Source organism: Miscanthus floridulus, chromosome 4, assembly GCF_019320115.1.
Source record: "Miscanthus floridulus cultivar M001 chromosome 4, ASM1932011v1, whole genome shotgun sequence".
NCBI classification, from domain to species: Eukaryota; Viridiplantae; Streptophyta; class Magnoliopsida; order Poales; family Poaceae; genus Miscanthus; species Miscanthus floridulus.
In genome coordinates this window covers 57,407,618-57,479,368 of record NC_089583.1, presented here as the reverse complement: position 1 = coordinate 57,479,368, position 71,751 = coordinate 57,407,618, and the positions used below count along the sequence as shown (strand labels likewise).

The 71,751-nt window shown below is 48.5% G+C and overlaps 1 protein-coding gene and 1 long non-coding RNA gene across 4 annotated transcripts; both read left to right on the top strand.

Annotated features, from left to right (window-relative positions):
* The first annotated feature begins 12,935 nt into the window (after positions 1-12,935).
* Positions 12,936-67,674, top strand: LOC136549716 (uncharacterized). Of its 3 annotated transcripts, none has more exons than XM_066541102.1 (18): positions 12,936-13,642; positions 13,955-14,191; positions 14,479-14,669; positions 14,810-14,969; positions 17,233-17,370; positions 17,459-17,645; positions 18,415-18,560; positions 18,696-18,878; positions 19,817-19,927; positions 20,580-20,699; positions 20,776-20,920; positions 21,169-21,332; positions 63,765-63,851; positions 64,978-65,306; positions 65,849-65,930; positions 66,036-66,166; positions 66,489-66,744; positions 66,858-67,674. In XM_066541102.1, the coding sequence occupies exons 1-18, from the start codon at positions 13,340-13,342 to the stop codon at positions 67,194-67,196; spliced, it is 3,309 nt and encodes a 1,102-aa protein (XP_066397199.1). In that variant the 5' UTR covers positions 12,936-13,339; the 3' UTR covers positions 67,197-67,674. The 3 variants fall into 3 exon arrangements, with proteins under 3 accessions (XP_066397199.1, XP_066397198.1, XP_066397200.1); XM_066541101.1 differs by having other exon boundaries at positions 66,027-66,166; XM_066541103.1 differs by lacking the exons at positions 12,936-13,642; positions 14,479-14,669 and having other exon boundaries at positions 13,959-14,191; positions 66,027-66,166.
* Positions 37,193-38,344, top strand: LOC136551520 (uncharacterized). Its single transcript, XR_010782594.1, has 3 exons — positions 37,193-37,305; positions 37,407-37,472; positions 37,604-38,344. It is a non-coding gene; the product is annotated as an uncharacterized lncRNA (long non-coding RNA).
* Positions 67,675-71,751: the final 4,077 nt, after the last annotated feature.

Below are 71,751 nucleotides of genomic sequence, written 5' to 3'. Positions count from 1 at the left end.
ATTTCCTATAGTTGAGTGTAGCTGACATGTGCTTTATTAGATTAATGGCTTCTATATAAGCTGTAGTTACTAGTTAGGCGCTTATTTGCATACTCTTGTTTTGTTATGTTGACATTGGGTAGAAGTTTTAGTTAATAAATACCTTTATAATCTAGATGAACAGCCACTAAATGCTTTTCAACGAGAGGGGGTGGGGTGGGGTGGGGGTGGGGGTGTATGTAGTAATGCAATGCTTTATTGTTTGGATAGCAATGTAATTTGTACATGATTGCTGCTTAAGTTTGTATCTCCAATTTCAGAGTCTGGGTCGAAGAAGCCATAGAGGAGGCCCTGCCCGTAGGACAAAGGTAGGGTTGCCATGAGTACTGGGTGGAGGTAGTCCAAGTGAGTGAATTCAACACAACTAGGAGAGTTGACTCATGGAGTTTGTACTCGGAAGGCCATCGCTAGCAAAAGGCTAGAGGTATTAGCACAAGATGAACATAATTCTCCATCACCATCACCACCGACACCCATACCCATGGATCAATTCCAAATTCATGAATTGACTAGAGACATTTGTCAGGATGGTGCCCTACCTAGCCCTGTGAGGGACTGATCACGGCTAGATGATGATAGCCATGCCGAAGAGGAGCCCTTTGAGCAAATTCCTGTCACTCCACCCATAGAACAATGAAATTTACGAAGGTTGGTATTACCTTACAGATGTCGATCAATCAATTCGCACTAGCTATTTGATATCCATGTCAATTTTCTAACAATATGATGTATGAAACCTATGTAGTACCATTGCCGAGAAGAGCAAGGAAGCCGAGGCCTCGAACTCGTAGAATTTTGCTTGACAAAATGAGCAAATAACTAGGAGGATTGAGGATGCCCATCTCTATTGCCGAGGGGAACAGAAGGCCATATTGTCATAGAACCGACCAATTTATAAGAGTACAAGTACAAAAACAATCGCCGAAACGATCAAATTCTCACACTTGAGCCCATATAAACTAGGTAGTCAACTGAAATCTCGAAGGATTTCAAACCAACTTGCATACAACCAAGATCACAATAATTCAATATAACATATCATGCGTTACAACATTTCACACACGGTTTGCAAATAGATTACATCACCTCAGAGTCATCGTTATTACAAAACAAGTGTTGTAAAGTATGCGGAAGCAAATAGTTTGACTTACACACCCGAGTTCAAATACAAATACTGGTTTGCTGATCACAACCTGCAAAAGCATTCAGATAAGGGAATAGAGATCATGCCCATGATCTAGTCTTCATCACCCGCTAGGTGGAGACAATACTTACAGAATCCTTGATATAGAAGGTCATCTCCAACAAGAGGGAATAAACCCTGAGTACGAGAATGTACTCAGCTAGACTTACCCGTCGGAAACCAAAATAATTGACACCAAGGATCATGCATAGCTTAATTTAGTGGGTCTGGCTGACACTTTCTTTTTACGGAAAAGCATAAATAATAATGATCAACTCTTAACTTGAACTAGCAGTGACTTTTAGCCATTAACATGTCATCTATATTAGCACCTGTACTATGTAATCATTTGATTAAGATGCAAACATTAATAACCATATCAGGTATAAATCTTGGCAACATTACCATCATCATCCATTCAACCATATCGTTAAATTAATTAAATCTACGTTGCCGCTGCTCAGTCAAGTTCTCACTATTCGGGAGAGACGACGATTCGAATCGATTCCTATCTAGCTGGAGGGGTATTCCTAAACACAAACCCTGTTTCCCCTGTCAGGGTCGCAAACGAGTCACCTTTGGTACGATTCAGGAGTCGCGAGTCTGAACAAATCGACATTCTCAGAGAACCACTCTGCCAAGGTTGTTCGGGACTCTAACCCGCCTTGGACTTATGCCAATGGCTCTCCGCACATCCTTACTACCTCTAGAATGCATGCCACTGCTCGCGTCCCCGGCCTGAGTCAAGCTACTAGGCTTCGCGGTCGGAACGACTTATCCGGCCAGCTAAGTGTTAGGCTGCGTTCAATATGATATAAGGACGTACAGTGTATCGGTCCTTAACCGACACAGACAGAGTCACTATGTCCAACCTACACAAGACTCCGCTCGGTCTTAATTCATTATTAATATGGTTCTTTTCCACGATAGCAAATATAGCCAACCATGATCCACCTCATCCTAAAGCTCGTAGGTGACAGGAAATCACCTGACTTCTACCGAACTAAGCATGGCTAAGTATTTAACCCGTTCCTGAACTTAAATAGGATTCTAGTGCGATGTCTGGACAAGAATGGATATATAATGCAACAATTGGTTCCAACCAATTCCTATACTTAATGCATCATCAACGAATAAAAGATACTTAATGTATTTGTAAAAATATAGGAGACTTAATATGCTCTGGGGCTTGCCTTTCAGGAAAGAGGAAGGACGGTGGTCAGGGCACTCAGGCAACTCCTCCTCGATGGCTGCTTTGTCGGCTTCCTGCAACTCGGGCTCCTCCTCCTGGTTGGCTCCCTCGAACTCCAGCAGCATCACTCCCTCTGGCACACCTATTGCATGAATGCGCACAATAAATATCATGGATGCACATGAACGAAGTTAGGGATGCTCGGGGAATGCACATGCTCACTGCAGTCCGCATATTCCAACTTAAGCTCTATTCAAATCACTTTAACTTACCAAGTTTATATAACCTAATGTATAATTGCTCATCTTCAGTTAAGGACCTAGCACCTGCACCTAAGCATGTTCTCAAGTTAGGCTAGCTCCTAAACGATCAGCGAGACATTGCAACAAATCATACACACAAGCATTTGCATTTCAGCAAAATAGGAATTATATAGCAGTACAGGAAACTGGTCATAACAGGAGATTTAGAAATTCAAATGACATGCAACAAGACAATTTGAAAAGCTTATGAAATTGTCTACAATTCATTTTCAGTCCTCAAGGCATGATTCTAACCTTTACCAGGTCAAATTCTTTAATCAACAGAAATCTGTCTTCACAAGACAGAGAACAAGCAACTCTGGAATCTAATTTTGAATAGCTGTAGTTCCTAAACTACTAGGCCAAATGCCACCAAATTTTGATAGGAGCTAGATACATAAGTTATCTACAACTTTTGTGTTCACCATATTGACAGCAAACCAAATTATCATGGAGAACTTTGTAAAGTCTCTAGAACTGTCCCAAAAGACACGATGCAGAAAAATAATTATTAACTTATGTTGCAAACACATAAATGGATGAAACCAGCTTCACTCACTCATCACACATATCACAAGAACACCAGAAAGTAAGGTGTTCATCACCAATTTATTTCTTTTAATACCTTTCTTAATTCATTTAATTAATTAGGGGAAATGGTAAACATATATGAAAACTACACCATTTAATCTACAAAAATTATAGTAGGTACTACATACTCTAAGTAGGCTACTATAAAAATTTCACACCATTTGAGCAAGTACAACAGCCTACACAAAAATGATAAGGCATAATGGCTTAAAATGACATAATTAGGAAACCTTAGTGAAAAGTGTCAAGCAATAGATTTTATATTTTTCCTAGCATCCTTAAGGTACTAGGATACTTCCCACAAAATTTCATGGTCATTGGATCCCTAGATAATTTACAAAACTTCACACAAGTATCAATTAAAGATAAAAGGAAAATCTATAACTCAAAAACCATACATGCAATGACTCTCAAATTTTTACCAGAGCTTCTACTAAGCAAGAATAGCTTACCCACAAAATTTCATAATTTTTGGAGCAAAGAAACTCAAGATATAATTTAAATAAGTTTGCATGCATTTAAAAACACATTTCAAGTTCCTATTTAATTCATCCAAAATTTCCACTTCAAGTGTTCATGTCATATTTTTTCTAAATACTAGACTTCCCTATGATCCTAACAAAATTAGAATCACTCAATTTGGATCTACCAATTTGGAGATACAAATTTTACAAAATAGCACTAAAACTAGAATTATTTGAACTAGCTACTGCTCAACGGTCACTGACGCGTGGGACCCGCGTGTCAGCCAGGCCCGCTTGTCATCGACACTAGAACAGGGGAGATGCTTGCGATGGTGCAGCAACGGCGTAGCTCACCGACGGCGAGGACTCCGGCGAGATGGTCGGCACCTACATGATCTACGCGACGAGCCGCATCGAGTGATGCTACCAGAAGGACCTAGAGTTAACCGGAGATAGCTCGTCGCCGGCCAAGGCACCATGGCGGAGCTCCGGTGTGGTGTACTAACAACGGCGAGCCCCCAATGCCTCTTTCGAGCTCGATATGAGCTTCATGAGGTCACCACGGAGCTAACCAAGAAGAAAAAGGAGGACGAGAGGGCTCTGGTGGTGGTTGGCCACGATGAGCTCCGCTCCGGTAAGGTACGGCCATGGCGACGGCGTCGGAAAAATGGCCAAAGGCCCTCACCTACGGCACGTCGGGCTTAGCTAGAAGGTCGACGAGGTAGAGGAGGACACGGCAGAGCTGTGGGCTAGCTGGAGGCATTGATTTTGTGGCAGCGAGTGAGCTAGGCGACGGTGGAGCTCGCTCGGCAGCAATGGCGGGGCGGTGCTATGCTTCAGCTACGGTGGGGAAACGAAGGAAGAGAAAAATGGAAATTTGAACTAGGAGGGCAGAAGGGCGTAGGTTCAAGCAGTGGATAGCGGTGCCAGGCCAGCCACGGTGTGTGGCCTAGTGCGGTTCAGGCGGCTGGCGACGCATGGCGTACACACAGGTCGGCGAGTTCTAAACCTGTCAAACACTGTAGCTGCATTTCAGAGTTACCGGTCGAGCCTGACAGCAAGGATTGATAGAGCTTGATCTCCTAATTGTGAAGAATCAGTGAAAACAATATACATGAAAGTTGTAGAGCTATGATAGGGCTACAACAATGTTTTAGAAATCATCAGCTAATTCTCAAAGGATCACGAGTTATATCAAGCCAAAGTTAGCTCAATCAAACTGAAATTGCAATCCAGAGTTAGAAAATTTTCTAAGTGTTGAATCAGCCCTCAACACTGACTTGTGGGCCCTTTTTGAGCATGTTGTGCACATTTTCATGACTTGGCTTCTAAACAAAATTTGTTCCTTATAAAATTTGCTACAACTTTACTTTAGTTTGCTCAGACATGCAAACAATCTAAGTTGTACTTTTTAAACAGTCAAACAAAAGAGTACAGGGGTCAAAACAAGTCAAACCCCCTACTTGAAATCATAATTAGGCAACATGATCAACATGAACAATGTTCCAAATGACATTCTAAGTATAACTAAGTTGCTTAAGATAATTATTAGCCACACCACACATAGGTCACACCAAAATCAAGCATTACATGTACTGAAACAAGGAAAAACCAATGAAATGTTACCTTTGTTTCATAGTCATGTTTCACATGTTTCATAATTTTGTTGCATAGTACTTACTAACTATGTTTCACTAAAGTGAGTTGCACATGTTGCATTTGAGTGTTGCACACTATTCATTTCATAAAACAAGCACACATGAAATATAACGATATGTTGCAATGTTTCGAAAACATGTTTCATGCAATACAAACTCATGCATGGATGAATAATGCTTCATGTTCATGAAATGCAAGTGCAAATGTGGAAGTCAAACACCTAGGGTGTTACACACATGATCTAGTGCAAGCTGCCAAGTTTGCCTCAAAGGCACATGTAGTGGTTAGATGTCAAGTACCAATTTTGACGCATTGGAAACATTACAAGAAGCCCTCCGCTGTTGTCCATTAGAAAAATTTTGTGGATAGGCTAAGTGTATGTATAGGTATCCCCTCTTGACATTCAACTCTACTTTCAGCAACTTTAACAGATTTACTTTTCATTCCCACTACTGCATGCAGTCAAGGCTAGGCATTAACGAGGGTCACCCACCAACAGAAGAATCTTGCTAGAATGTATTGTAGTCTGGGGTATGGCAGGCACGTTATAGGTTAAATAAAACCTACTTCAATGGTGTCCCTACTGATCAGATCCCTACGACCTCTCATGTTATGTTCATGACCGATGCACAGTGGTGTGAACTTGTTGAGATTTGGTCTAGGACTAAAAATAAGGTGTGTGTGAACCTATCGATTTCCTGTCTAGTCTTGCTATGGTCTACTTGTGCTGTAGTCTAACACAAATGAAGTTATAGGAAACATCTAAGAAGAATAAGCGAAACCATGCAAAAGTGAAGTACCACTAGTCTATAGGATCTCACTCCTATGTTGTCCAGCTGCAAGCATTTATAAGTGATGGTTGTGTTTTATTGTTACTCTTGCCTTTGTATAAATATAAATAGAAACTCATGTGCAATGTGAATAGAAGGAGAACAAGTGGAAGGCTGTAGAACACGATCAAGAACTTGATAAACAACATGATGATCCAAGACTTGAACAACATGATGATCCAGGACTTGAACAACATGGTTGACCTAATGAAGATGTTAATGCTGTGGAAGTCTTCAAGGACTTCCATACCAGTACAAAAAAGGGCCTGAGCGATGCTGTAAGAGCAGCAGTTGTAAGTACCTTTATTTGCTTTTCTTGAAATCTACTGAAGCCATTGCCATAAAACAAGGAAACAAATCAGGCGCCTAATGTGGCAACATCATTTAATTTTGTAGTTGCAATTTTACACCAATCAATATGGTACATGTACATTGTGCTTATGTAATCTCTATCGGCAGTAGACAAACAAATGACCTATGCATTGTGCTTATGTAATCTCTATCAGCAGTAGGCTGAGGAAAGACCTATGCATTACTTGTTATGAATTAATCTCTTGGATTTTCAATTGAAGTTCTCTTCCACTATCTGTAACCTAATGTTTTACTGATTGAATTTCACAGGAAGCTATGAAAACTATGCAAGTAGAACCTGTTGCTGATGGACAACAACTAATGACTAGTGCTGATGTTATTTGTAAGGTCCTCTGTGTCCACCAGGGCAAGGCCCCCTCCTAGGGAAGTGTCAACAACCTTTTTTTGAAGAATACTAGTATCCAGATAAGCTTCATCAGAGCAGAGACATCGATAGAGATAACGCTTCGAGAACAGCTTGCTACTAAGGAAAGTAATGATGCCCTCATCGGACTAGTGGATGAATTGAAGAGAAAGACAAAAAAGACTAGAAGGGAGTTTGAGAAATTCAATAAACGATAGGAGGAGTACAATAGGCTCTATGAGCAAGTCATGCACTTAAGCTCTCCTGGTAACTCTCAATCTTCAACTCCTCCGGCTTGATATAGTAAACATTCCTGGTCTATTGTGTGGACTCATGTGACGGTTTGATGTGGTGATACTCTATCCGTGGTTCGCTACTGATGTGTGAAATGTTAATTGCTATTATTTGATTAGCTAGGTTGAATAGTTATGTAGTCAATCTGTGTAGTAGTGATGATCTCGAATTACTTCTATGATGAATTGATTGTATTCTACGCGGTATAACCAGAACATGCCACGTGATCAAATAAAAATGCGACACGAGGATGAACCAGTGCATGACACATGAAATAGCTAGGGCACAACACGTGGAAGGAAGTCATCAAGCCACATGGCCCAATAAAAATACAAAACATGGACGTAGAGCACCATGACGCGTGGTCGAATAAGAAACAACCACGTTGACCAATAAAAATATGACACAAGATCTAATAAAGAAGTGACCCATGACCCAACAACAACAACACGACACGTATGCCAATAGAAAATTGACATGTGGAACAATAAGAACTCGACACGTGGTCCAGTAAGAACTTGAAATGTGCAAGAACCAGAGATGGCCACGTTGTGCAATAAGAAGGTGACACGTACCCGAACCATCTCTAATGCAACCCGCTATAGCATGTACATGTGGAAAGCATCTCCAATAGAAGCACTCACTAGCGTGGCACCCCCTGCCATGCATGCCAAAACTGTTCTACGACGGTCTATTTTTTGTCACTAGATCAAACCACTTCTATGACGAATTGCTTAGATTTGTTGTAGAAGTTCAAGTATGACACGACTTCTGTGACTGAACCGTTTTTCGTCATAAAACTCAAATTATGACGAATTTGGCTTCTTCAGTGATGAAAGTTGTTCGTCATAAAAGTGTAAATTCCTAGTAGTGTTGTCACGCTGGCTAAGACCTCTGTGGAGCCATTGTCGTCGGATGGAAGGTTATTGTCATCTTGATACGGTAAAATCTACACCATGCCGACTAAGCGAAAATGATCTGATGACGTTGCATGAGGTTGGGTACCCAGCCAATGCACGATGCCTCCTTCAGGTGTGATGGATAAAACCAAACCCTTCTAGGAACCTGTTAAAGGAATCTCCTGTTCTGACTGTAAGAGGTGTTGGATCGACTCCTAAAAGACAGAAGTTGAGTTTCTGAGTCTGAGTGGAAAACAACTCAAGTCTTTGATGAGGACATCTGATGGGGTCTCCAACTTGGATAGATTGCTCGTGTTTGGGTGGGAGTCTTGGCTCCCCATAGCCTTCCAAGTCCGAGTTAGATCGAAAATCGAAAGGTGGGAAAATTTCTTGACGAGATGATCCAGCATAGCTGTTGAAGCTAATGGAGAAGCTTGAGGCATCGGGATCTTCATGAGACGACTTTGGAACTAGCCATGGTCGTCAGCCTTGTAGATCTAGGAGCCAAAGATGAAGGTGGATCCCATTAGGAAAATCATGTTGTCGAGGTCCATCAAGGTCTCAATTGCGAAGTTATCGAAAGCCCCTACCTGGCGTATTAGCTGTCGGTGTTTGATGACCTGGCAACTTATCATGGGGTTACCTAGGACAATGGTTGGTGGGCTTCGACATACACTAAACCCAACGGTGAACACTAAAGAGATGACAATTTATACAGGTTCAGGCCGTGATGCGCGTAACATCTTACTCCAGTGCGATGTGTGGCCTTTTGCGTTACATTGGTTTGTATGATTGTGTGTACAAGGGGATGCACCGTACCTCTCTTTTTTATATATGGCAAAGGGTAGGGGCACATATCTAGTCCTAGTCAGGTTACAATAGAAGAGTCCTAGTTTTATTACAGAATCTAACTTTCTTAGTAAGCTGACTAGGTGAAAAGCTCTAGTTTGGTTTTGGTGAATTGATGAAACCCTAAGTGCTAACTTAGTTTATTAAAGTGATTATGAGATAGATAGCACTACTCCAAGTGATGAAGCAATGGTGAAGATCATGATGATGGTGATGACAAGGTGATGATCAAATGCTTAGACTTGGAAAAGAAGAAAGAGAAAAACAAAAAGCTCAAGGACAAAGGTGAAATTTGATAGGAGCTTTTAGTTTTGATGATCGAGACACTTAGTGAGCATGATCACATTTAGGATCGATAGCCATACTATTAAGAGGGGTGAAACTCGTATTGAAATGCGGTTATTAAAGTGCCACTAGATGCTCTAACTCATTGCATATGCATTTTAGGATCTAGTGGAGTGCTAACACCCTTGAAAACATTTGTGAAAATATGCTAACACATGTGCATAAGGTGATACACTTAGTGGTTGGCATATTTGAGTAAGGGTTAGAAACTTCACCAGCGGAGTGCCCACCCTTAGACTGCGGACAGTCCGACGGTGCCACTAGCGCCATGTATAGAAAAGATAGGGTTTCATAAAGTGCACCGGACGCTGGTATCAACTGGATTGGAGCGTTCGGTCAGTGGAAGCAGTGAAGTCACTGGCGCCAGTCTTTGACCGGACGCTGGGTCACTTCGTGACTAGACGCTGGCTGGCTATGTCTGGTCCCACTGACGTGGCAGCACACAAAGAAGACGGTGAGTGATCGAGCGCTGGGTGAGTCTGATCGGACGTGACCAGATGCGTTCGGTCGCAAATTTCCACCTCTAGGAGCTTACTGGAAGTCACCGGACGCTAGGGTCCTCCGTCTGGTTGGGCACGAGTGGAACCTTACTGGAAATGACCGGACGCTGGGGTCCTGCATCTGGTGACTTTGAGCAGTGCGTCCGGTCACAACTTAAACGTACTAATGACCGTTGAGATTTTGCGATCAGTATTTTAAGCAGGGGACACATGGCGTGCATCACACAACCGGACGCTGGGGTCCTGCATCCGGTTAAAACCGACCAGTGCGTTCGGTCACCCTAATTTTCAGCGGACTAAAGAGCCAATGACTCTATTTCGTGGGGGCTTCTATTTAAGCCCCATGGCCGGTTCAAGCTCACTCTCTTGGCCATTTGCATTGACATAGCAACCTTGTGAGCTTAGCCAAAGCCCTCCCACTTATCTCCATCATTGATTCATCATCTTTGTGAGATTGGGAATGAATCCAAGTGCATTGCTTGAGTGTTTGCATCTAGAGGCACTTGGTGTTCGTGTTTTGCTGTGGGATTCACTTGTTACTCTTGGTAGTTGCCGCCACCTAGACGGCTTGTAGCAGCGAGGATCGTCGAGCGGAGGTTGGTTATTGTCTCCGGCTCCTATCGTGGTGATTGTGAGGGGTTCTTGACCTTTCCCCGGCAGAGAACCAAAAGGTACTCTAGTAAATTGCTCGTGGCTTATGTAATCCTCATCTTGTGTTAGTTGTGCGGCACCCTATTGAGGGTTTGGCGTGTGATGCCAATTAGCGCATGAACCTCTAAATGAGTGAATCGCCACAATGAGGACTAGCTTGCCGGAAAGCAAGTGAACCTCGGTAAAAAATCATTGTGTCATCATTTGATTCCAAGGTGATTGATCTTCATTGGTGTTCATTCTTATGATTGATTGGTTCATTCCTCGATACAGCAGTATAACTATCTTGTCCTCTCTCTCTTTATGTTACTGCAAACTAGTTGTCAAGCTCTTTAGTGTAGCTAGTTGTGAGAGCTTGTTAGTTTAGTTAGTGTGGCTCTTTAGTTAGCCTTTGAGAGCACACTAATTTAGTGTAGTGACATAGCCATTGTGTGGATAGAGACTATAAAAACTAGAATTGTGGTAGGTGACTTGCAATTTTAGTAGGCTAGTGCAACACTTGCTTCGCCTCATAATTATCTAATCGTTTTGTTAAGTGTTGTTGTAGAAAATTTTAATAGGCTGTTCACCCCCACTCTAGCCATTAGGATCTTTCACTAGGTTGGTCCTTGATAGCTTGGAGTCCACACCACCTACCCCGCGTCCTCCAGCAGACTATGGGCCAGCCCAGGGCCTAGCTGGGTAGTTGACCCCATTGGGAACCCCTAGGACCCTGGTCCGTCAGGTGCCATCTACATCCCCATCTACATCTTGATCGTCTTCATCCCCATATGTATCTGCTGGAGTTGAATTTCCTCCAGGGATGCATGAGGACTGTCCATCTACTGTATTACCATGGAACATCTCCGCAAGATGATCAATGTAAGTTGGGATGGCCCATCAACTTCTTGCACTCTTGATTCTTTTTTTGAAATGTAGAAATGTAGACACATATTAGGCAATGCACTTTTGACACTTTTATTGAAATGAAGAAATGACGACATTCATGAACAGAAAATAAATAAACGACAATACCTCTATGTGTTTGTTCCTCCAGTCATCATCAGCTATAATTGTTCAATTCTCATTTTGGCCTAATCCTGATTCACCTTGGGACCAATCATGCCACTGGTACATAGTCTTGCATTGAATCCATCTATTCTTGAATTGTTTGAGTTCATGCCTGAGGTGAGTCCTTTCAAAATATTTTTGGGCTATAACTTTGTAAGCTGTATTTTTCATATGCCCATTTGGGCAATTCCCTTCCCTAATTTGTTCAACACATAGTTCACACAATATATGTGTGTTTCCTTCGGTACAATTTGCCTTGTCAAAATGGTTCTATTACAGAAAAACAATCAGCTAAAACTAACTAATAGATCAAGGACAAAAATGTGCTACCTAATGGAGTAAATCATCAAGAGAAGAGCACAACATACATCTATATGCTACCAAATAGAGCACAACAACATAGCAAATGAACTCATGGACAGAGCAAAGGATGTACTAGAACATATATATAGATCTGGAGTTTACCAACCGTGCGCCGTTGTCATCTTCTTGCTCCCACCGATTGTGGGCGGCGAGATCCTGTGGAGGAAAGGAGTTCCCTACAGAAGTGGATCCACGACCAGGGCGGTTAGGCATCAACCTAGCACGACCTCCACCACGCATCCCTAGAGGAGTGAAGTGGGGAGCGGATCCCTGTGGCATGCGTCCAGCTGCAACTCCAAGTGTTGTGGGACTTAGGAGCGGCGACCTCCTCCACGCGCAGCCTGGCATCCTCCATGGCAGGGTCTGCCCCCACCACCGCCTTGACAGAGGGGGTTGGAATGGTCCATGGTCGAATCTGCCGCCACCAGTGCCCAGGGGCAAGAGGAGGTAGTCGTGGCTCGCCGTGACCTCCATCCGACTAGAGGTACACCGAGTAGGAGTCAATGAAGGGGAAGCCATTGCCCTGGGAGTTCAGATCTAGGTTCTCCATGCGAACCCTTTGAGTCGAGAGGCTGGGGACTGCTGTAGGATACGATGGCGCCTGGGAAAAGAGGTCGAAGTCCTCGTCATCAGGGGCAGCGGCGGAAGAATGGAAGGAGGGAGCCGACGAAGAAGAACCCGCCTGGGAGAAATAGTCCTGGTAGTCGCTCCCATGCCCGTCCTTGGTGGATCCAGCGTGGGGAGGAACGGAGACATTGGTGGTGCCGTGGGAGGGGCGTGGGCGGTGGCGGCGGCGGGAAGGGCAGATGCGAGCGAGAGAGAGAGAATGGGGAGCATGGGCGGAGGGGGGGTGTCGGATGCGGCAATTATTGAGGGGTAGCCCCTATCCACCGTGTATTTTAATTCTTTTTAGCCACTCTCGGGTGACTAATGGCGGTAAGTGACTAAAGTGGAAACCAAACAGAGCCTTAACCATAGAGGCCCTAATACTTGCCTTAAGGCACTAAACCTCTGGCCGGCCGGGGGCCGGCGGCCGGCGGCCCTCGGTTTGTGCTTCAGATCCGACAGGCACAGCCGGTCGGCCCCACGAGCCAGCGATCCCGGCTCGCAACTCCCCTCCAAAGCCAGCACGAGAGCACCCTCATCGCCGCCGCTTCCCTCGCACCACCGCCCCACTACCACCTGCACATCTCCACCACCCGTCCTCAGCGAGTTCTCCGCAGGACTCGACTCTTGGCCGCGGCATTCGCCCGAGGAACCGCCGCTCCCGCGAGGCCTCTCTCTCTCCCCGTGCCCGGATCCCCCGAGCTGCCAAGGGTGCAAGATCTCTTCCGTGATCCGGAGCCTCCACCGTTTTTCTCTCTTTGATCTTAGCTCGATCTCGGAGCGACTGGTCCGAGCTTCTCTTACCCCATGGGCGGCGGCGGCGGGTTCCGGGGCAGCTGCAGGGTTGGGGCCGTCCTGCTTTTCTCCGCCTGGGTCGCGCTTGCAGCGCTCAGCCGCCTGCTGCGCCCGGTGCCCAATGGCTGCGTCATGACCTACATGTACCCGACCTACATCCCCATCGCCGCCACGCCCCGGAACATCTCCTCGGATAGGTATGGATTGTTCCTGTACCACGAGGGCTGGAAGCAGATCGACTTCGCCAAGCACATTAGGGGACTTAGGGGCGTGCCCGTGCTCTTCATTCCCGGCAATGGAGGAAGCTACAAGCAGGTGCAAGTCTCGCTTGTTTTATTACTTTTCGTTGTCCTTGGTTTAGAAATTTGTTCTGGAATCAAACGTGTTCCATTTAGTGATAACAAAATTGCATTGGCTGTGAAGTCCATATTTGAACATGACATATCATGTCTGGTGTATCTCTACTATTATGCTCATTGTGCTATCGTGGGAGGGTATGCAAATTGAATTATTACAATATGTCTGACATTATACAAGTTATGCACTTGAGTTTAAGCTATTTTTTTGGTTACCAATGCTCAAACAATACTGCTGTTACTGACGATGACTGTCATTTGTGGCATCTAGGTACGGTCATTGGCTGCAGAATCTTTTCGAGCGCATCAGAATGGTCCGCTTGAGCCCACCTTTTATCGGGAAGCATCTAGCACTTTACCAGCAGATGAACTCAAAGATTTTTCGATTCCTTCACGGTATGGCCGCATGTTGGATTGGTTTGCTGTTGACCTTGAAGGAGAACACTCTGCAATGGATGGTCGGATACTTGAGGAGCATACTGAATATGTTGTCTATGCGATTCACAGGGTAACTAGTCCCAACCTTTAAGATTCAATCTTAGCTTACCTATTTGACCCTTTGCTCAGTACTGTTGTAATTTAACATTCTTTTAGTCACCATCAAATGGGAAGCTTTCCACAAATTGAATTTTTAAATTGTTTAAGATGATTATGTTCACGCAAAACGTTGCTGTGCACTCAATCTAGAATTGCCACAAATTTATGGCACTGCAGTTTCCAACTTCCCATGGATATTGTAATGCCTAAGGATCTCATCAGTGTTTAAAATTTAGCATGTGATCTTGTGCTTTGTAGATCCTTGACCAATACAAAGAATCACATTTGGAGAGATCAAAGGGTGGTGCTCAATCCTCTCATGACCTGCCATCCAGTGTTATACTTGTTGGCCATTCAATGGGTGGTTTTGTGGCTCGAGCAGCTGTAGTCCACCCAAACCTGAGTAAATCAGCAGTGGAAACTATACTGACACTTTCCAGCCCACACCAGTACTCTCTGGCTCTCTTTGTTAATTTTTGTTGTAGTTTTTTCTTTTGTGAGAGTGGGGGCTTTTTTTCACCTTTGCTGTATAATTTTCACCATTGGGTGGATGATCAAGTGTTACTCAAATGTCACAATTTTTATCCAGGTACCCTCCCATTGCACTTCAGCCATCCTTGGGTCATTTTTTCTCCCATGTCAATGAAGAATGGAGAAAGGGATACGGGACTGGTGTATCGCATGCAAGCAATTCAAAATTATCTAATGTGGTTGTTGTCTCTGTATCAGGTGGCATTCATGATTATCAGGTACTGCTTTCACTGTTATCATTAATCTTATGCAGATTCGGTTATCCATATGCTTTCTTCAAGGACAAGATTTTCCTGTGATCATTAATGATCTATGACTTCTTGCATGCCAATCTATTCTTTGATTCCACTTTTAGTTAGTGTCCTGTAAACCATATATGATATGCCACCAAAGCACAAGTGTCATGACACTTCTAGTAAATTATCATGTTCTCTTGTCTGTCTTGATATTCAGTATTTTGCAATGTACTGTAATAATCTATCACTCTCTATTTCAAACTTTTGAAATAAAGTTCCTTTGACCCTTTTTCCATATAGCAAATACTCCCTCCTTCCAAAATTAACTTTGACCAAGTTTATAGAAAAATATATCTTAACATCTACTTGTACCAAATTAATGCACTATCAAGACATATATCATGGTGGATTTAATGAAACTTACTTGATGTTGTAGCTGTTGGTGCATTTTTGTGTAAACATGGTCTAGTTTCCAAGCTAGAAGTTTGACTTAGGAGTTAGAACAAAACAAAACACCTTACATTTTGTAACAGTAGTACACAAAAATACCTTACATTTGGAACAGGAGTACACAACAGACTCATTAAAATTGTTGATTTTCGTTTCTAGTAGGCATTTTTAATTGTAATTTTGTTTTTCCATTATTAGACTTCTACAAGACTAGGCTAGTGGCATTGACCTGATCAAGGTCTCAGGTAAATGGACCCACCTATTGGTGGTTAGTGTGCCTAGCCACATGAATGCTGAACACAGAATGCATGTTTGGACTTGGACACTACATATGCAAACTTCTTCATCTTTTGGTGCATGATGTTGGGCTGCTCCAATCGTTGTGATTTCGTGAAAAACTGGTGATCTGAAATACTGACCTACCTTAGTGGTTCGATGGGCAAATTATTTGAATGATCCAATAGCACGACTGAGCCCATATGAGGGTCCATTCTTCTCCGGTTGGGCTGCTGGTTTTGGTCCCAGTTCTGATCAAGGTTGTAAAAGGCACTAGGGCACTGCCTAGAGCCTAGGGAGAGTCAACGCAGGCTAAATGCGAATATGTGATTATGTTACTGTTGTTAGGCAAGAATGGCTTTCATGCCCCATCCACTGAGTCTAGGTTACAAAATATACAGTGTATGGGCCAAAAGGGCCATAAGGCCTACATGGGCCAGAAAGAGAAACAAAAAAGACTATGTATGCCTATATATATTAACAACTGTAACATACTAACTGCATATGGGAAGATGTAGCTGCATAAATATGAAAGAATACAAACGGAATATGAAGAGGAACCAGGAATATGTCAACAGCCCACTCCACCCCCTATCTAAGTTAAGCCCACTATCTGATCCAACCATCACATCTCCCATCGATGCCCTACCACCTACGATTCTCAGCAGCGGGCAGCCATCTTCGTGCTGCTGCATCCACATCATTTCCTTTCCTCAGCTCCTCCCCTGTCTGCTCCCCCCTCCACGACACACCATTTTTGCTCCGTCTGCATGCGCTTCCGTCCCCTCCATGGTGCGCCACGTCTGCTCTGGCTGCATGCAACCCCTTGGTGAAATCGAGCAGGAGGGACGAAATCAAGTAGAGGGCAGGTGGAATCAAGCGACATGGATACCATGAGGTAAGCATAAGATGGAATCACATCCGAAACAAAACCATTTTGCGATCCTAACCTCGTCTCTCCTTTTGTTTTCTTCACCATCCATGGGTTGGACAGTTCACCCGGCACAGCTAAAGCTTCATTGCATAATGAAAACGCTTCCATCCACAGCATATCACTCATGCCACTGAAGCGTGCCATCGGTTCTGCGCTGGCCATGCATCTGGCCATCGCCCATGACCTGCATGCTTGCCCTTCAACGCGTGCTCCCCAATCGCTACTGTCCTCAGCCTTATGCAGTGCTTTCCACACGTCCGAGGCTGAGCGGAGCACTCTTGGTCTATCATCATGGGTTCCGCCTCCCTTGGTTCTCCGTCCTCTCCCCTTGGCCTCATTTAATTGGACGCCTATGGCCGAGATGGCGTGCCAGGGCTCCATTTCATGCTTAAACGTATGCCTAGGCAAGCGTTTAGCTACATTTTTTTTCCGAACACTGGTTCTGATATCTGTAGACTAAAGTCTGGAATTTCACAGAATTTCAGATCATCTTTGTTCAATTCTTGATGCAATCAAGATCTCAATATTTGGCGAGTGTGTTGTTTAGAAAGTTGAGATTGTTATTTCAAACTCATTTTTATTCAGATTAGGTCAAGGTTGGCATCATTGGATGGAATTGTGCCTTCTACTCACGGCTTTATGGTAGGAAGCTCCAGTATGAAGAATGTTTGGTTATCCATGGAGCATCAATCTATCCTATGGTGTAATCAATTAGCTGTACAGGTCCGGAACTATGTGTCAACAACAAATTCTCTCAATGCTTTGCAGTATGCGGTAACATCAGTACTTATGTTGACTTGACATTGTCCAGGTTGCACACACTCTTCTTAGCATAATAGATCCTGTTGACAGACATCCATTTTCAAGCACACAAAAAAGAGTTTTTGTGTTCACAAAAATGCTCCAAAGTGCAGTTCCTCAGTCTTTGAGTTCAATGGCTCACGTTCCTGCTTCTCTGTCACAAACTTTACCTGCCAATGAGAACCAGGATGCTGGTGGTATAGCTCTTCTTTACCTCCTTAAGTCCTTTGTAGTTGGATCAGTTAGAAAGTTGTTTGCTTAGAAGATGACTTATTTATGGAATGAATGAGCACATAGTTCTTGGTCGGGATTTGAAATCTATGTAAAAAATTTTGAAGATCATATTTATCATTTTCATAAAGCTATTTCTGTTTGTAAACATTCTATTGTGTAAGCAATTTTTTGTCACCTCTTTTATTAATTTGGATTTATATAATTTATTAGATGGCTTCTTTGCTATAGTTTATGTTATCATTTTAAGATGTTTATTAATTTGTGCAACACATTAGTGCAACACTGCTGTAACATGAGGCTCATGGAATTGGTAACTTTGTATGCTGTAGAGAGAGGATGCCAAACTGCTACTTATAGCATATTTATATTGCATAGCAAATAGATAAGATACGATTATGATAGTGTTCAAATTTTTTAGTTGATATAACTTAGCATTTATCTGTAAAAACCAAGACTAGCATTTCACAATCAAATGTGTGTTTTTTTTCCACAATGGTAAACCTGAATTTCATTACCAAGGCCACGGAATTACACAGTCATAGTTCAAGACTTCACGCTCTTATGCAAAAAACAGCCACCCACCAACCATTCATACTTCTGTTATCCCAGGGATCAGACAATCAAATGTGATGTAAACCCTAGAGGTTAATTATAGGGTCTTATCCATTTACATAGTACCAGAGTATCATATCATTTTTCTTATCTAAACATATTGATATATTTTTCTTGTAGAACTACACAAAAAAGGTTCACTTTCTTGCCCACCATCCACTCAATGGGCTAGTGATGGCCTTGAAAAGGACCTGTATATTCAGTCAAATTCAGTTACTGTTTTAGCCATGGATGGCAGGAGAAGATGGTTAGATATTAAAAAGCTGGTAGGTTACTGGCCTTCTAGTTTCACCCTGCTATCTGTATGTGTTTTTTTGCATTAAGAAACCTTATTTGAAGTTTAGATTGAATTGAAGTATTGCTGCATATGATTAATAAGCTTTGCTATTTTCTTGTGGAAGGGATCAAATGGTAGAGGACACTTTGTTTTTGTAACAAATCTTGCCCCTTGTTCTGGAGTAAGGATTCACTTGTGGCCAGAAAAACATCATTCACCTGTGCAAAATGAATTACCTGCCAGTAAAAAGATAGTGCAAGTTACATCAAAGATGGTCCAAATTCCTGCAGGACCTTCTCCAAAACAGGTAATATTTTTCAGATTGTTCACCTAATCGTTCTCATTTTCCTACATTCTATCATTAATTATGTTAGTAATGTGCTGCTTCCATTATAGATGGCCCAGCTGATAACTAAAACCATTGTCTAATCCTACTGTTAGCTGCAATGTCTATATCATGATTCTTGCATTTTTTATTTCCATAAAAGTATACGTTAAACATACTTCTTCAAGATGTTGTACTTTATTTGTGTGCAGTGTACTTGTATGCTTACTACAAAAAATGTTGCATGGGATGTCCTTTTTTATTTGTTTACTGATGTCAGTATAATACACATTACAAAATAAACCAATTCTTTGATCTGATTATTCTCTTCTGTTGCAAGTAAAATTCATTTCCATCTTCATCATTGTTGTCGTCTTAATATAAGGTTGTTGTTCGGATGATACGGATTGAAGCATTCCTAGTAGCTGACATGACACAAATGGATTCTATTCTAGCATCAAAGTCTTGCAGGATCACTTGTTGGGTTGCCTGCTTGTGTAGAACGTTCTTCACCATTTGGTTGGACTTGTACTGACAATAAGCTATGTTAGCACGAAAAATATATTTTTCTATCATTATGTTCTTTTCGTTTAATATGCTATCTCTCAATATATTATTTTAAGCTGGCACATGTTATTTTTCTTACATTAAACTTTATATATGTTCAAATTAGCAAATTAAATTAGTTTATAATTGAGATAAATGTAGATACACACATCAAAATGTCATTGTTCTAGTTTTTTTAGTCTAATTGCTTTCTTGGAAAAAGATGTCAACTGTCAAGAAAAACTTGACTTTCTAAAATTTGTACAATTTTTAAAACTTGATAGGATCATGATCCGTATGATCTTATCATGTCAAACAAAATTTGCTCACAATTTTGACAACCTTCGTAATCATTTGTTATACTTTTTTACTAGGTTGAACCTGGAAGTCAAACTGAGCAACCAGCTCCTTCTGCATTTCTACTACTGAGTCCAGAAGAAATGAGTGGTTTCGGCTTCATGACTATATCAGTAGCACCTCGACTGGTATTCTCTTGTGCCGTTCCTGTCTTGTGCTAGAATATTTCTTTTACAATTAAATGTCTTATAAGTTTTCTAGTAAATTTTTTGGAGAATGCTATTTCCACATTGATTCCTTTATTGAAATCTTGCGTCTTCTACTGAGGAAATGCAATGAATGAATAGAATAAAGTGTTAGTTGCACCATAATTACAACACGTTGAGATGAGTGGAACATGACAGTTCTTCAATAGGACTTTGTTTTTACAGGCTATATTGGCCATTTATTTGTCTCGTTCACATAAAATGTGTGCTCAAGTGCTAAAGAAACTAAGATAAAAGTTGGACATGTAGAGAAAGTATACATATATATTTTTTTTATGTGCCAAAAGGCTGGTTTGTTCTGTTAATACTTAAAATAAATAAATGACCTTACTATATCTGGATTCTCATGTCAGTGATGGATACACAGTTCTGTAATTAGGTTTTCTGATGTTTTTTTAACTATATAGGTAACCTCAAATTTAATTCATATCCCAATCCCAGCTGGCATCTTTGGCACACTCAGTGTATTGGGCATTATTTTTTTACCAGTGGAAAGTGGAAAACGAATTATGAATGTTATGAACCACCGATGGAATTTTTAATGAAACTGCTTGTTCTGAACTTTGGCATCCAGACTATTTCAGGTAGGCCTCCACCAGCAGCCTCTATGGCAGTGGGGCAGTTCTTTAATCCTGAGGAAGGGGCAAGTGCACTTTCTATTGGAACAATCATCCGCTCCAGTTTTGCTCCTGAAGTTAGTAACTAGTAATTATTGAAATCTATATTATGATCTTATAATATTGGTTGGATCTTATAATTTTTTATCTTAGGAAATATTTCTGTTGGAGGATCATCCATTGGCTCTAAACTTGTCATTTTCTGCAAGCCTTGGCCTTCTACCAGTAACTTTATCACTGAAAACTGCTGGATGTGGAATAAAAAATGCTGGTGATCAAATGGAAGCTGAGAGAAATAGTGAGCTGCTACTTCTCTTGTGCTCTGTAAACATTTATTTTTGAGAGCAGTATTAGTTTTGCTAGTGTCCTAATCTTTCTGGGGATAATAATAACTGCTAATAGCAAATGTAGATTTTTATACTATTATGTGGAGTGATATCATCAATTAGTAGATGTCCAATAACATAGGATAGCATGTAATGCTCTGTACCTTGGTTGCACATTTACTACCTCAATAACCTTTTGTATGTTGTGTTTGTATCGTAGACCTTTGTAAAGTGCGGTGCTTTCCGCCTGTTGCCTTGGCATGGGATTCTGTATCTGGCCTACACATCATTCCAAATATATACTCAGAGACTATAGTGGTTGATTCATCACCTGCTTTTTGGGATTCACCTGAAGGGACTGACAAAACTACAGTGCTGATCCTGGTAAGGTTCTTTTTCTATGTTGTGTGTATATGGAAGCTGGCACTGAAAAAAAATCAGATTATTGTATGGCACCACAGAATACAGATACATAGGATCTATGAGGCACTATGCTATGTGTATAGATTACCAGAGTTTGGGAAAGGCACTATGGCAGGGGCTTGAGGGCTATCATTCTTGACTGCCCTCCCCGGTAGTTGCAGTGTTTAGCTCAGTAGTGGTCGCCTTGTGTGGTTTTTGTCACGGGCACGAATGTAATCCTTTTATCTGTTGGGGTGTGAGTGCGTGCGTGTGGTGTTTGTGGGGTTGTTTGGGCTCTTGCCCTTTTCTCTTTTTAATATAATTAGGCGCAGCTCTCCTGCGTTTTCGAGAAAAGTTTGGGAAAGGCCAGGAGGTTGCTGGCGACCTAGGGTTAGGGGAGCACAAGGGCAGGCCGGCACCCAATTTAGAGGTGGAAGAGATGGGCTAGGTCCTTGATCTGCTTCTGATTGAGTTCCAAAGGGTATAGGAGGCCTCTATCATATATATATATATATATATAAAGGAGAGGGAGGGAGAGAGAGACTGCAACTTTGGCCCAAGCTAGATGCTGAAGAGATGGGCTAGGCCCTTGTTCTTCTGCTTGAGTTCCAAAGGGGGTAGAAGGCCTCTCTCTACATAAAGGAAACTCCGACTTTGGCTAAGTATAAGTATTCTAGGTTCCTAACCATCCCTATTTTAGAGGGATCCTTTCCTATCACAAGTTACAATAGGTATGACTTCCTAACAATCAACTCCAGGAGACTCTGAATTAAAAAAAAAAAACTCCAGGAGACTCCGGACTGGGTGGACTTCAACGTGCATCAACATTGCTAGTGAACATAACTATGAGCCTGAGTGGGCCATCGGCCTCAGCCAGGGGCCCAGGGCATACTACTGTTTTTGTACATTTTGACCTTGCTTAGTTTTGTACTCCCTCTATTCTAAAAATGTAGGTCGTTTTAGACTCTTAGTTTTGTCCTAAATCAAACTTCTCCAGCTTTGTCCACATTTAGAGAAAAATGCACCAATATCTACAACACCTAATTAGTGTCATTAAATCCACTGCGAAATGCTTTGATGTTTCATTTATTTGGCATTGTAGATGTTCATACATTTTTCTGTATACTTGGTTAAAGTTAGAGAAGTTTAACTTAGAACAAAACTTAACTATTTTGGTACAGAGGGAGTACTAACTTGAAATTTTATTGATGTCATTGATCCCTATGTTTTATCACTTCTGCAAGACGCTGCATGCCCAAGTGACAGCTGTTAGGCTTTTACAAACCTTTTTTTTTCTCGAACACGAGAGGTGCGTATCATTATATTAAGAAGAAAAAGGGGCAACACAACCACAAACAAACATAAACACCAACACCAACACACACTACACACTGCCACTCTAATATTTTGTGATTACAAGCGCGCCTGTTAGAACTGAGACAAGCAACCGACACCCCCAGACACCAACCTACTACTCTTCATGAGCCGGACCAGTCAAAGAAGAGAGGCTCCGCGCTCCTGCTATCTCCCAAAGATGCCGTTCATCACTAGTGACGCTGAGAGCTCTTGACATACTAGGAGTTGCTCCCTCGAATACACAAGCATTGCGATGTGTCCAGATAATCCAAGCCCCTAGCGTGACCAGGGAATTAAATTCCTTCTTTTGGTGTTCTGGAATTATGTGCCATGATCTATCCCACCATTCATCAAACTCTGTATCAGCTGGCTGAGGTGCAAATTGTTGTAACCCGACATGACAAAGGATGGAGTACCAATACTCTCTTGCAAAGGGGCATGATATTAGCAGATGGTTTATTGTCTCCTGTTCGGCTGTTCCTGGTCACATAAGAGGCACCGCTCAGGATGGGGCAGACCACGACGCGCAAGCCGATCAGCTGTCCAACATCTATCATGAGCTACTAGCCATAGAAAAAACTTGCACTTTCCAGGAGCCCAACTTTTCCAAATTCGTTCCCATGGCCTAAACTGAATTGCTCCTTGAAAAAGATACTCATATGCTGGTTTTGCTGAATATTTACCTGAGGATGAAAAGCGCCATATGTGTACGTCTTCTATGTTAGGCTGCAGCGAGAAATCCATGATGAGATCCCAAAGACTGAGGTACTCCACCAGAGCTATAATAGATGAAGCTCCTTGCACATCTGATATCCATAGGTGTTCATTGAGAGCCTCTGCCACGGTTCTTTTCTTGATATTTCTCTTGGCCACCATGGAGTGTAAGTGAGGAGCGATGTCTATGAGGCGCTGCCCATGCAGCCATCTATCTTCCCAAAAAAATGTGTGAGTTCCATCCCCCACTTCACAATGGCCATTGCAAAGAACACTCTAACTTGCTCCTGTACCTGGATTGAAAACATGCCCCATGGCTGGTGCGGCTCAGTTTTTTTCAGCCATAACCAGTGCCTTTGGAGTGCCCATCCTAAGCTTTTCAGATCTGAGATGCCTAGTCCTCCAAGCTCTCGGGGGTGCATCACCTGTCCCCAAGCTACTAGTCAATGTCCTCCCTTCGCATCTTTTCTTCCTTGCCATAGAAATCCCCTTCTGATTTTGTCAAAAGCTTTTATGGCCCAAGGAGGCAAATCCAGCGCCATTGCCAAATAAATTAGCATAGAAGTCATTACAGACTGAACTAGCACTGCTCGACCTGCCCTATTCAAAATGTTAGTCGCTGAATTCTCACTCTTGGTAGTAGGAGAACTCTTACTCTCATCGAGAGAGGATGACACTAGGAGTTGGGGCAATTTTCTTGTCTATTTCTCACACAAGCTCACACAAATGCCATACCAACCTGAGGGGTTGGGGTTACATATTTATAGGCTGCTAGCCAGCCAAGCATATGCCAAGATGCTAGTCTAAGATGCTAGTCTAAGATGCTAATATGCTGTCCTAGCTAAGATGCTGTCCTCTGTCCTAGCTAAGATGCTGTCCTCTAGTCTAAGATGCTGTCCTCTAGTCTAAGATGCTGTCCTAAAAACAGAAAAACAGCCACAAGGACCATGACCATGTGAGCATCATAGCCCCACAAAGACCAGCCACACATGAGACTTATCCATCATTCTCCCCCTAAGTCTTGTGCGTCGTCTTGTGGGAGAGTTGAACCATCCCGGTCCTGGAGCAGAGCTCAAGGAACTTGATCCTCCCAAGGGGCTTGGTGAGCAGGTCCGCAAGCTGGTCCTTGGTGTTGATGTAGCTCGCCTTGATGCTCCCTTCCTCCAAACAGCCTCGGATGAAGTGGTACCTCACCCGGATGTGCTTGCTGCGTTCGTGGAACACGGGGTTCTTTGCCAGGGCCAGAGCGGACTTGCTGTCCACCCTGAGCTCTACCGCTCTAGTGTCTCTGTCGAGGAGATCACCAAGCAGTCGAGCGAGCCAGAGCGCCTGAGTCGAAGCGGTGGAGGCCGCTATGTACTCGGCCTCGCAGCTGGACAAGGCCACCACCTGCTGCTTGACCGACTGCCAGCTAACGAGGCACTTGCCGAGGAAGAAGAGGATCCCGCTCGTGCTCTTGCTGGTGTCGATGTCGCCGGCGTGGTCGCATGTCGCTGTACCCGACGAAGTGTGCCGCCCCAGGGCACCTCGGGTAGTAGAGGCTGTGGTCGAGAGTCCCTGCAACGTAGCGGATGATCCTCTTCACAGCCTGCTGGTGCTCCGTCGTCGGTCGCTGCATGAACCGACTAACGTAGCCGACGGAGAATGCCAAGTCCGGCCGTGTGTGGGCGAGGTAGCGAAGGCTCCCCACAAGATGCCGGTACTGCGTAGCGTCCACCTCCTCCGTCGTGCTGTCAGCGGCTCAGCTTCAGCCTCTCCTCCATCGGAGTGAGAGCTGGGTTGCAGTCGGTGAGCCCAGCTAGCTCAACGACGCGCTTGGCGTAGGCGGTCTGTCGAAGCGTGATCCCAGAGTCATCCTGGTGTACCTCGATTCCCAGGTAGAAGGAGAGAGGGCCCCAGGTCACTCATATGGAAGGTGGCCTTCATCTCTTCCTTCAATGCCGCCACCTCCGCATCCTTGGTGCCGGTGATCACCAAGTCGTCGACGTAGACACCCACCAGCAGGGCATTACCTCCATTGCCCCGTCGGTAGATGGCCGCCTCGTGCGGGCTTTGCTCGAAGCCCATCCCCTTTAGCGTGGAATCCAGCTTGGCATTCCACGCCCTCGGTGCCTGCCGCAAGCCATAGAGGGCCTTGCGCAGGCGGAGCACCTTGCCCTCCTTGCCGGGGATCGCAAATCCCGGCGGCTGGTGCACGTAGACCTCCTCCTTCAAGTCGCCGTTAAGGAACGCCGACTTGACGTTCATGTGATGAACACGCCAACCCTCCTGGGCAGCTAGCGCAAGGAGTCGCACGGACTCCATCCGTGCCACGGGAGCAAAGGCGTCGTCGAAGTCGACCCCCTCCTGCTGCACGAAACCTCGTGCCACCAAGCGAGCCTTGTGCTTGACGATGGCGCCGGCTTCATCCCTCTTCAACTTGTACACCCACTTAAGGGTGATCGCGCGGTGACCACGTGGAAGGTCAGCAAGCTTCCAGATGTGGTTCTTCTCAACCGCATCCATCTCCAACTGCATCGCGGCGCGCCATGCCGCGTGTCTCTCGGCCTCTGCAAACGACCGAGGCTCGCCGTCGTCACACGCAAGGTGCAACTGCGCCTCCAGGTCGTGAGGCACCGGTCCCGGCACCGGCTGGTCGCCTGAGAAGGTTCTCCACCGTACGGTACCGCAACGGCTCGCCGTCGTGGTACGCGTCGACGCGCTCCTCGTCGTGAGAGAGCGGAGTAGCGAGCTCAACCGGGCCGTGCTCGACACGAGCTGGTGGTGGAGTAGACGTGCCCGGAGTGGTGCCTGTCGGTGCTGGAGTGCGTGGCGTTGCCGGCTGTGGAGCCGGCGAAGAGCTCATCGCAGCCGAGGTCCTGGCTGGAGAGCGTGGTGCTGTCGGAGTAGCAGGTGCCGGGGTCGGTGGAGGCTCGGAGACTGGGGTAGACGCGCTCGCCGAAGAAGAACTGCCTACTCCCCCAGCACCCTCGAAGTGGACGTACTCGACAGTGAAGTCGTCGTACGTCGGAGCCGAGCCGTCGTCCACTGCCTTGTCCCACGCCCATCCTCGCCTTTCGTCGAACACAACGTCGTGCGCCGTGCGCACACGCTGTGTCTTCGGGTCGAGGATGCGGTAGGCCTTTGAGCCCTCCGCGTAGCCGATGAACACTCCCGGAGTGCTCCTGTCGTCGAGCTTGCTGATGTGGCCAAGCTCCTTGGCGAACGCGAGGCAGCCGAAGACCCGCAAGTGGGAGACCGCCGGCTTGCACCCACGCCAAGCCTCGTACGGCGTCCTGCCGTCGAGCGCCTTGGTAGGCGAGCGGTTGAGGATGTAGACGGCCGTCACCACCGCCTCGCCCCAGAAGACAGCCGGCATCCCCCTCTGCTTGAGGAGGGCCCGAGCCATCCCCACAACCGTCTGGTTGCGCCGCTCGACGACGCCGTTCTGCTGCGGGCTGTACGGTGCGGAGTAGTGGCGCTGAATGCCCTCGTTAGCGCAGTACGACGCGAATTCAGCCGCCGTGAATTCGCCGCCGTTGTCGGTGCGCAGCACGCTGCAGCTTGCGGCCGCACTCCGCCTCCGCAACAGCCTGCGCGCGTCTGATGGCGTCCACAACCTCTCCCTTGCTGCCGAGGACCATCACCCACATGTAGCTGGGAGAGGTCGTCGACGAGCAGCAGGAAGTAGCGTCGTCCTCCCGGTGTGGCCGGTGTCACCGGGCCACACAAGTCCCCGTGCACGAGCTCGAGCCTCTCCTTGGCTCGAAAGCTCGCCCGCTGGGGAAAAGGGAGTCGCCTCTGCTTCGTCAACACGCAGACGTCGCAGAGCTGCTCCACATGGTCGAGGCACGGCAGGCCTCGCACCATCTTCCGTGGCACTGAGCCGCTTCAGGGCCTCAAAGTGAAGGTGCCCGAAACGCTCGTGCCACTGCCACGCCTCGTCGTCCCGACGAGCAGCGAGACAGAGGGGTTGTGCCACCTGCACGTTAAGGACTGTAGAGTCGATTTGCGCTTCTAGATACCTTGGCAAGAAGGCGACGACGACGATCCCAAATCCTCATGACTCCGTCCTCAACCATCACGCGCGAACCGTTCTCATCCAGCTGTCCCAAGCTGATGATGGAGTTCCTCAACGCGGGGATGTAGTAGACTCCGGTGAGCAGCCTGTGCTCACCAGACACGGCGGTGAAGATGATGGAGCCGACGCCCTTGATCTCCACGCCGGAGGCATCCCCAAACTTGACGGAGCCTCGGACGCTAGAGTCAAGCTCGGTGAAGAACTCCCGTCGACCAGTCATGTGATGGGTGGCGCCGGTGTCGAGGCACCACCCGTCAGTCTTGTCGTTGCCAGGAGCTGTCGCCGAGGAGGGCGTGTGCTTTTGGCTCGTCAAGGTGGAGGAGAGCCGCTGCGGACCGGTGCCGTTGGAGGTAGCTCGATGCTGGCATGTGCCATGAACAGAGCCGGCTCCTCCTCCTCCGCCTGTGCGACGTGGGCCTGGCCGCGTCGTGGCTGTCGACAGTCCTTGGCCCAATGGCTAAGCTGGCCTGCAGTTGCGGCAGGCGTCATCTCGTGCCGGCTTGTGCCTGTCGGCGGCGCCGCCCTGGGCGCCTCCGCGGGCATCACCCTCGGCACGTCCTCAGCGCCCCGGCCTGGGCGTCTCTGCGCGCCTTGCGTGGCTTGCCACGCTTGCGGCCGCCTGTCGCGGAAGAAGGCTCCCCCTTCCTCCGGTCACCTTGGCTGGCAAGCCACTGCTCCCGAGTGAGGAGGAGCTTCCCGCCAGTGGTGATGGGCCCCGAGAGGGACTGTGGCTCATCGCTGTCGACGACCTTGAGGCGACCTATCGCCTCCTCGATCGACATCATGGAGAGATCCAGCAGAGACTCGATCGAGCGAGCCATCTGCTTGTACTTCTCGGGGACGCAGCGGAAGAGCTTTTCGACAGCTCTCTCCTCGCCGTAAGTGTCGTCGCCGAACTGCACCATCTTCTGCAACAGAGTGTTGAGACAGGAGAGCAAAGTCATCAACGTCCTCACCTGGCTTGAAGGCCAGGTTCTCCCACTCCTTGCGAAGTGCCTGCAGTGTGGACTTGCGGGCGCGGTCGCTGCCGATGCGTGCCGCAGCGATGGCGTCCCAAGCCTCCTTGGCAGTCCGCTTGCTGGTAAGCGAGAACTGCATCTCGGGCGGGACTGCAGCGATGAGAGCATCCAGCGCCCGTCGATCTAGGTCGTAGTCGACGTCGCCATACCGGACTGCCTCCCACATGTGCCGCACCTGGAGCTTTACCCTCATCACCGCAGCCCACTCGACGTAGTTGGTCTTGGTGAGGGTAGGCCACCCACCGCCGGGACCGACGTCCCTGACAACAGCCTGGAGCCCGTGGTAACCACGGTACCGATCCGGGGAGAGAGAGCCACGCTGCCTGTGAAAGCCGCGCTCTCCATCGACCTGTCGGTACCGATCCGGGGAGAGAGAGCCACGCTGCCTGTGAAAGCCGCGCTCTCCATCGACCCGTCCGCCACTATTGCCGTGCGCGCCTCCTCCAGGAGCGCCACCGCCGTGCGCGCCTCCTCCAGGAGCGCCACCGGCGCGTCCGCGCCTGTCTGGGCTGCCGCCGTGCTCGTGGGCGTGTGCGGCTGCCCCAGGAGCGCCACCGCCGTGCGCGCCTCCTCCAGGAGCGCCGCCGACGCGTTCGTGCCTGTCTGGGCTACCGCCACGCTCGTGGACGTGCGCGGCTGCCCACTGCGCCGCTCCGCGCTCGCGCTGCCTCCCTCCCTAGCAGCTCGAGGTCCGCGTCGGCGGTGTCGTCAGCGGAAATGGAGCTGCCGATGCTGCCGCGCAGAGCCTCGACCTCCGCTGCCGCCGCACGCGCTGCATTCGCCGCCGCCGCTGCCTCCGCCTCCGCTCTGGCTGCTGCCAGCTCCGCCGCTGCCAGCCTCGACGCCCTTTGCCGCCGCCGCTCGCTCGCGTTCCTCTGCCGCGGCAAGTTCGGCCCTCCTGCCGATGCCGCGTGCTCGAGGCGACCGAGCGCTGAGACTGCCCTGCGGACATGACGCGCTACCGGGGGGCTGCTGCGTGGGGAGAGGGCTGCTTCAGACGAGCTAGGAGAGGAGTGAACAGGAGCGGCCGGAGGAGCTGCTTCTGCCAACAGCTAGGGCTGTTGTGGGGCTGGGAGAGAAGATGAGCAAGAGATGCTCAGGCTACAGGATAATACGGCTCTGATACCAGTTGTTAGTCGCTGAATTCTCACTCTTGGTAGTAGGAGAATTCTTACTTTCACCGAGAGAGGATGACACTAGGAGTTGGGGCAATTTTCTTGTCTATTTCTCACACAAGCTCACACAAATGCCATACCAACCTGAGGGGTTGGGGTTACATATTTATAGGCTGCTAGCCAGCCAAGCATATGCCAAGATGCTAGTCTAAGATGCTAATATGCTGTCCTAGCTAAGATGCTGTCCTCTAGTCTAAGATGCTGTCCTCTAAGATGCTATCCTCTAGTCTAAGATGCTGTCCTAAAAACAGAAAAACAGCCACAAGGACCATGACCATATGAGCATCATAGCCCCACAAAGACCAGCCACACATGAGACTTATCCATCACAAAAGGTCTGCTTTCCACCCTGGAAGCTGATCAGCCAGCTGATCAATGATGGGTTGGAATTGTGCTTTCGTGAGCTTTTTCAAGGAAAGAGGCAAACCAAGATACCGGCATGGGAATTCTGAAACTTCACATGGCAAGTTATCATGTATTACTTGAATATCCTCTTCCTGGCACCGTATAGGGAACGCACTGCTTTTGAATAACTTTTGTCTTGAGACCGGATGCCTCCCCAAAAAGACTCAGAATATCCATGGTTATGCTAATGTCATTCGCCACCGGGCAGAGAAAGAGCACTACATCGTTGGCATAAAGAGAAATTCTGTGTTGGAGAGCTCTAGATGACAGTGGCTGTAGCAAACCACTAGTAGCTGCCATAGACACCATTAGGCTAAGCACATCCATCACAAGAATAAAAGGCATCGGAGACAAAGGGTCTCCCTGCCGTAATCCACGCCGGTGCAAGATAATCTCACCAGGGATCCCATTGCCTAACACCCGAGTTGATGAAGAGCCCAATAATCCACTGATGATGTCACGCCAAATTTGCCCAAAATCCAATTGTTTCAATACCTCAAGAAGAAAAGGCCAAGATACTGAACCGAATGCCTTGGAGATATCCAACAACAACAACAACAATAACAAAGCCTTTAAGTCCCAAATAACTTGGGGTAGGCTAGAGTTGAAACCTAGCAGAAGCAATCAAGGTTTAGACACGTGAATAGTTGTCTTCCAAGCACTCCTATCTAAGGCTAAGTCTTTGGGTATATTCCATCCTTTCAAGTCTCCTTTTATTGCCTCTACCCTAAGTCAACTTCGGTCTTCCTCTGTCTCTCTTCACGTTACTATCCTGGCTTAGGATTCCACTACGCACCGGTGCCTCTGGAGGTCTTCGTTGGACATGTCCAAACCATCTCAACCGGTGTTGGACAAGCTTTTCTTCAATTGGTGCTACCCCTAATCTATCATGTATATCATCATTCCGAACTCGATCCCTTCTTGTATGACCGTAAATCCAACGCAATATACGCATTTCCGCGACACTTATCTGTCGAACATGTTGTCTCTTCGTAGGTCCAACATTCTACACCATACAACATAGCAGGTCTAATCACCGTCCTATAAAACTTGCCTTTTAGCTTCTGTGGTACCCTTTTGTCACATAGGACACCAGATGCTTGGCGCCACTTCATCCACCCTGCTTTGATTCTATGGCTAACATCTTCATCAATATCCCCGTCTCTCTGTAGCACTGATTCTAAATATCGAAAGGTATCCTTCCTAGACACTACTTACCTTCCAAACTAATATCTTCCTCCTCCCAAGTAGTAGTGCCGAAGTCACATCTCATATACTCAATTTTAGTTCTACTGAGTTTAAAACCTTTGGACTCCAAAGTCTCCCGCCATAACTCCAGTTTCTGATTCACTCCTGTCCGGCTTTCATCAACTAGCACTACATCGTCCGCGAAAAGCATACACCAAGGGATGTCCCCTTGTATGTCCCTTGTAACCTCATCCTTCACTAAGGCAAACAAATAAGGACTTAAAGCTGATCCCTGATGTAGTCCTATCCTAATCGGAAAGTCATCCGTGTCTCCATCACTTGTTCAAACTCTAGTCACAACTATTGTTGTACATGTCCTTAATGAGCCCGACGTCCTTCGTTGGGACTTTATGTTTGCACAAAGCCCACCACTTAACATTCCTTGGTATTATATTATAAGCCTTCTCCAAGTCAATAAAAACCATGTGTAGGTCCTTCTTCTTCTCTCTATACCGCTCCATCACTTGTCTTATTAAGAAAATGGCTTCCATGGTTGACCTTTCGGGCATGAAACCAAATTGGTTCATAAAGACCTGCGTTATTGCTCTGAAGCGATGCTCGATAACTCTCTCCCATAGCTTCATAGTATAACTCATCAACTTAATTTCCTGGTAATTAGTACAACTTTGAATATCCCTTTTATTCTTATAGATCGGTACCAATATACTTCTCCACTCATCAGGCATCTTGTTCGATCGAAAAATATGGTTGAACAGCTTGGTTATCCAACTTGAGGAGAAAACGTGGATGCTTTTGTTGGTGTAGAAATCTTGTGTTTGTTGCACAAGCATAAAATTGTCTTGTATGAATCTCCCCTGATGAATGCACTTTGATTAGGAGAGACCATTTGCTGCAGTCTTCCAGCCAACCTATTGGCCAATAGTCTAGTCACGAGCTTGGCAAAACTATGGACAAGGCTTATGGGCCGAAAATCCTTGGCACACTTAGCTCCAGCTATTTTGGGCAGCAAGGTAATGAAGGCCGAGTTGAGGGTCTCAAAGTTTCTGAATTTACGACTCCATGTAGGAACTCTGGTTAGCCTAGAGGCGGGGTTGAATAGGCCTATTAAAACAAACACTCAAACTTTCATTAAATTCAACCTGTGGCACTGCCGCTCTGACCTCGCGGCACTGCCGGACAGCGGCACTGTCGGGACAGAACAACGGCACTGCCGCACCTGCAGACAACTTCGAGTCACAGTTCAAAATTAGCGAATGTAAACTTGAATCGAAGAAATTTTTTAGCTTCCTGCAGGTATGAGATTCACAGATTGAGAGCTAGAAGTGGTAGGAATACAACACACAAATAGATCGACCACAAACTATAGAAATCACCTCAACAATAATATGAAATGCAAATGATATACAAAGCACAAGGTGACACGATGATTTAACTAGTGGTTCAGCTCGCCACCAAGACTTGCCTACGTCCACGTTATTGAGGTTAGCCACTAAGGCTTAGGGCTTTGCAAACCTTCCTTGTTCTTAAGTCAAGAGACTTAACTCTTGAGATGGGGGGTGAGTTTACTAGCTTTAAGAGGTGGTTACAAACCTCCCGGGGCTACCACAGAAGTTGGTAAGCTCCACGGGCGACGCTCCAGCCGGCTAGGAGCAAAGCTCCAAGAGTAATAAACACAACCGCCGGCCAAAACGTAAACCAAGTGCTCTTTTGAGTTGGGAAATCAAAGGATCTGCTCTCTAATTGAGTTTGGGACCTTTTTCTCTCAAGGATTGATAGGAAAATCAAGGGAAAATACTTGGGAGCTCAAGGTCACCAATGGAGGAGAGAGAGAAGGGCATTCTTCTGTTCTTAGGACGAGCTAAATGAGTGTGAGAGAAGAGAGACGTTGGGGAGGAAGGGGAAAGGTAGAAGTATACCCTAGACCCAACGGTCACTTAAGTTGCGGCACTGCCGCGGCTCAAGTGCGGCAGTGCCGCACTACGGCAGTGCCTTTCTTCCAGGTGCGGCACTGCCGCACTAGGCAAGACAGCAAGGGTAAGAGTGAAGCGTTGGCTATCTTGGCTGAGTAACTGAGGATGTATGTGTAAGATTGAGCACCTGGTAGCACATGTTAGCTTAATAATTGTGTCTCCGTTTATAGTATGGCTTTTTCTTATACTCAAATTCAAAATATAAAAGAATTTAAATCTCCTTTGAGTTTGAAGCCATCAACATTTGTAATTTGGGGCTCCTCTGTTTTGTGTAACATCCTCAAACATAGATTCCTTTCTTGTCATCTCGATAAATCTCATTAGTTCTCTAATTTCGTGGTCATTATCAACAAAACTCACAATTAGGGCTTGAGTGCAGTTTTAATCTTTTCCTTTTTGGTGATTGATGACAACCCAATTAGAGTTTACAAAAGATATAAAATGAGTACTGAGATTTTCGAGCCATGAGTGTAGAGCATCCCTCTAAATGTGTGAATAGAGAATTGAATTCTCAAATTGGCATGTGAAGCCAAGATTCACATTTTAGTGAATGTGATGGGGCTCCCCTTACATCCATGCTCCTGTGGGGTGCTGCATACTGTGTCAGGTATGTAGACGTGATGCGAATGACAGTTCATGCACAACAAGTTCTCCTGTAACAGCTGGGTGTGGCACTGTCGCTCCTGGGTGCGGCACTGCTGCACTTGCTGTAACAGCACAGATAAGAACAGGCACCACACAACATATAACACATATAAAGATATACATTCTAGCACAATTTTATCACCAGTTATAGCACATTTATTTATGTCCATATCCCACACATATAAAGTACTTAGGTAGCATTTTTACATAAAGAGTTTTGAATTATTTCTTAAACTCTCAACCTAACAAAGTCTACTCTAAACGGATAAGAATATGAAGCTCCAGCTGTAGCAACCTCCTCTCTATGGCGTCGAAAAAGTTGTTGACCCCTCTCTAATTTCTCCCCCTTTAGCATAAATCACTAAAAAGAGAAGAAAAGAAGAAAGATCAACACTTCTCATCTTCTTGGATGGTGTCTCAATCGACATCATCCCCACCAGCAGCTCCACTAGCACCTGCAACATCCTCCTCACCATCATCACCATCATCGTCATCGGAGGAGGAAGAGGACACCACCGCCCTCCCTTGGCGATGGGTGGTAGAAGTGTGACGCTCACGCCTGGTGCTTCTCCTCATGGACTGCAAGGTGAAGGTCAACCTCGTCTGAGGGTCAAGCTCTGGCGGCTCCTGCTCCTTACGAGCCTCTGAATATGTATCGGAGAGGCTGGGGGGTTGTCAAACCTCAGCGGTGACTGTACTGGAGAAAGAGGTGGCAGCCCTGCATGTTCTCTAGCCTCTCGGTTGGCTTCATGGTTTTTCAACCGGTCCTCATATGCAGTTCTCGCTGCATAGGTGCAAGTGGTGAAAATGGCCTTAATCCATCTCTCAAACTTCTCCATCTTCTTTTCCTTGCAGGGCCTAGAGCGAGAGGACTCAGGTATGTCCTCAACTGATGGAGAGCGTCTCACTGCCCGGCTAGCACCTGAGGCTTGGGTCTTCTCAATCTTGTAAACGGTGTGGAGATCATCTTTATTAAACCTGTAACCGGTGACCCTCTCAATCATGAACATGAGATATGGGGCATAGGGCATCTCCTTTCTCCCATCCTCCATGACATTCTTCAGCTCACACCACATGAAGTGAGGGACATTGAACCTGTCACCTTTAGGAGCAAATTTAGCAAGCACATTTCTCACATAGCCATTAAGATCTGAAACTACTCCATCCTTGGGATTTATTGTGTGCCTGATCAGATTGTTCAGAATGTGATAGTAGCTCTTTGAGCCACTGACCTTATCATCTGCACTTCTCAGCTCTAGCCTCATCATGAATATAAGTGAAGACCCGCTCCTCTCCAAAACCAAGGATCCGGCTGAAAGTCACAAAGTCAATCCTATAATGCCATCCCTCAGTCATCCAGTGAATCTCATAAGTGTAGATGTCATAGAAGAAGGTGGCATGAAACTGGGCTAGCACTTCATTCCAGTAATACCTGAAACTCATGATGTCAGTGAGGCCAAAAAGCTCACAAGCCTTGATCACTTTGTTAAACTCAGGCTCATTCTTCCCCTTCATCTCCTCCCAGCAACGTACTGCATCTTGATAATCTTGGACTTCTTGAGTTCAAGATCACTGAGGCACAAAAGTTGGAATGAAACTCATTCCAAAATCTGTAGTCTACCCTCAAATCCTTTGGTTGCTCATAAGGTTTGTTCTCACGTGCTTCTTTCACCATCTTTAGCTTTTCCGCATAGTTGAGCACGGGATGAGCACGTGTGTCAACGGAATGCCTCATGATCACTTCCTCAGAATACTCTCTAATGGTAGGAGTAATCGGAATCCGAATACGTGTCAACGGGCTACACAATTTTGCTTCTTAGAACTTCCAAGACACTAGGGACTGTCCAATGAATTGATATGTCCCCGAGGTGCTTTTTCGATCTACTTTGCAACCGACGTAATCGGAATCCGAATACCAAGTAGATCAAACTTGGAGCCCTTATGATACCACAAGCCAAGGTTAAGAGTATGTACTAAATATCTCAAGATTCTCTTAATGGCCACTAAGTGACACTCTTTCGGGTTAGCTTGAAATCTAGCACACATCCACACACTAAGTATAATATCGGGCTTAGATGCGCACAAATATAGTAGAGAGCCGATCATGAAGCGATATATCTTAGTATCCACGACTTTTCTTTCATCATTGAGATCTAGATGTCCATTGGTTGGTTTGGGAGTTTTGATAGGCTTGGCATTCACCATGTCAAACTTATTGAGCATATCATGGGTGTACTTTGTTTGGTTAATGAAAGTTCCATCCTTCACTTGATTGATTTCAAATCCGAGAAAGAATTTTAATTCACCCATCATGGACATCTCAAATCTCTTGGTCATGATCCTACTAAATTCTTCACAAAAATAATGACTAGTACTATCAAATATTTTGTCATCGATATATATTTGACACACAAATATATCTTTGTCGACTTTGTGAGTGAAAATGGTAGGATCGGCTTTGCCTATTTCAAAGCCTTGTTTAAGCAAGAATTCCTTAAGGCATTCATATCATGCTTTTGGTGCTTGTTTAAGTTCATAAAGCGTCTTTTGGAGTTTGTAGACATGGTTGGGAAACTTATGACCTTCAAAGTCCGGTGGTTGCTTAACATAGACAAGTTTGTGAATAGGGCCGTTGAGAAATGCACTCTTCACATCCATTTGATATAGCTTGAAGTTGTGATGAGCGGCATAGGCTAGAAGCATTTGGATTGCTTCAAAGCCTTACCACCATATGTTTCTTCAAAGTCCAAGCCTTCTACTTGAGTGAAACCTTGAGTAACCAATCTTGCTTTGTTCCTTCTCACCACTCCATTCTTATCTTGCTTGTTGCAGAAGATCTACTTGGTGCCAATGACATTAGTATTGGCTTGTTCCACCAAGGTCCACACTTGATTTCTTTTGAAGTTGTTGAGCTATTCTTACATGGCAATCACCCAATCCAGGTCTCCAAGTGCTTGTTCTATTTTAAGAGGTTCTAAAGAGGAAATAAACGAGTAATATTGACAAAAAATTGTTAAATGTGAACGAGTTGTTACTCTCTTTCGAAGACTCACAAGGATGTTGTCAACAGGATGATCCCGTTGTATTATTTGCCTTAGCCTTGGATGCTCAAAGGCGTCTTGTTCATCTTTTGGACCTTCATTTTCTTGCTCAAATATGGGTTGTAGGTCTTTTCCACGAGTTGGAGTTGAATCAGTTGCTGCTAACTTGTAGGTTCGGCACTGTCGCTCTCAAGTGTGGCACTGCCGTGTGCAGGTGTTGCAACATGTGTCTGCTGCTGTTTAGCATCAGGTACGTCAGCGGAAATAGGTGTAGCAGCAACTTGAGGAACCTCCACTTCAATGACTTCATCTTCTTGTGGTCTAATATCATCAATGGCCAATTGCTTGATTGCTTCACATGGTGGATCCTCTTTTTCTACAACACTTGAATCAACTTGCTCCACTTGAGAGTCATTAGATTCATCAAATGTCACGTTTACCGCAATCTCAACTCTCCTGCAGGTTTTGTTGTAGACACGGTAGCCATGCTCATTTGATTCAGAACAAGAACACCTTAATCAACTTTAGGTGCAAACTTAGAGGTTTTGGGTTTTTTTGTTAAGTATGAAACACTTGTAACCAAACACTCTAAAGTAAGACACTTTAGGCTTGTTACCGGTTAGAAGCTCATATGAAGTTTTCTTCAACTTCTTGTGTAGGTAGAGGCGGTTGATGGCATGGCAAGCAGTGTTGCCGTCCTCGCACCAAACGATGTCCGACGTCTTGTACTCATCTAGCATTGTCCTTGCCATGTCAATGAGTATACGATTCTTCCTCTCTATTATATCATTTTGTTGAGGGGTGTATAGAGTTGAAAACTCATGCTTCATGCCCTCTTCATTAAGAAATTTCTCAACTAGAGTATTCTTAAATTCGGTCCCTATTGTCGCTTCTCACTTTGTTCATGGGAAGACCGAACTCCTTTTGAGCTCTTTTAATAAATATCTACACCTTCTCTCGATCTTGGCACTTGTCATGCAAGAAAAATACCCAAGTGAAATGGGAATAGTCATCAACAATAACACGATCATATTTGTTACCCCCGATACTTAGGTAGGCGACCGGTCCAAAGAGATCCATATGTATTAGCTCCAATGGTTGCATGGTGGTCATGATGCTCTTTGGTGCGTGAGGTACGTCAACTTGCTTTCCGGCTTGACAAGCGCTACAAATCTTATATTTTCCAAAGTGAACATTTGTTAGTCTAACGGGTGTGTTCATCTTTTATAAGTTTGGCCAAGTTTCTCATCTCAACATGAGTTAGTCGACGATGTCAAAGCCAACCCATGCTAGATTTTGCCACTAAACAAGTCTAAAACTTAGCTTTACTTTTGTTGAAATCAACTAAGTAAAGCTTGTTCTTTAATCAACCCATAAAGACAATAGAGGAATCCTCTCTTCTAAATACTTTCACACCCTTATCCTGTAAAGAGACAATTGTAGCCTATCTCACACAATTGAGAAATGGACAACAAGTTGTAACTTAACGAATCAACATGTAATACATTTGTAATTGAATACTCAAGGGTTATAGTAACTTTACTGAGACTAATCACATCTCTCTTTGAATTGTCTGTCTCTAAAGACAATATTTTCATTTGAATGCGTCATCGGGGAATATGATGAGAACATACTCCTTTATCCGGTCATGTGATTTGTACATCGGCTATCAAGCACTTAACTTGATTCACCGGAGGAGTATGCCTACAAAACAAGTTTAGTTGCTAGATTTAGGTCCTCAATTTGACTTGGGGCCTTTCATGTTAGCCACAAGAAACTTAGGAACCCAAATAGAAGTATGTTGATTTCCTTTTCAACATATTTGGCAACCACTTTTTTACTGTTGTTGCTCTTTAAAACAAAGCATGATGTCAAGCTTTGTTGATGTGCATAAATCTTTGGTTGATAGGCATACTTGTTCTTGTTGCCCCACATTAAATCTTAGTTTGATCAGGAATAGAATTGACAGCCTTCCCAATTTTGTCGGGTGCGGCACTGTCGCTCAGGGACACTGCACTGCTACGGTCTGAGCTGGCTCATCTGTACCAATTTTGCCCTTCCTCTCAAATTGCACACACTCATAGCCATTCACTATCCTTCTTCCATGTCTTGACTCCTTTTGTGTGTCCAAGCCCATGCTTAATTGAGGGATGCCTTCCTTATTTGAATTGTGGTCTTGACTCTTTTTGATTTATCATTCTTTTTGTCATTAGATTGGGTCTCACCCATCCACCCTTTTCCAATAATTTCATTGAGTCCAGCAATCTTCTTTGTCATAGCCTCCATGTTTGTAAGGTTAGTGGAATAAGTATTTAAATTAAGATTAAAACATTTTTCACAACCTTGACTAGTGGAAGGAATAGAGGTTTCATCTCTCTTTGGGAGATGTGAGTTGCCATCCCAAAGAATGCCATATTGCATCTCAAGTTCTTTGTGCTTCTCATCCAAGTCACAATACCTTTTTTTGAGAGCATTATTTGATTTATTTGTAATAGTATGGTCCTCTTGATCTTTGGTCAAAGCCTTGCGCAAGGATTCCACCTTACTTCTCTCTAATGCAAGAGCTTCTTTGCTAGTAATGTAGAGATCCTCTTGTTGGATAAGAGTATTCTCTAGATTCTAACTCGGCTTGGACACTCTAAATCCTCCATTAGGTTAGTGATGAATAATTAAGTCTTTCTTCCAAATTTTTAGTTATAATGTTTATTTCTTCGTCACTAGATTCATCATCATTAAAGCTATCACTAATATCACTACTAGAGATATCACTAGGAGGTGGAGATTTGGCCTTCGATTTATATTTTACCTTCTCACGCTTTGCCATGAGACAAATGTGAGGGGAGTAGTAGTCATCGTTGGACATGTTGAAGAGCCTTGGTGTAGGGGATGACTTGTGAATAGCAATGGTTGCAACTTTCTCATCTTCTTCACTTGTGTTCTCTCTAGTTGAGTCCTATTCATGCCCAATATGAGTCTCTCCCATGTATTTCCTGCTCTTTTACGGTCGGCCTTCTCCTCTTTCTTGTCTTTCTTGTATTTGGTGTCCTTGATCTCATATGGACCCTTGGCAATAAAGTGATCGGTGCTACAACAATTGTAGCATGTCCTTTTTTTCTTGTTTGGAAAGTTTCTCTTCAGTGCATTGTAGCCTTACTTCTTTAGTCTCTTGTGAAACCTCTTCATAAAGAGAGCAACATCATCAACCTTATCATATTGATCATCATTTTCACATTCGATTTAAGATGATGTGGTTTCTACTCTTTCTTGGACTTGCTTTATTGCTTTGGTCTTGCTAGTTGAAGCTTGCTTGTTGATCTTAGACTTGCTTACTTGATTTGTTGGCCTTGAGAGCTACATCCTTGATCTTGATGCCTTTTATCTTTGCTTGTAATTCACCAAACTTCTTCCTCTCATTTGCTTCTTCTCTTTGCATGTCAAAGGTCAAGATCCTCCCAAGTACATCATTTGGTATGAAATACTCAAACTTTTTTTTCTCTCTAATTAGAGTTACTACGGTCTCATTTCTAAGTGAATAAGCCTCTAACATAATCTTGACAACTTTGTAATCATCTAGCTCATCACAACCATAGTCTTTAATCTTGCCCACCATTGTCATCAACCTATCAAACATCTCTTATGGTCTCTCTCCATCCAAGATTACAAATCGGTTGAGTTTTGACATCAACAAATCAATTTTTGCCTCTCACTTTGTCAACCCCTTCATGTGCTAGGTGCAAAGTGTCCCATATTTGCTTGGCAACATCTGATGGATAAGTCTCATGTGTGGCTGGTCTTTGTGGGGCTATGATGCTCACATGGTTATGGTCCTTGTGGCTGTTTTTCTGTTTTTAGGACAGCATCTTAGACTAGAGGACAGCATCTTAGCTAGGACGGAGGACAGCATCTTAGCTAGGACAGCATATTAGCATCTTAGACTAGCATCTTGGCATATGCTTGGTTGGCTAGCAGCCTATAAATATGTAACCCCAACCCCTCAGGTTGGTATGGCATTTGTGTGAGCTTGTGTGAGAAATATACAAGAAAATTGCCCCAACTCCTAGTGTCATCCTTTCTCGATGAGAGTAAGAATTCTCCTACTACCAAGAGTGAGAATTCAGCGACTAACAACTGGTATCTGAGCCGTATTATCCTGTAGCCTGAGCATCTCTTGCTCATCTTCTCTCCCAGCCCCACAACAGCCCCAGCTGTTGGCAGAAGCAGCTCCTCCGGCCGCTCCTGTTCACTCCTCTCCTAGCTCGTCTGAAGCAGCCCTCTCCCCACGCAGCAGCCCCCCGGTAGCGTGTCATGTCCGCAGGGCAGTCTCAGTGCTCGGTCGCCTCGAGCACGCGGCGTCGGCAGGAGGCCGAACTTGCCGCGGCAGAGGAACGCGAGCGAGCGGCGGCAGAGACCGCTGCGGTGGCGGCAAGGGCGTCGAGGCTGGCAGCGGCGGAGCTGGCAGCAGCCAGAGCGGAGGCGGAGGCAGCGCGGCGGCGGAGGCAGCGGCGGCGGCAAATGCAGCGCGTGCGGCGGCAGCGGAGGTCGAGGCTCTGCGCGGCAGCATCGGCAGCTCCATTTCCGCTGACGACACCGCCGACGCGGACCTCGAGCTGCTAGGGAGGGAGGCAGCGCGAGCGCGGGCGGCGCAGTGGGCAGCCGCGCACGTCCACGAGCGTGGCGGTAGCCCAGACAGGCGCGGACGCGTCGGCGGCGCTCCTGGAGGAGGCGCGCACGGCCGTGTCGCTCCTGGGGCAGCCGCGCACGCCCACGAACGCGGCGGTAGCCCAGACAGGCGCGGACGCGCCGGTGGCGCTCGTAGAGGTGGCGCGCACGGCGGTGGCGCTCCTGGAGGAGGCGCGCACGGCAACGGTGGCGGACGGGTCGATGGAGAGCGCGGCTTTCACAGGCAGCGTGGCTCTCTCTCCCCGGATCGGTACCGACGGGTCGATGGAGAGCGCGGCCTTTACAGGCAGCGTGGCTCTTTCTCCCCGGATCGGTACCGTGGTTACCACGGGCTCCAGGCTGTTGTCAGGGACGTGGGTCCCAGCGGTGGGTGGCCTACCCTCACCAAGACCAACTACGTCGAGTGGGCTGCGGTGATGAGGGTAAAGCTCCAGGTGCGGCACATGTGGGAGGCAGTCCGGTATGGCGAAGTTGACTACGACCTAGATCGACGGGCGCTGGATGCTCTCATCGCTGCAGTCCCGCCCGAGATGTAGTTCTCGCTTACCAGCAAGCGAACTGCCAAGGAGGCTTGGGACGCCATCGCTGCGGCACGCATCGGCAGCGACCGCGCCCGCAAGTCCACACTGCAGGCACTTCGCAAAGAGTGGGAGAACCTGGCCTTCAAGCCAGGTGAGGACGTTGATGACTTTGCTCTCCGTCTCAACACTCTGTTGCAGAAGATGGTGCAGTTCGGCGACGACACTTACGGCGAGGAGAGAGCTGTCGAAAAGCTCTTCCGCTGCGTCCCCGAGAAGTACAAGCAGATGGCTCGCTCGATCGAGTCTCTGCTGGATCTCTCCACGATGTCGATCGAGGAGGCGATAGGTCGCCTCAAGGTCGTCGACAGCGATGAGCCACAGTCCCTCTCGGGGCCCATCACCACTGGCGGGAAGTTCCTACTCACTCGGGAGCAGTGGCTTGCCAGCCAAGGTGACCGGAGGAAGGGGGAGCCTTCTTCCGCGACAGGCGGCCGCAAGCGTGGCAAGCCACGCAAGGCGCGCAGAGACGCCCAGGCCGGGGCGCGAGGACGTGCCGAGGGTGATGCCCGCGGAGGCGCCCAGGGCGGCGCCGCCGGCAGGCACAAGCCGGCACGAGAGGACGCCTTGCCGCAACTGCGGCCAGCTTGGCCATTGGGCCAAGGACTGTCGACAGCCACGACGCGGCCAGGCCCACGTCGCACAGGCGGAGGAGGAGCCGGCTCTGTTCATGGCACATGCCAGCATCGAGCTACCTCCAGCGGCACCGGCCGCAGCGGCTCTCCTCCACCTTGACGAGCCAAAAGCACACGCCCTCCTCGGCGACAGCTCCGGCAACGACAAGACTGACGGGTGGTGCCTCGACACCGGCGCCACCCATCACATGACTGGTCGACGGGAGTTCTTCACCGAGCTTGACTTTAGCGTCCGAGGCTCCGTCAAGTTTGGGGATGCCTCCGGCGTGGAGATCATGGGCGTCGGCTCCATCATCTTCACCGCCGTGTCTGGTGAGCACAGGCTGCTCACCGGAGTCTACTACATCCCCGCGTTGAGGAACTCCATCATCAGCTTGGGACAGCTGGATGAGAACGGTTCGCGCGTGGTGGTTGAGGACGGAGTCATGAGGATTTGGGATCGTCGTCGTCGCCTTCTTGCCAAGGTATCTAGAAGCGCAAATCGACTCTACGTCCTTAACGTGCAGGTGGCACAACCCCTCTGTCTCGCTGCTCGTCGGGACGACGAGGCGTGGCAGTGGCACGAGCGTTTCAGGCACCTTCACTTTGAGGCCCTGAAGCAGCTCAGTGCCACGGAGATGGTGCGAGGCCTGCCGTGCCTCGACCATGTGGAGCAGCTCTGCGACGTCTGCGTGTTGACGAAGCAGAGGCGACTCCCTTTTCCCCAGTGGGCGAGCTTTCGAGCCAAGGAGAGGCTCGAGCTCGTGCACGGGGACTTGTGTGGCCCGGTGACACCGGCCACACCGGGAGGACGACGCTACTTCCTGCTGCTCGTCGACGACCTCTCCCGCTACATGTGGGTGATGGTCCTCGGCAGCAAGGGAGAGGTTGTGGACGCCATCAGACGCGCGCAGGCTGCTGCGGAGGCGGAGTGCGGCCGCAAGCTGCGCGTGCTGCGCACCGACAACGGCGGCGAATTCACGGCGTCTGAATTCGCGTCGTACTGCGCTGACGAGGGCATTCAGCGCCACTACTCCGCGCCGTACAGCCCACAGCAGAACGGCGTCGTCGAGCGGCGCAACCAGACGGTTGTGGGGATGGCTCGGGCCCTCCTCAAGAAGAGGGGGATGCCGGCTGTCTTCTGGGGCGAGGCGGTGGTGACGGCCGTACTACATCCTCAACCGCTCGCCTACCAAGGCGCTCGACGGCAGGACGCCAGTACGAGGCTTGGCATGGGCGCAAGCCGGCGGTCTCCCACTTGCGGGTCTTCGGCTGCCTCGCGTTCGCCAAGGAGCTTGGCCACATCAGCAAGCTCGACGACAGGAGCACTCCGGGAGTGTTCATCGGCTACGCGGAGGGCTCAAAGGCCTACCGCATCCTCGACCCGAAGACACAGCATGTGCGCACGGCGCGCGACGTTGTGTTCGACGAAAGGCGAGGATGGGCGTGGGACAAGGCAGTGGACGACGGCTCGGCTCCGACGTACGACGACTTCATTGTCGAGTACGTCCACTTCGAGGGAGCTGGGGGAGTAGGTAGTTCTTCTTCGGCGAGCGCGTCTACCCCAGTCTTCGAGCCTCCACCGACCCCGGCACCTGCTACTCCGACAGCACCACGCTCTCCAGCCAGGACCTCGGCTGCGATGAGCTCTTCGCCGGCTCCACCACAGCCGGCAACGCCACGCACTCCAGCACCGTCAGGCACCACTACGGGCACGTCTACTCCACCACCAGCTCGTGTCGAGCACGGCCCGGTTGAGCTCGCTACTCCGCTCTCTCACGACGAGGAGCGCGTCGACGCGTACCACGACGGCGAGCCGTTGCGGTACCGTACGGTGGAGAACCTTCTCGGCGACCAGCCGGTGCCGGGACCGGTGCCTCATGACCTGGAGGCGCAGTTGCACCTTGCGTGTGACGACGGCGAGCCTCGGTCGTTTGCAGAGGCCGAGAGACACGCGGCATGGCGCGCCGCGATGCAGTTGGAGATGGATGCGGTTGAGAAGAACCGCATCTGGAAGCTTGCTGACCTTCCACGTGGTCACCGCGCGATCACCCTTAAGTGGGTGTACAAGTTGAAGAGGGATGAAGCCGGCGCCATCGTCAAGCACAAGGCTCGCTTGGTGGCACGAGGTTTCGTGCAGCAGGAGGGGGTCGACTTCGACGACGCCTTTGCTCCCGTGGCACGGATGGAGTCCGTGCGACTCCTCCTTGCGCTAGCTGCCCAGGAGGGTTGGCGTGTTCATCACATGAACGTCAAGTCGGCGTTCCTTAACGGCGACTTGAAGGAGGAGGTCTACGTGCACCAGCCGCCGGGATTTGCGATCCCCGGCAAGGAGGGCAAGGTGCTCCGCCTGCGCAAGGCCCTCTATGGCTTGCGGCAGGCACTGAGGGCGTGGAATGCCAAGCTGGATTTCACGCTAAAGGGGATGGGCTTCGAGCAAAGCCCGCACGAGGCGGCCATCTACCGACGGGGCAATGGAGGTAATGCCCTGCTGGTGGGTGTCTACGTCGACGACTTGGTGATCACCGGCAGCAAGGATGCGGAGGTGGCGGCATTGAAGGAAGAGATGAAGGCCACCTTCCAGATGAGTGACCTGGGGCCTCTCTCCTTCTACCTGGGAATCGAGGTACACCAGGATGACTCTGGGATCACGCTTCGACAGACCGCCTACGCCAAGCGCGTCGTTGAGCTAGCTGGGCTCACCGACTGCAACCCAGCTCTCACTCCGATGGAGGAGAGGCTGAAGCTGAGCCGCGACAGCACGACGGAGGAGGTGGACGCTACGCAGTACCGGCGTCTTGTGGGGAGCCTTCGCTACCTCGCCCACACACGGCCGGACTTGGCATTCTCCGTCGGCTACGTTAGTCGGTTCATGCAGCGACCGACGACGGAGCACCAGCAGGCTGTGAAGAGGATCATCCGCTACGTTGCGGGGACTCTCGACCACGGCCTCTACTACCCGAGGTGCCCTGGGGCGGCACACTTCGTCGGGTACAGCGACAGCGACCACGCCGGTGACATCGACACCAGCAAGAGCACGAGCGGGATCCTCTTCTTCCTCGGCAAGTGCCTCGTTAGCTGGCAGTCGGTCAAGCAGCAGGTGGTGGCCTTGTCCAGCTGCGAGGCCGAGTACATAGCGGCCTCCACCGCTTCGACTCAGGCGCTCTGGCTCGCTCGACTGCTTGGTGATCTCCTCGGCAGAGACACTAGAGCGGTAGAGCTCAGGGTGGACAGCAAGTCCGCTCTGGCCCTCGCAAAGAACCCCGTGTTCCACGAAGGCAGCAAGCACATCCGGGTGAGGTACCACTTCATCCGAGGCTGTTTGGAGGAAGGGAGCATCAAGGCGAGCTACATCAACACCAAGGACCAGCTTGCGGACCTGCTCACCAAGCCCCTTGGGAGGATCAAGTTCCTTGAGCTCTGCTCCAGGACCGGGATGGTTCAACTCTCCCACAAGACGACGCACAAGACTTAGGGGGAGAATGATGGATAAGTCTCATGTGTGGCTGGTCTTTGTGGGGCTATGATGCTCACATGGTCATGGTCCTTGTGGCTGTTTTTCTGTTTTTAGGACAGCATCTTAAACTAGAGGACAGCATCTTAGACTAGAGGACAGCATCTTAGCTAGGACAGCATATTAGCATCTTAGACTAGCATCTTAGACTAGCATCTTGGCATATGCTTGGCTGGCTAGCAGCCTATAAATATGTAACCCCAACCCCTCAGGTTGGTATGGCATTTGTGTGAGCTTGTTTGTGAAATAGACAAGAAAATTGCCTCAACTCCTAGTGTCATCCTCTCTCGATGAGAGCAAGAATTCTCCTACTACCAAGAGTTTGAATTCAGCGACTAACAACATCAACCCCAATCACTCTATTGTACTCATCACCATCCAAAGCACTAAGCAATACACTTGTGGCTTACCCATTGAGGTGAATGATTCTCATCTCCTCTAATGTTGGGTTCTTGGGATCAATTGGTGGCTCAAATCCATTGCAAACAATCTCCCAAATTCCGGGGTGAAGACCTATAAAATAGGCTCTCATCAAGTGCTTCCACTTGGCAAAGTTAGTCCTATTGAAATGAGGTAGCTTGCCTACGGGCACATTGATGAAAGACCTCCGATCATGGTTAATCATAGGTATAGAAGAATATTTAAAGGATACGACGACATATTTGTTGTTGTTGTCTTTGCCCTTTCCTCTCTTCTCCTTCTTGTCCCTCTTCGACACTTGATAGAATTCATCATCTCCATTTTCGGAACTACTTGATATGTCACTTGATGATGCATTTGTTGCCTTCTCTTCTTCTTTCTTCTTCCAAGCTTCTCTCCTTCTCTCGCTTCTCTTATGAGCTTTCTTTCTTCTTTTCTTTGCTTCTTGTCTTCTAACCGCTGCTGCTCCTTCTTCCTCTCTCTTGCTTTTTTTGAGCTTTCTTGCCTCCTTCCTTCTTCTTTCATTGTCATTGAGAGCTCTTTCGGCATCGGTAGCCTCAAGATGTGGTAGCCTGGTGTTGCTTGCTGTTGATGCGCTCAACTCGCTGTTGTCCGTGTCGACATCCATCGGCTTCACGCCACTAGTTCCTCCTGCAGGCTCCATGCCTCACGCGGTGAAGCGCTCACGAGGTAACCGACTCTGATATCACTTGTAGGATCTCTGGTTAGCCTAGAGGGTGGTGAATAGGCCTGTTAAAACACTCAAACTTTCATCAAATTCAACCTGCGGCATTGCCGCTCTGACCTCGCGGCACTGCCGGGATAGAACAGCGGCACTGCCGCACCTGCAGACAACTTCGAGTCACAGTTCAAAATTAGCGAATGTAAACTTGAATCGGAGAAATTTTTTTGCTTCCTGTAGGTATGAGATTCATAGATCAAGAGCTAGAAGTGGTAGAAACACAACACACAAGTACATCGACCACATACCCTAAAAATCACCTCAACAACAATATGAAATGCAAATGATGTACATCAAGCACAAGGTGACACGATGATTTAACCCGTGAGTCAGCTCGCCACCAAGGCTTGCCTACATTCACGTTGTTAAGGTTAGCCACTAAGGCTTAGGACTTTGCAACCCTTCCTCGTTCTTAAGTCAAGAGACTTAACTCTTGAGATGAGCGGTGAGTTTACTAGCTTTAAGAGGTGGTTACAAACCTTCTAGGGCTGGCACACAAGTTGGCAAGCTCCACGGGCAACGCTCTAGCCGGCTAGGAGCAAAGCTCCAAGAGTAATAAACATAACCACTGGCAAGCTCCACGGGCGACACTCTAGCCGGCTAGGAGCAAAGCTCCAAGAGTAATAAACACAGTCGCCAGCTAAAACATGAACCAAGTGCTCTTTTGAGTTGGGAATCAAAGGATCTGCTCTCTAATTGAGTTTGGGACCTTTTTCTCTCAAGGATTGATGGGGAAATCAAGGGAGATTGCTTGGGAGCTCAAGGTCACCAATGGAGGAGAGAGAGAGAAGGGCACTCTTCTGTTCTTGGACGAGCTAAATGAGTGGGAGAGAGAAGAGAGATGTTGCAGAGGAAGGGGAAAGGTATAAGTACCCCTAGCCCCAACGGTCACTTGAGTCATGGCACTGTCGGGCTCAAGTGCGGCAGTGCCTCTCTCCAGGTGCGACACTATCGCACTAGGCAAGACAGCAAGGGTAAGAGTGAAGCGTTGGCTGTCTTGGCTGAGTAATTGAGGATGTATGTGTAAGATTGAGCACTTGGTAGCACCTGTTAGCTTAACCATTGTGTCCCCCTTTATAGTACAACTTTTCTTATACTCAAATTCAAAATATAAAAGAATTTAAATCTCCTTTGAGTTTGAAGCCATCAACATTTATAATTGGGGGCTCCTCCATTTCGTATAACATCCTCAAACATAGATTCCCTGCTTGTCATCTCGATAAATCTGAGTAGTTCTCTAATTGCGTGGTCATTATCGCAAAAATCCACAATTAGAGCTTGATTGCACTTTCACTCCACACAGCTGAGATTGCTTCTATGACTTCTTTTTTAATTATTGGCCAACAAGCCTGATAGAAACGTCCAGTGAAACCATCCGGTCCTGGCGCTTTGTCTGGTGGCAGCATCTTGATCGAATTCCACACTTCTTCCTCAGAAAAAGGAACGTCCAGCTCTGATAGATCATGGCTAGGGACTCCCAAGAGCTTCCAAATTAAATGTCCTTTGCCTTGGTGCATTTTGTCCCAGCAAGGAAAAATAGAATTCATCAATAATTCCAGCTTTCTGCACCTGCTCTGTATAAACTTGGCCGTTGGCAACAATCTGTGCTACAAAATTCTGTTGCTTGCAATATCGTGCCTGGGCATGGAATAGAGCAGTGTTGGCACCCTCATCACTGAGCCAGTTGTGATTCGTGACCAAAGTCTTGCTATAATCCGCAAGAGCGAGGAGAGTGCAAGGGAATGTTTCTTCAGATAGTTCCTCAGCCATGTTTCTCCCGGAGATAATGTACGACTATCTTGGGCGATCTCCAGTTGACGCAGGACTTCCCTTGCAATGCCAAGTTGTGATTTCAGATGTCCTACATTGTTTTGGCTCCAACTTTGTAAGCCTTTGGCTGTTGCTTTCAGCTTGCGAGAGAGAGTTTCAAAAGGACACGGAGCATGTTATCTGCTTCTGCTTCCGCACACCACTTGGCCGATTACCTATTGTTGCCACAAATTACTCTGCTTGAGTTACTGACCGCCTCATTATGGTTGCAATCTATACTGCCTATCTGCTGCCCTCCTTACTCGCTCTTGCACTGGCCTCCATTGCTAGTTCCAACCAACACTGTTACTGAAACAACCAGCGTTCAAACCAGTAAGATCGTGGTTCATCGGTTCATTGGCCTGTCTGGCAATTCAATTGGTTGACCGCTGTTTGTTACTCCTTCTGCCCCCCTTTTCATCATCGGATAAGGATTGGAAAAGTGTCCTTGTTTGATAAGTGTAAAACAACGTGTGGGTCGCTTCGATTCCCTTGTCAGCACGAGTTCCATCATGGTGCTGCATTAATGCATGATTGGTCTGTTGCTTCTCCATCTTGTGCATGAGTAGATGGAAAACGAGTGCCTTCATGAGCGTCACTCTGCCACGGTGCAACTGCATGCACATAACATTCGCCCTCCACACCCTCATCACTTTTATCATCCGTGAGATCACAGTAGATGGAAGACAATGAGGCAGTGGTGGACGGACTGGTCCCCCACGTCAACTGAGCATCGGACTCTGATGGTGAGGAAGACAGAAAAGACACAGAGATTACATGGCCGTTTACAGAGACTTCATGTGATGGATAAGTCTCATGTGTGGCTGGTCTTTGTGGGGCTATAATGCTCACATGGTCATGGTCCTTGTGGCTATTTTTCTGTTTTTAGGACAGCATCTTAGACTAGAGGACAGCATCTTAGAGGACAGCATCTTAGACTAGAGGACAGCATCTTAGCTAGGACAGCATATTAGCATCTTAGACTAGCATCTTGGCATATGCTTGGCTGGCTAGCAGCCTATAAATATGTAACCCCAACCCCTCAGGTTGGTATGGCATTTGTGTGAGCTTGTGTGAGAAATAGACAAGAAAATTGCCTCAACTCCTAGTGTCATCCTCTCTCGATGAGAGTAAGAATTCCCCTACTACCAAGAGGGAGAATTCAACGACTAACAACTGGTATCAGAGCCGTATTATCCTGTAGCCTGAGCATCTCTTGCTCATCTTCTCTCCCATCCCCACAACAGCCCCAGCTGTTGGCAGCAGCAGCTCCTCCGGCCGCTCCTGTTCACTCCTCTCCTAGCTCGTCTGAAGCAGCTCTCTCCCCACGCAGCAGCCCCCCGGTAGCGCGTCATGTCCGCAGGGCAGTCTCAGCGCTCGGTCGCCTCGAGCACGTGGCGTCGGCAGGAGGCCGAACTTGCCGCGGCAGAGGAACGCGAGCGAGCGGCGGCAGAGACCGTTGCGGCGGCGGCAAGGGCGTCGAGGCTGGCAGCGGCGGAGCTGGCAGCAGCCAGAGCGGAGGCGGAGGCAGCAGCGGCGGCGAATGCAGCGCGTGCGGCGGCAGCGGAGGTCGAGGCTCTGCGCGGCAGCATCGGCAGCTCCATTTCCGCTGACGACACCGCCGACGCGGACCTCGAGCTGCTAGGGAGGGAGGCAGCGCGAGCGCAGGCGGCGCAGTGGGCAGCCGCGCACGTCCACGAGCGTGGCGGTAGCCCAGACAGGCGTGGACGCGCCGGCGGCGCTCCTGGAGGAGGCGTGCACGGCGGTGGCGCACCTGGGGCAGCCGCGCACGCCCACGAGCGCGGCGGCAGCCCAGACAGGCGCGGACGCGCCGGTGGCGCTCCTGGAGGAGGCGCGCACGGCAACGGAGGCGGACGGGTCGATGGAGAGCGCGGTCTTCACAGGCAGCGTGGCTCTCTCTCCCCGGATAGGTACCGACGGGTCGATGGAGAGCGCGGCCTTCACAGGCAGCGTGGCTCTCTCTCCCCGGATCGGTACTGTGGTTACCACGGGCTCCAGGCTGTTGTCAGGGACGTCGGTCCCGGCGGTGGGTGGCCTACCCTCACCAAGACCAACTACGTCGAGTGGGCTGCGGTGATGAGGGTAAAGCTCCAGGTGCGGCACATGTGGGAGGCAGTCCGGTATGGCGAAGTTGACTACGACCTAGATCGACGGGCGCTGGATGCTCTCATCGCTGCAGTCCCGCCCGAGATGCAGTTCTCGCTTACCAGCAAGCGAACTGCCAAGGAGGCTTGGGACGCCATCGCTGCGGCACGCATCGGCAGCGACCGCGCCCGCAAGTCCACACTGCAGGCACTTCGCAAGGAGTGGGAGAACCTGGCCTTCAAGCCAGGTGAGGACGTTGATGACTTTGCTCTCCGTCTCAACACTCTGTTGCAGAAGATGGTGCAGTTCGGCGACGACACTTACGGCGAGGAGAGAGCTGTCGAAAAGCTCTTCCGCTGCGTCCCCGAGAAGTACAAGCAGATGGCTCGCTCGATCGAGTCTCTGCTGGATCTCTCCACGATGTCGATCGAGGAGGCGATAGGTCGCCTCAAGGTCGTCGACAGCGATGAGCCACAGTCCCTCTCGGGGCCCATCACCACTGGCGGGAAGCTCCTCCTCACTCGGGAGCAGTGGCTTGCCAGCCAAGGTGACCGGAGGAAGGGGGAGCCTTCTTCCGCGACAGGCGGCCGCAAGCGTGGCAAGCCACGCAAGGCGCGCAGAGACGCCCAGGCCGGGGCGCGAGGACGTGCCGAGGGTGATGCCCGCGGAGGCGCCCAGGGCGGCGCCGCCGGCAGGCACAAGCCGGCACGAGACGACGCCTTGCCGCAACTGCGGCCAGCTTGGCCATTGGGCCAAGGACTGTCGACAGCCACGACGTGGCCAGGCCCACGTCGCACGGGCGGAGGAGGAGCCGGCTCTGTTCATGGCACATGCCAGCATCGAGCTACCTCCAACGGCACCGGCCGCAGCGGCTCTCCTCCACCTTGACGAGCCAAATGCACACGCCCTCCTCGGCGACAGCTCCGGCAACGACAAGACTGACGGGTGGTGCCTCGACACCGGCGCCACCCATCACATGACCGGTCGACGGGAGTTCTTCACCGAGCTTGACTCTAGCGTCCGAGGCTCCGTCAAGTTTGGGGATGCCTTCGGCGTGGAGATCAAGGGCGTCGGCTCCATCATCTTCACCGCCGTGTCTGGTGAGCACAGGCTGCTCACCGGAGTCTACTACATCCCCGCGTTGAGGAACTCCATCATCAGCTTGGGACAGCTGGATGAGAACGGTTCGCGCGTGGTGGTTGAGGACGGAGTCATGAGGATTTGGGATCGTCGTCGTCGCCTTCTTGCCAAGGTATCCAGAAGCGCAAATCGACTCTACGTCCTTAACGTGCAGGTGGCACAACCCCTCTGTCTCGCTGCTTGTCGGGACGACGAGGCGTGGCAGTGGCACTGAGCGTTTCAGGCACCTTCACTTTGAGGCCCTGAAGCGGCTCAGTGCCACGGAGATGGTGCGAGGCCTGCCGTGCCTCGACCATGTGGAGCAGCTCTGCGACGTCTGCGTGTTGACGAAGCAGAGGCGACTCCCTTTTCCCCTAGCGGGCGAGCTTTCGAGCCAAGGAGAGGCTCGAGCTCGTGCACGGGGACTTGTGTGGCCCGGTGACACCGGCCACACCAGGAGGACGACGCTACTTCCTGCTGCTCATCGACGACCTCGTCCCGCTACATGTGGGTGATGGTCCTCGGCAGCAAGGGAGAGGCTGCGGACGCCATCAGACGCGCGCAGGCTGCTGCGGAGGCGGAGTGCGGCCGCAAGCTGCGCGTGCTGCGCACCGACAACGGCGGCGAATTCACGGTGGCTGAATTCGCGTCGTACTGCGCTGACGAGGGCATTCAGCGCCACTACTCCGCGCCGTACAGCCCGCAGCAGAACGGCGTCGTCGAGCGGCGCAACCAGACGGTTGTGGGGATGGCTCGGGTACCTCCTCAAGCAGAGGGGGATGCCGGCTGTCTTCTGGGGAGAGGCGGTGGTGACGGCCGTCTACATCCTCAACCGCTCGCCTACCAAGGCGCTCGACGGCAGGACGCCGTACGAGGCTTGGCATGGGCGCAAGCCGGCGGTCTCCCACTTGTGGGTCTTCGGCTGCCTCGCGTTCGCCAAGGAGCTTAGGCCACATCAGCAAGCTCGACGACAGGAGCACTCCGGGAGTGTTCATCGGCTACGCGGAGGGCTCGAAGGCCTACCGCGTCCTCGACCCGAAGACACAGCGTGTGCGCACGGCGCGCGACGTTGTGTTCGACGAAGGGCGAGGATGGGCGTGGGACAAGGCAGTGGACGACGGCTCGGCTCCGACGTACGACGACTTCACTGTCGAGTATGTCCACTTCGAGGGAGCTGGGGGAGTAGGCAGTTCTTCTTCGGCGAGCGCGTCTACCCCAGTCTCCGAGCCTCCACCGACCCCGGCACCTGCCTACTCCGACAGCACCACGCTCTCCAGCCAGGACCTCGGCTGCGATGAGCTCTTCGCCGGCTCCACCATAGCCGGCAACGCCACGCACTCCTAGCACCGACAGGCACCACTCCGGGCACTGTCTACTCCACCACCAGCTCGTTTCGAGCACGGCCCGGTTGAGCTCGCTACTCCGCTCTCTCACGACGAGGAGCGCGTCGACGCGTACCACGACGGCGAGCCGTTGCGGTACCGTACAGTGGAGAACCTTCTCGGCGACCAGCCGGTGCCGGGACCAGTGCCTCACAACCTGGAGGCGCAGTTGCACCTTGCGTGTGACGACGGCGAGCCTCGGTCGTTTGCAGAGGCCGAGAGACACGCGGCATGGCGCGCCGCGATGCAGTTGGAGATGGATGCGGTTGAGAAGAACCGCACCTGGGAGCTTGCTGACTATCCTCGTGGTCACCGCGCGATCACCCTTAAGTGGGTGTACAAGTTGAAGAGGGATGAAGCCGGCGTCATCGTCAAGCACAAGGCTCGCTTGGTGGCACGAGGTTTCGTGCAGCAGGAGGGGGTCGACTTCGACGACGCCTTTGCTCCCGTTGCACGGATGGAGTCCGTGTGACTCCTCCTTGCGCTAGCTGCCCAGGAGGGCTGGCGTGTTCATCACATGGACGTCAAGTCGGCGTTCCTTAACGGCGACTTGAAGGAGGAGGTCTACGTGCACCAGCCGCCGGGATTTGCGATCCCCGGCAAGGAGGGCAAGGTGCTCCGCCTGCGCAAGGCCCTCTATGGCTTGCGGCAGGCACCGAGGGCGTGGAATGCCAAGCTGGATTCCACGCTAAAGGGGATGGGCTTCGAGCAAAGCCCGCACGAGGTGGCCATCTACCGATGGGGCAATGGAGGTAATGCCCTGCTAGTGGGTGTCTACGTCGACGACTTGGTGATCACCGGCACCAAGGATGCGGAGGTGGCGGCATTCAAGGAAGAGATGAAGGCCACCTTCCAGATGAGTGATCTGGGACCTCTCTCCTTCTACCTGGGAATCGAGGTACACCAGGATGACTCTGGGATCACGCTTCGACAGACCGCCTACGCCAAGCGTGTCGTTGAGCTAGCTGGGCTCACCGACTGCAACCCAGCTCTCACTCCTGATGGAGGAGAGGCTGAAGCTGAGCCGCGACAGCACGACGGAGGAGGTGGACGTTACGCAGTACCGGCGTCTTGTGGGGAGCCTTCGCTACCTCGCCCACACACGGTCGGACTTGGCATTCTCCGTCGGCTACGTTAGTCGGTTCATGCAGCGACCGACGACGGAGCACCAGCAGGCTGTGAAGAGGATCATCCGCTACGTTGCGGGGACTCTCGACCACGGCCTCTACTATCCGAGGTGCCCTGGGGCGGCATACTTCGTCGGGTACAGCGACAGCGACCACGCCGGCGACATCGACACCAGCAAGAGCACGAGCGGGTTTCTCTTCTTCCTCGGCAAGTGCCTCGTTAGCTGGCAGTCGGTCAAGCAGCTGGTGGTGGCCCTGTCTAGCTGCGAGGCCGAGTACATAGCGGCCTCCACCGCTTCGACTCAGGCGCTCTGGCTCGCTCGACTGCTTGGTGATCTCCTCGGCATAGACACTAGAGCGGTGGAGCTCAGGGTGGACAAGCAAGTCCGCTCTGGCCCTGGCAAAGAACCCCGTGTTCCACGAACGCAGCAAGCACATCCGGGTGAGGTACCACTTCATCCGAGGCTGTTTGGAGGAAGGGAGCATCAAGGCGAGCTACATCAACACCAAGGACCAGCTTGCGGACCTGCTCACCAAGCCCCTTGGGAGGATCAAGTTCCTTGAGCTCTGCTCCAGGACCGGAATGGTTCAACTCTCCCACAAGACGACGCACAAGACTTAGGGGGAGAATGATGGATAAGTCTCATGTGTGGCTGGTCTTTGTGGGGCTATGATGCTCACATGGTCATGGTCCTTGTGGCTATTTTTCTGTTTTTAGGACAGCAATCTTAGACTAGAGGACAGCATCTTAGACTAGAGGACAGCATCTTAGCTAGGACAGCATATTAGCATCTTAGACTAGCATCTTAGACTAGCATCTTGGCATATGCTTGGCTGGCTAGCAGTCTATAAATATGTAACCCCAACCCCTCAGGTTGGTATGGCATTTGTGTGAGCTTGTGTGAGAAATAGACAAGAAAATTGCCCCAACTCCTAGTGTCATCCTCTCTCGATGAGAGTAAGAATTCTCCTACTACCAAGAGTGAGAATTCAGCGACTAACATCATGGTCTTGTCTTCAATGAGTTCGACTGCAAGGTAATCTTCCCCAGCATCAGCGATTTTGAGATGGACAGCGAGGTCATCTTGCTACAAAGGATAATTCAAATTTAGATTGGCGCTCAGCTCCATTTTTTCATGGTGTGAACGGTCTGTGGCCTAGTGGTCACATGAGCCTTAGTAGCACCTTGGGTCTTAGTGGGAGTATGTTGTTGGCCCTCGACCCCTTGCACAGGTGAGCTATCAGCTCACCAGCACCCACACACTCACTCACGGCTGTAGGGTGAAGAAAGGGTGAGCACAGAACACACACACACAAGGAAAGTGCTGCTACACTTTCCTGGATGTTGCTGCTTCTACACGCAAGTGCTGCTGCTGTGAACTGAACTGAATATTACATTACCAGGGCTGCAATATATACACAGAGGGGTAGGTTCAGTTTGTGTATGAACTGAAACCAGAGAAAGTGGGTTGCTGAACTACAGTCAAGGTCTACTTGTCCTAGCTGCAGGATAAGCCTGCAATACTTATTAGCTAAGGGACACAATGGCCTACCAAAATTCTGTGTCCCCACTACTCCTAGTCAAGTGTTCCCACTACAGCTTGGCTGCTGTTCAACATTTCAAAGTTGGTCTGCAGTTTCAGATTTCTAGTCACCAAGCTGCAGCCTTGACTGAAGATTGGTCTGCAGTTGCAGACTTCTGTGCAAGACCAGCAGCAAATTATTCAACAATTCTTCCCCTAATCTTGCTGCTCTTGCATGATTTCCACCATTCCAATCTTGGTCCTCAGCTCCATGAACCAAAGATGGCCGAGTGGCTTGGTGAGGATGTCTGCGAGCTGTCGTCCGGTTTCGACAAACTCCAGAACAATCTGTCCTCCATCGACACAATCACGGATGAAGTGAACTCGAGTGTTGATGTGCTTGCTACGGTCATGGTCGTGGAGGACTGGATTCTTTGCAAGGGCGATGGCAGGCTGATTGTCCACCATCAGACCTGGCGGACGAGCTTCCTCGCCGGTCAGCTAGCCCAACAGCCAGCGCAACCAGACCGCCTGGCACGCCGCTGTGGCTGCTGCCACGTACTTCGCCTCGCATGTAGATAGCGCCACCACCTTCTGCTTCAACGATTGCCATGAAATCAGAGCCGATCCAAGGAAGACGAGCACGCCGGAGGTGCTCCGCCGCCCATCAATGTAGCCCGCCATGTCTGCATCGCTGAAGGCTGTGAGCTGCAGCCCACCTTCGTCGTCGGTCTTGGGCAGTGCCTTGCTGAATACTGTGAGCCGCAGCCCACTTCCGCCGCCGTGCTTGGGGAAGATGATCCCCTGATCCACTATCCCATTGACGTAGCGCAGCAGCCGCAGCGGGAGTGCGACAACCTGGCGTTCCGCAACGGGGAGGCGGTGGAGGATTTCTCCCTCCGGCTGTTGTCAATCATCAGTCAGTTGGTAGCGCACGGCGTCACCATCGACGATGAGGAGGCGGTCTCCAAGTACCTGCGCGTCGTGCCGCCCAAGTACACACAGATCGCTCTCTCCATTGAGACGATGCTGGACATATCAACCCTCACCATTGTGGACTTGACTGGGCGCTTGCGGGCGGTGGACGACCGCATTGGGGCGATTGTAGTAGCGGACAGCAGCAAGCTGCTGCTGACAGAGGAGTGGGTAGCCCCGATGAAGGAGAAACAGTTCAGGGAAGGCTCCTCCAGCCGCGGCGGCGACGACAAGCGTCGCGGCAAGGCCCCAGAGAAGAAGAAAAAGGAGCTCGACCCCAACGCTTGCTGGCACTACAGGAAGACTGGCCACTGTGCCAAGGAGTGCAAGAACCCAAAGAAGGAGAAGAAGGTTGAGGCGCACCTTGCGCAGGTGGACGACGACGAGCCTACTTTCCTGATGACGATGTTCTGTGCGCTGCACGACATCGATCCAGAGGAGGTGGTGGCAGCTGCGGAGCAGGGGAAGGCACCGCAGGCCATCCATCTCAACGAGTCGCGTGCCCAAGTCCACCTAGGACAAGTGTGCGGCGGCGTGGAGCAAAGGTGGTAACTGGACTTTGGCGTCAGCAACCACATGACCAGCTCCAGGGAGGCCTTCTCTGAGCTCGATGGCGGTGTGACTGGGTCGGTAAAGTTCGGTGATGGCTCGAAGGTGGAGATTCGAGGCCGTGGCACCATCATCTTCCGGTGCCAGAACGGGGAGCACCGCGCAAAGACGGATGTCTATTACATCCCTTAGCTGCGCTCGAGCATCGTCAGCATCGGCTAGCTGGACGAGCGTGGCTCAGAAGTGCTCCTCAAGAGCGGCATGCTGAGGATTCGGGACCGGGAGCAGCGTCTTCTCGCCAAAGTACAACGCTCCGTAACCGGTTGTACTTGCTCGATTTGAATGTGGAGCAGCCGGTGTGCCTCCCGGCACGGCACACCGAGGAACTGTGGCTGTGACATGCGCGGTTCGGGCACTTGAGCTTCGACGCGCTCAGGCAGTTGGAGAAGATGGTGCGAGGGTTGCCCCACATCGAGCACGCGGGTGAGCTGTGTGACAGCTGCCTGGCAGGGAAGCAGAGGAGGCAGCCATTTGGAAAGGCGGTCAAATATCGCGCGGGGAACGTGCTGAAGCTCGTCCACGGCGACCTCTGCGGGCCTATCGTGCTGGCCATGCATGGCGGGCGGCGCTACTTCTTGCTGCTCGTGGACGACTGCAGCCGCCACGTGGCTGTAGCTCCTAACAAGCAAGGATGAGGCAGCGGTGGATCAAGAAGTTTCAGGCGCGGGTTGAGGCGGAGTCCGGGAAGAAGTTGTGCGTGCTGAGGACGGATCGCGGCAGCGAGTTCATGTCGGTGGAATTTGCCGCGTACTGCGCGGATCAAGGGGTGTTGTGCCACCACATCGCGTCGTACTCGCTGCAACAGAACGGCGTGGTGGAGCGGCGGAACTAGACGGTGGTGGGCATGGCTCGAAGCATGATGAAGGCGAAGGGCATGCCGGCGGAGTTCTGGGGAGAGGCTGTGAGCACAGCGGTGTGCATCCTCAACCGCGCGCCCACAAAGAGCCTGAAGGGCATGACGCCGTTCAAGGCTTGGTTCGGGAGGAAACCCGACGTCTCCTTCCTTTGGATGTTCGGGTACATTGGCCATGTCAAGAAGATGAAGCCATGTCAAGAAGATGAAGTCGAACCTCACCAAGCTAGAGGGCAGGAGCACTCCGATGGTGCTCCTGGGCTATGAGGAGGGCAACAAGGCCTACCGGCTGTATGATCCGAGAGGAGGCAAGGTGGTGGTCTCGAGGGATGTGATGTTCGACGAAATGGCAGCCTGGGATTGGAAGGATCCGGGCACGGGGGAAGCTAGCGGCGTCGGCGGGACGTTCGTCATCGAGCACATGGTCATCCGTGGAGGCGGAGATGTTAGAACAGAGGAGCCAGCTGTGGATGCGCCAAGTCTAGCAGCTGTGGCGGCACCGGTTGAGCCGCCAAGTCCGGCCATGGCAAGCGCGGGCAAGCAGTCTCCACTAGTAGCCGCGCACACACCTCCACCAAAGTCCCCTGCTATGGCAGAGCAGGGGATACCTCCGGTCGAGTTCGCCTCCTCCGAGCGACATCGATGGGTACGTGGACGCCTTCCACGACGGCGAGGAGGTGTGGTTCCGCAGGGTGGACAACCTCGTCGGTGACACAGGAGCACCGGGCCTGGCAAGTCGACTTCTCAACGATCCAGAGCTGGTCCTCATCAGCGCACGCTGGCACAGGCCGAGCGGGATGCAAACTAGAGGCGGGCGATGCTGGAGGAGATGAAGGCGATCGAAGAGAATGGGACTTGGGAGCTCGTTCATCCACCTCCAGGCTGCCATCCAATCGGGCTCAAATGGGTCTACAAGGTGAAGCGGGACGAGTGCGGCGCCATCATCAAGCACAAGGCACGCCTTGTTGCCCGCGGCTTCGTCTAGCTTGAGGGCATCGACTTTGAGGAAGTCTTTGCGCCAGTGGCGCGCATGGAGTCGGTCCGCCTGCTGCTGGCCATGGTAGCGGCAAAGGACTGGCGTGTTCATCACTTGGACGCCAAATTGGCCTTCCTCAACGGCGAGCTGGCGGAGACGATCTTCGTCAAGCAAGCTCCGGGCTTCGCCGTCAAAGGAGCAGAACACAAGGTGCTGCGGCTACGCAAGGCCCTCTACCAGCTGCGGCAAGCCCCGCGGGCATGGAACACCACGCTGTGTGTGCTTGGGTTCGCACGTTACACAACGGTGCACGCGCTCTACACGCGGCGACGGGGCAAGGAGGAGCTTGTCGTCGGCGTGTATGTGGACGACTTGATCATCACTGCAGCGCACACGGAGGACATCGACGGCTTCAAGCGCGAGATGGCGGCTAGGTTCCGCATGAGCGATCTCGGTGAGCTCTCCTACTACCTCGGCATCGAGGTGAAGCATGGGAGACTCCATCGTCCTAGGACAGCGCGCCTATGCGGAGAAGCTGCTGGAGCGCGGTGGCATGGCAGACTGCAAGCCATCGCAACTCCGATGGAGGAAATGCTGAAGCTATCAAAGCACAACACTGCGGCGAAGGTGGACACGACGTGCTACCGGAGCATTGTTGGCGGGTTGCGCTATCTGACTCATACCTGGCCGGACATCACGTTCGTGGTCGGGTATGTCAGTCGGTTCATGGAGGATCCTTATGAGGATTATTGGATTGCGGTGAAGCGGCTGCTGCGCTATGTCAAGGGGACGGTGGGTCAGGGGATCGTCTTCCCCAAGCACGGCGGCGGATGTTAGTCGCTGAATTCTCACTCTTGGTAGTAGCAGAATTCTTACTCTCATCGAGAGAGGATGACACTAGGAGTTGGGGCAATTTTCTGGTTTATTTCTCACACAAACTCACACAAATGCCATGCCAACCTGAGGGGTTGGGGATACATATTTATAGGCTGCTAGCTAGCCAAGCATATGCCGAAGATGCTAGTCTAAGATGCTAATATGCTGTCCTAATATGCTGTCCTAGCTAAGATGCTGTCCTCCAGTCAGTTGCTGTCCTTGCAGGCAGTCAAGGAGATGGACAGCCACAAGGACCTGCAGCCACCATATGCTGCAGCCAGCCCCACAAAGACCAGCCAACACATGAGACTTATCCATCAGCGGACGTGGGCTGCGGCTCACAGTCTTCAGCAGGGCACTCCCCAAGACCGACGATGAAGGTGGGCTGTAGCTCACAGCCTTCAGCGATGCAGACATGGCGGGCGGCATTGATGGGCGGCGGAGCACCTCTGGCGTGCTCGTCTTCCTTGGATCGGCCCCGATTTCACTTGTTGGCCCTCGAACCCTTGCACAGGTGAGCTATCAGCTCACCAGCACCCACACACTCGCTCACGGCTGTAGGATGAAGAAAGGGTGAGCACAGAACACACACACGCACAATGAAAGTGCTGCTGCACTTTCCTGAATGTTGCTGCTGCTGCACGCAAGTGCTGCTGCTGTGAACTGAACTGAATATATGTATACCTGTTGTTGGGGAGGGTTTGGAGAAATCCAAGCTTGACCAAACCCAAACCCAACTGGCTGATCCCTGTTCCTCCCCCTCCCCAATTGCATCCATGTTCATTTGCCCAAACCCATTGGATAATGGGGAAGCCAAGGGATGAGTAGACCACCGTAAAAAAAGTCAAAACAACGGATGAGGAGACAAGCAGCTCTTCACCCACGCCGTCCTCCCTCCATGACCTGCTTGCACGGGAGCGTGTGCCGCGCCTCCCGGCTGCCCAATGCCGCAGCGTCATGGTCAAAGCCGTGCAGGCACGTGTTGCCGCTGCCATTGGCCATGAGGCTGCGGTGCTGCTAGCCGTGCTGTCCATGTACGCCAGCAGGCTGCTAGGGACACGGGCTTCTGGGAGGTGCTCCGCGACAAGCGTTGGCCAACCTCGAGCTCGGCATCAAGCGCCTCATCGCTGCCGGCGCCGCACAGAAAAATTGGAGACGGGTGCGAACGTCTCTCCCTCGCCCCCGCCAAGAAAAAATTGGAGACGGATAAGACTGGGCAAATGAGTGATGCCCTCCCCATACCCTTTTACTAGTGGGTATACCCGTTCTCCTAATGGCTAAAGGATTTTCTATGCATACCCTACCCATTTGGTGTGGATATGGATTTGGATCTGGGTATGATTATTCAGTGACAGGTATATGTGGGAGCGAATTTAAACAGGCCTGGGTTAATAAACAGCCCTCGTCAGCTGTGTTTTTGAGTTGTGGGCAGTGTTACTGAGTTATATGTATAACCACCTGAGTCGCTTTCAGTGAGATGCACGTTGCCGCAGGCATGTGTCCTGGGCGCTAGGTAGCACATCCAGGGCAGCTGGCTTTGGGGGTGTTTCTCGGCCTGCACACGAGAAGTTTCTTCTTAATTCAATGCTGTGGGGGCCCACAGGTCAAGTTCTTTTTTTTCTCCATTTTTTCTTGGTGGCGCTGGACTTGACCCTGGTATAATCACCTTTGTCATTCTTTTTTCTACTTATAGGCTTATAAGATAGATTTACTTTTGAGTTTTGCTAGCAATTATACAGAACTATTTTCCTGTGAAAAGTACAAATAATTTTGTATACATTTGTTGTCAATTACAGGAATCCTAAATACATGTATTTGGGAACTGAGGGGGTATTTATTTTTAATAATATATAATACTTCTGTTGTACTCTCTCCATTTCAAATTATAAGACGTTTTGTTTTTTCTACATCTATTGATTTTACATTGTATCTTGACATAAGTGTATATCTAGATGCATAACAAAAATCTATGTATCTAGAAATGCCAAAGCGTCTTATAATTTGGAATAGAGGGAGTATTTATTATGGATTTTACAATGCCTTAAGCTTTTGCATCGTTGTTAATGTATTTAGAAGCAACATGATGCCAATAGCACAAGTTTTAGTTTGTGGCATCCACCTCTAAAAAAAACTCGACATGCCGGGGGGGGGGGGGGGGGGGGGGTGCGCTAAGACAGCCCCCCTGGGCATTGCATTAAGAAAACTTTCTCACACAAGTCGCGAAAACCCCCGAACCCTTACTGATCTTCGGAGCTGGGGTGCAAAGGAAGCAAGAGCACTGGGAGTACGAATATCCTTAGTCCGAGGAAGGTTGCTATATCGGTGGTGCAATTCTTACACATCATTATAGCCATATAGCCATATTGGAAATCAAATAATCACCTGGCCCACCCCGATTCTCGAGAATAGAAGAGCGCCGCCTATACGTAACGGCACCGTAGCCTATGGGAGAACGCCCATGACCGGGGTCGGACCTTAGATCTTGTGCTTTGGCGTGGGACAAATGAGGGGATTTTTTTAACCCTAGTCTAAAAATTCGCTCCCACGGGGAGTCAAACCCATACTAAAGCCACCTCTTAACAGATAATTTGAAGGTCAGAACCTGTTGCCTTTGAGGGGCCGATTATTTTGCAAACTTTTGCTTGGCAACAATCTGTTTCATATTCAATTCTATCATCGGCAGTTAGAGTACTTAAGAGTAAAACTGGGTGCCCATCTTAATTAATTTGGATTGCCAGAATTTATATTGTCAGTATCAGCTTCTAGCCTATATGAAATTTGCAGTCTCATAGATCAAATGTTTGGGATGTAAGTTGTGTATTATGCATTTTTCATTTGTCACAGAGCTAATTTTCTCATCCATAGTAAGAGATCAAAAGGAATGATTTCTCAAATGTAAGCTGTCTTGATTTTGTAGGCTGACCCACACTGCTCATACAAAGTCACTTCTCGTGCTTCACTAAGTGATGCGGCAAGCAGATTCTTTTTATTGTACTCATCAGAGGTAATCTTGTTGTACCTATGTACTTTGATCCATGCATGACATCATGATGTTACCCTTTTTCCTGTTTGCTAGATCATATTGATTGTTAAAAGCTATGTGATATGGATTGGGTTGGGTACGATTACAAGAACTGACGGGTAAAGCACTCTGTCATCTAACTGTTGGCAGGATTCTTCACTGTCCATGGTATAGAGGTTCTGAAGTCTGAATGATAAGGGATCAGTGAACTTTCGTCTATTCTTTGCTTAAATTAGATAATGAGATATACAGGCTCAACTTTATTTACTGTAGCAATGACTTACAAATCCTGAGTTACATGACAGCTTACTGAGGCACCTCGAAAGAATGCATTCTCCTTTTCATCTTGCAGCCTTATACCGGGCCTAGCACACGAGAGACTTATGATGATCCTTTGCTTGATTCACTGATAACCATGAAGTTATGTTTGATCTTGCTCCCACGTTGTTGGTGGTTATAGCTTACTGATGATATTTTTGTAGTACAAGCGTTTTGGTTTTTTATCTGCCCAAGGACTGTCAGTCCAAAGTTTTATATTTCCATTTGATGGTAATGGAAATGGGGCTGACCTCGCTTCAAAAAATCTGTCCAAGGACTATCTATTGATCCCAGTAGTCAATGAAGCCCCTGTTGTTGCTTATAATTCTAAGTGCTACTGTATGATATAGCATGCAGTTATAATTTTAAAAACTTGCCTATTAATTTTTATATGTTTTGATTAGCTGTTTAATGGAATTAAAAATCATAGTGTTTTTCAGTTTCAACATTCTTTTGCATTAATACACACAGCATCTCAGCCCCCCCTCCCCCACCCCCACCAAAAAAAAACTAAAACCTTCATGTTTTGTGGGCTCTGGTGTGCGCTAACTTTACCAGCCTGTATTCTGTATATTTTGAAGTCTTATGAAATTTCTGTTTTTTTTCTGTTTTTCCTTGTTATATTATTTGCAGATCTTTGCACTGGAATGTGTCTTTGATAATATCATCTTAATGGTTAATTGGTTACGTATTATTCTTATTTTGTTACCTCGTAATTGTATATTTGACTACATAAGAGATCAGCAATGTTTTGTTATGTTTTTTAAAACTGTGCCCTGTTCAATTGCAGATTCTTGGTTTCATGGTGGCCATAATGTTTTTCGGCATGATGCGACAGACGTCAGCATGGGAGTGTGATTCTTCTGTGCCATCCATTTTGTCAGCCATAGAGTCTAATCTTGGACTCCTAAAGGCATTCACGTTTCTTTGCTTCATGCCAATACTTGTATTTTTTGCCTTTTTAATTTTCACGACAGAGCAAAAACCACCACTTGGGACCTTCTTATTGGTTACTATTATCTGCTACATAGTTGCTAATGGTTTCGCAATTTTGTTGATATTAAGTTCAAAATTGTTTCTGTATGCGGTTGCCATTCTACATGTCTTCATTAAAAGACGGTTAGTATACACTTTTATATCTTTTTGCCTTAGTATTTGTCTCTTTTCTCTTTTCTTAAATATGATGATACTTTAGATCTTTACTGGTTTCATGAACTATTAGTCTTGAAATTGCTAACTGTCTTGGGATAGAGATTTTCCATTTGATTGGAGCTCTTTGCTTCTCATATAAGTAGATAAATTTCATTAGGAACATTATTTCTGAATGATAATGCTATTGGACAGTATTTTTTTTATAATATCTATAAGGAAGATGGCCAGTTAGATTTCAGAATTACCCATCCTTTATTCTATTGCAAATTAGTTAACTTAAATCATCTTTGTTGATTATTTCATTTCTAGTAATCTACAAGTTGTTTTACTGTTATTACTATGTTAAACCATCTTCTACTTGAATTTACAATTCCAACTTATTCCTTGTCCAGTGTGACTTGATATTGATTTGTTTCGAAGCATTGCTGTATCATTGATTGTATGAATTCTGATCTCACCATAAATCATACATCATTTTCTTTTCCTGATCTTGCAACAATGATTTACAGATGGCAATCATGGGGGAATGGTGTTCAATCAGCATTTCTTCGCCAATTCCCCAGTTTCTCCTTCTCATTTCAGTCACTGAAGGTAAATATCCTTATAGAGTATATGGAGGCCTGCTTATTTGTCTTTCCTTTTCTTGGAGTCCCTTATATTGAGGTACTAACTGTCCTTTTGGAAAAGATTGTGCAGATGCTTAGGAACAATCCAAATATAATTGTAGCAGTTGCTACATTACCACTTGTCTGTTTGGTTCATCCGGCTATTGGCCTTGGTCTGCTACTTCTCTCTCACGCCTTCCATGCTCATTCAAATCTATGCAGGTTTGATTTTAACCTTTAAGGATAATTTGGACCTGTTTCAATTGTTGAAATATTTTTGAATTGTGAAAACATACTTTTTACGTTTTTATCTCCAATAATATCCCTGTAGTTATGTGCTTAGTTTTCTTTACAGACCAATATGCAAACATATGTTTCATATTTGCTATAGTAGTAGCGATGAGATCTACTGTATCTTGATTATATTGCTGCCACCATGTATATTTTACTTGATTTGTTGCTGTAATTCAATATCTAAATTGAAATACTGCTTTATTTGTTGCTGTAATTCAATATCTAAATTGAAATACTTGTCTCGTGACAGTTTTTTAGGGGCTTCTTTTCGTAGCATAACTCAGAAAAAGGACCTGTATAAGTCCAAGATGGGCGATGGTCCAGTTCTACTATCCAAAAGTAAATCAGATGGGCTCCAGCAACTTCTGCCAATGGATGATAGCCCAACAGCTTCTAAAAGCTTTACTGACAGTCAACTAGAACTGTTTGATTATCGGCATGGTATTATGATCTTGCATCTTCTAAGCACACTCATGTTTGTGCCTTCACTTGTTGCCTGGTTACAGGTTGGTCATTTTTAGTACCTACTAAACAGTCATTAGGCAAATTCCTAAGTTTCGAGTTTTCGTTCTTGTTTGTCATAACCAGTGATGATTCCGTTCTGTTCCTTTGTGTGCAGAGAATTGGTATGGGACAGAATTTTCCCTGGTTCATCGATTCTGTTATTTGTGTTGGTGTTATACTGCATGGACTTTTTGGATCCCAACCAAATGTCAGCTGCTGCATATTTTTCAAGCTACCTGGGAGGAGAGGCCGTGAAGTTGGTCTGAGTTTCCTATACCTCGTGGGTGGCTATTATTCCTTTGTCAGCTCCATGGCGTTGGCACCTTATAGGGCCTTGTATGCCACAGCGATCATTGGTTATATATGCTTCATTTCCAGAATTATTGAGAGAAGAAATATGGTAAGGGGTGACATTAGCTCTAGGAGGAGTCGGAAGCACTCACACAGACACTGACACACACCATGGAAAGTGTAATTTTGTTGTATAGTGGAACTCGAACCCGTTAGTGTATCATAGCTCATTGTTTTGGATTTACAGTCTGAAACCGCAAAGCATTGAGCATTGATTGGGTGCGGACTGCTGAGGCCGGTTTTGGGAGTGAAAAAAGGTGGATTCTTTGTTTGTGCAGTTTTGGCCATCTATGTGAGAATCAGATTTCGATTGTCTGGAGGCTACTTGTAACTGAAAGATGAGGTTTGACGATTAGCCTTCATAAATTGTGAAGGGTCAGCTGCGGCTACAAAGACGGAAGAGTTTAGCTGATCTGAATGTGGAATCAGTATTGATCTTGTGGTCCATGTGGGTCCAGAGGGCAGCGTGTGCTGAGTGTGGTATAAGCCAGCGTGTGGAGTTGTATGAGACGAAGCTAATCATTTGTAAGAAATAGAGAAATGGGGTTGAGGAACCTTTCCTCCAATCCAAGTTATCCCCTTCTCGATTCCTCCAATCTTGTTTGCATTCATGTGATCGTCGATGGCCATGGTTGTGATAGTTGATATCAGGTACGGTTATCCTTTGTGTGGGTCAAAGGCTTCATAAAGCTCGAGGCTTGTTTGGTTGAGCTATGATTTGAGAAAAGACTGCCATGAGTTGTAGAAAAGTTGTGAGTTGTGCATCTATCGTGATGATATGGTCTACATAAATAGAAGGTAAAATTTGCTACGGGACACTAAAAGTGATCTGCCTTTGCTGACGGACATTGAAAATGAAGCAGTTTGTTGGTCGACACTCTACTTGTTAAATTTATTGGTGGACATCGGATCCATTCTGGCTTTTGAGGAGAGAGAAGAGCGGTGAAATGTCTTTAATGACTCTGGCTCTTTCTTCTTCCTCACCCCCTTTCTTTTTTTCTGGCATGGGTGGCAGACGAGCTAGTCGAAGGTGGTGAGGCTTGCTCGTCCTGCGCGGCAGCAAGGCCCGCTCTCGTCAGCTGGCAGTCTGCGAGGCAGTGGCCAGCTAGCTAGCCGAGATGCCAGTGGTGGCGGTGGTGTCCAGATCCTGCGCACGCTCGTGTAGCTAGTGGTGGTGGTGTCTGAAATGATCTCGATTTTCACAAAGGGAAATCCACATATTCGAGCTATAACATGATAGTCCCAGATAATCATTCCATCACATTATCGAATAACAGTTGATATCACAAGTCATACATCGAATACCTATCTTACAGAGTACAAATAGTAAGGTTTACTCATTATTACATCGTCATTTGGTGGAATCACTCAGAGCACACAACATCTAGAATAGCATCAGATAGAACGACAACTGGGCGCAGACTCCATCTTCTGAACCAAACTCGAGCGAAGGACAAGACCTCTAATGACCTGCCAAACTATTTATTAGTACGATTTGTACTGGTCACTGACCCTTTGCGTTTGCTTTGTGGTAGTGGAATGTGAGGGTAGAGCAAAAGACCTATTTATGGTTGTAGTTTCCTATGCAAGCGTAGTCAAGTTTTATAATAATTCATCAATTTTTAACCCATCTCATTCACACATTGTCCTATACCATCACACACATCTCACCACAGTCTCACTCTCTAGGCGGCAAGGACAACTCCCTCTCGTGCCTTACCTCAACGGCCAACGCTGAAAACCAACAATAACCTAGGGGGAAGAAGAAAGGACTCTACTATCTAATCAAGGGAAGCGTAAGTCATAGAAATGTCCATATCCGCGGACACAGCTATACGTAAAGATTGATCAACTCTGCAGAGTGTGTACACCAAAAAATCCACAAGATCACCATCATCGACGCTGATCATCGTCTAGGCTGATTCTGGTGTGTCCCAACTAGTGCGATGCCACCCTAATGCTCAGCCCTGGGGCACCTCAGAATCCACCGGCGTGCTGAGACTATGAGACATAGTACCAGGCCCACTAGAGGTCACTATGGTATCTTAGGAGGGTGTGAGCCATATGCCCGTACCTCCTTATACTATCTGCTATCAACCTAGTAGTAGTGGCACTGACCTAGTTGGTTGGGGTACTGTTCCCCACCTGTCGGGGACGAGTGGTGTGCATGAAGGGTCCTATGATCTGGTTCTCTCGACATACCAGTCCTTAGGGGGACTAGACAGGTCATCTTTTCAAGTGGGGATAACTAACACCCCGTGCTTCAACAGCACCTCCATCTTGGGGACTTGCCCCACAGAGAGTCGCCTCCCCAGGATATTCTCCTCTCACATGTGCCCACCACAGGTACCTCTCTTAGGGAATGCCCATGTCACATCCTCCTGGCAAGACTTGTCCAATGACTCATCGTAGAATCCTGTCCAGTCGACTCGACCGTCACCACACACCCAAGACGCACGCCAAGATCTCCCAAAGGTATTACCACATTATCGGCACCACGTGCCATAGCCACTCACAAGCAATTCTCCACCAAGCATCACATCATAGATTGTTGACACCGTTTTTTGCACGTGTCAAAATGATTAGAGTGGGCTAATCGGCAGGAGGAAAGTTACTGTATACGCTGACAATCGATGAAAATTCACATTATCGAATAACAGTTGATATCACAAGTCATACATCGAATACCTATCTTACAGAGTACAAATAGTAAGGTTTACTCATTATTACATCGTCATTTGGTGGAATCACTCAGAGCACACAACATCTAGAATAGCATCAGATAGAACGACAACTGGGCGCAGACTCCATCTTCTGAACCAAACTCGAGCGAAGGACAAGACCTCTAATGACCTGCCAAACTATTTATTAGTACGATTTGTACTGGTCACTGACCCTTTGCGTTTGCTTTGTGGTAGTGGAATGTGAGGGTAGAGCAAAAGACCTATTTATGGTTGTAGTTTCCTATGCAAGCGTAGTCAAGTTTTATAATAATTCATCAATTTTTAACCCATCTCATTCACACATTGTCCTATACCATCACACACATCTCACCACAGTCTCACTCTCTAGGCGGCAAGGACAACTCCCTCTCGTGCCTTACCTCAACGGCCAACGCTGAAAACCAACAATAACCTAGGGGGAAGAAGAAAGGACTCTACTATCTAATCAAGGGAAGCGTAAGTCATAGAAATGTCCATATCCGCGGACACAGCTATACGTAAAGATTGATCAACTCTGCAGAGTGTGTACACCAAAAAATCCACAAGATCACCATCATCGACGCTGATCATCGTCTAGGCTGATTCTGGTGTGTCCCAACTAGTGCGATGCCACCCTAATGCTCAGCCCTGGGGCACCTCAGAATCCACCGGCGTGCTGAGACTATGAGACATAGTACCAGGCCCACTAGAGGTCACTATGGTATCTTAGGAGGGTGTGAGCCATATGCCCGTACCTCCTTATACTATCTGCTATCAACCTAGTAGTAGTGGCACTGACCTAGTTGGTTGGGGTACTGTTCCCCACCTGTCGGGGACGAGTGGTGTGCATGAAGGGTCCTATGATCTGGTTCTCTCGACATACCAGTCCTTAGGGGGACTAGACAGGTCATCTTTTCAAGTGGGGATAACTAACACCCCGTGCTTCAACAGCACCTCCATCTTGGGGACTTGCCCCACAGAGAGTCGCCTCCCCAGGATATTCTCCTCTCACATGTGCCCACCACAGGTACCTCTCTTAGGGAATGCCCATGTCACATCCTCCTGGCAAGACTTGTCCAATGACTCATCGTAGAATCCTGTCCAGTCGACTCGACCGTCACCACACACCCAAGACGCACGCCAAGATCTCCCAAAGGTATTACCACATTATCGGCACCACGTGCCATAGCCACTCACAAGCAATTCTCCACCAAGCATCACATCATAGATTGTTGACACCGTTTTTTGCACGTGTCAAAATGATTAGAGTGGGCTAATCGGCAGGAGGAAAGTTACTGTATACGCTGACAATCGATGAAAATCAGCTTGTAAAGATGGTTGCCGATGAATGGTGGTGATCGATGGAAAGGTTGATTTAGACTCGGGCGTTGCCGATGAGTTTGGCAGATGTTATTGTCGATGCCGATGAAGGAAGGTTTGAAAACTACTGCCGATGAAACAGGAAGTATGCCAATGGAAAAGAGGTCGGTGAGAATTCCATCGTAATTGAGGCGGACAGGGAAATAGATAGGAGTTGATTTCCTTTTCTATATTTGTTAGAGTATGATTCATGTAAGAGTCACGTGTTTCCTTAGATATGGACTTGGTGTCCTAGTCGTATTTGGTTATGTCTCTTTAGATCAGGGTATAAATATAGATTGAGGGGCAATGTAATAAAAAAAATCAATTAATATCAAAACCAATTTTTACTCCTATTTGCATCTACTTACTTTTCGGCAACTTCGTCAATTTGCATATTTTTTCCTTTTTATGAGTTCTCATTGATTCGGCGAGTTGCATCGCTTCAGTGCGACCTTCGGCGATTCTTGAGTTCCGCGTGAGTACCTCTTGGCCATGACTTTCGGGCGTATCGCTGTTGTCAGGACCAAAGTGCTCGTATCTTCATCCTTGTCGATTAATAGGTCAAATCGACTGACACGCTTTGGATATCGATTC

Excerpts from the sequence above, each read along its gene's own strand:
- LOC136549716 (XM_066541101.1), top strand. The coding sequence starts at position 13,340 with ATGGGCGGCGGCGGCGGGTTCCGGGGCAGCTGCAGGGTTGGGGCCGTC. Across the intron at positions 20,921-21,168 it reads AATGGAAGCTGAGAGAAATA|ACCTTTGTAAAGTGCGGTGC; the intron begins GTGAGCTGCTAC and ends TTTGTATCGTAG. Across the intron at positions 66,167-66,488 it reads GCTCATTCAAATCTATGCAG|TTTTTTAGGGGCTTCTTTTC; the intron begins GTTTGATTTTAA and ends GTCTCGTGACAG.